This window comes from Triticum aestivum, chromosome 7A, assembly GCF_018294505.1.
Source record: "Triticum aestivum cultivar Chinese Spring chromosome 7A, IWGSC CS RefSeq v2.1, whole genome shotgun sequence".
Lineage (NCBI taxonomy): Eukaryota > Viridiplantae > Streptophyta > Magnoliopsida > Poales > Poaceae > Triticum > Triticum aestivum.
This window is the reverse complement of record NC_057812.1, coordinates 609,870,801-609,942,889: the sequence shown is the minus strand read 5'-3', so window position 1 is coordinate 609,942,889 and position 72,089 is coordinate 609,870,801. Positions and strand designations below refer to the sequence as shown.

General features: G+C 44.5%; 1 protein-coding gene and 1 pseudogene across 1 annotated transcript; both read right to left on the bottom strand.

Moving 5' to 3' along the window:
• Positions 1 to 16,602: 16,602 nt before the first annotated feature.
• On the bottom strand, positions 16,603 to 24,150 carry LOC123148594 (poly [ADP-ribose] polymerase 2-A). The gene is made up of 19 exons (XM_044568059.1): positions 23,933 to 24,150; positions 22,921 to 23,266; positions 22,619 to 22,852; positions 22,395 to 22,522; positions 21,768 to 21,849; positions 21,430 to 21,659; positions 21,226 to 21,352; positions 20,739 to 20,794; positions 20,459 to 20,532; positions 20,049 to 20,095; positions 19,886 to 19,935; positions 19,318 to 19,380; positions 18,965 to 19,045; positions 18,558 to 18,668; positions 18,399 to 18,474; positions 17,706 to 17,848; positions 17,423 to 17,496; positions 17,051 to 17,150; positions 16,603 to 16,954 (listed from the first exon to the last, which is right to left on the bottom strand). Exons 1-19 carry the CDS (start codon positions 24,014 to 24,016, stop codon positions 16,856 to 16,858), a joined length of 2,205 nt encoding a protein of 734 aa, XP_044423994.1. The 5' UTR covers positions 24,017 to 24,150; the 3' UTR covers positions 16,603 to 16,855.
• Positions 24,151 to 25,389: 1,239 nt separating this feature from the next.
• LOC123153563 (uncharacterized) lies at positions 25,390 to 28,555 on the bottom strand (annotated as a pseudogene).
• Between the last annotated feature and the right edge of the window lie 43,534 nt (positions 28,556 to 72,089).

Here is a 72,089-nt window from a genome sequence, read left to right as displayed (position 1 = left end):
TCTATATGGGCGTTTTTTTGTTTGTTAAGTTAAAACTCTCGTTCTTCTGAGACTTTATTGGATCGAGTTGTAAACTTAAACCCAATGGTGCTCTGATACTTTTGATTTGTTTTTCTGCATTCTTATTCCTCATATATGCTAATGCACGCATGCTGAATTACATCAGTCACCATATTCCATCATGCATTTCAAACTCTTCATTGTAATATGTCAAATGCGTGTATGAATTACAAGATATAGGGGGGATCTCCATGATTCTACTCTTCAAGTGTGCAATGCTTCAAAAGCAAATACCTCACTATGCACATATTCAGGGGGAGTTCTATATCTTGCAATCAAATTCCTCAATATCAGTATTTACACTTCATATGTTTATCCCCATTGAAAACTTAACCTATATTGTCATCAATCACCAAAAAGGGGGAGATTGTAAGTGCATCTAGTGCCCCTTAGTGATTTTGGTGTATTGAAGACTTATAGGTTAAGGGACTAATGCGTTTGTGAGTGTACAAAGGTCTATAAGTATATGAGGAGTTTGATATTTACAGAGAAAGTCGACCCCTAAAAATGAAGTTCTTCGACTGAAGACTTTGGATTTCTGAAGACTTTGAAAGTGAAGAAATTGGTGTGACCTTGAAGACTTGGTATTCATTCGATGAACATGAAGCGTGAAGAATTTTGTTTTCGTAGTTTCATTTTCTCTTTCTTGAGTCATAGGAAACACCGTACTGTTAAAGGGGGTTGAGGAAATACTAAGGAAAAATTTCCATGTGATGCTCAACTCAAAATCCTACACCTACCAATCCCTTTGAGTGAAGCCATTGGAAATCTCATACAGTCTAGTCATATTCTTCAGTGACAGAGACGAAGTTCTTCTGGTCTTTGAGGAATTTGTTCTGACTGAGGAGTTAGGAATTCTGTAAGTGCATCTAGTGCCACCCCTAGTTGGTTTTGGAGTATTGACGACAAACCTAGTTGAGGGACTAATGTGTTTGTGAGAATTGCAGGATAACACAGGTAGAAGTCCCTCATTGATTCGGTTTTCCTACCAGAGATGACCCCTAAAAATGTATGAAAACATTGAAGTCAAAGGTGGTATGTGAAGACATTCACATTGAAGACTATGACATGAGAAGACATCGCGTGAAGACTATGGAGCGCGAAGACTTAGCAGTTTCGTCGTTCTGTGTTTTTCTTTGTTGAGTCATAGGAACCACCGTACTGTTAAGTGGGGTCCAAGAGAACCAGTCAGAATGACTGAAGTGATGCTTAACCAAAATCCTATATCTTCGAGTGAAGACTATGAGAACAAATCTTGTCCAGAGTTGGATAAGTCAGCTTTGCTTGTAGCCCAAGTAAAGTTGCCGTGTGTGTTTGAAATCTGACCGTTGGAACACGTGTCAGTTCCTTAGTGACCCAGGGTCATTTCTGACAAATCAGGTCGGGTTGCCTAGTGGCTATAAATAGCCCACCCCCTACAACCATAAACAGTTGGCTGCTTAGAGTTAGAGTACGGCTTTTGTCGTTTGATAGCAACCCACCTTGGAGCCTTTGAGAGAGAATTCCTTGCGAGGATAAAGCCCTAAACACCCAGAGCCAAAGAGTGTTAGGCATCACTGAAGTCTTCCTGTCTGTGTGATCTGAAGACTTATTACACTTGAGGACTGTGAATCCTCCAGCCGGCTAGGCGTCATGTTCTGAGCATCCAAGAGTCATTGTGGATCGCCGGTGAACAAAGTCTGTGAAGGTTTAGAAGTCTACCTTGAAGACTTACCAGAGTGATTGGGTGAGGTCTGTGTGACCTTAGCTCAAGGGGAATACGGTGAGGACTAAGTGTCCTGAGCTGCGTGTTCAGGACTAAGTGTCCGGGACTGAATGTCCTCAGGTTTAAATACCTATCCGCCCTAACCAGACGTACAACTGTCACCGCAGTTGAAACTGGTCTACCAAACCTTTGTCTTCATCACGCACACTGGTTCTATCCTTCCCATCTCTTTATTTACAGTTTGCTCTTGTGAAGTCAGTGCCTATTTGCATTATCTATTTGTCTTCACAATATCTTCCTACCTGATCCTTATTGCCTAGCTGCTATTAGTCATTGTGCTTTCACTTCATTGAATACTTGACTATGGTTTGCCTAGTGTAGTCTACCTTCCGCTACATGGTAATAGGTTTATTTCTATCGTTGTCTTCGAAACTTACATGTTTTGAAGACTTTCATAAAAATCGCCTATTCACCCCCCTCTAGTCGATCACTAGCACTTTCAAATTCGCCAGTGCGGATTACCTACACAGTGAGGAACATGATAGCCCTGAGGACTTTGCCACTCAAAATTCCGACCGTTGCTGTGCTATGAGCCAGATGTCCCAAAATATCTACCCACCTAACGATCATATCATTGAAGGGCATTTATGTCTTATCATGTCGGGCTGCTCCCTAGGCTATAAATAGCCGCCCCCTACAACCACTAGCTGGTTGGCTGCTCCGAGAGAAACTGACACTTGTCATTTGAGAGCAACCCATCCTCCGAGGACTTTGAGCGAAAATCATCAAGTGAGGAAAACCCAAACCCAAACACCTACAAACCCCAAGTGATTGAGCATCACTGAAGAGATTGATCCTGCGTGGATCCGACGCTTATTACCTTTGAAGACTGTGCTTCTTCCAGACGGTTAGGCGTCATGGTCTAGAGCATCCAAGAGGAATTGTGGATCGCCGAGTGACCAAGTTTGTGAAGGTTCGGAAGTCACCTGAAGACTTACCACGAGTGATTGGGCGAGGTTTGTGTGACCTTAGCTCAAGGAGAATACGGTGAGGACTTGGTGTCCTGAGCTGCGTGTTCAGGATTGGGTGTCCGGGACTGTGTGTCCTCGAGTTTAAATACTCAGCCGCTCCAACCAGATGTACAACTGAGACAGCAGTTGGAACTGGTCTACCAAATCATTGTCTTCACCAAGCTTACTGGTTCCATTTCCTCAACTCTTTCATTTCCTCATAACTGTGTTGTGTACTCGTTCATATTTGTGCTTGAAGACTTTGACTGATGATTTTCTCAATTTCCTCAGTTCATTTTCTTCAGTTAGTTTGTCTTCATCCTGTGTTATCCTGTGCTTACGCTTTCTGTACTCTGTGTCTGTCTTCATTTCATCATGATGACTATGTTTGTATTATGTTATGTTTACTTTTGAGTAGTTATTCCGCTGCTAGGAGTTCTTCGCTAAGGAATTTCCTCATCTGCAAATTCCTCAGTGAAGAATTCATAAAAATCGCCTATTCACCCCCCCCCCCTCTAGTCGATATAACGCACTTTCACTTCGGAGACACCTGCAGAGCACCTTTATAATCACCCAGTTACATTGTGACGTTTGGTAGCACACAAAGTGTTCCTCCGGTAAACGTGAGTTGCAAAATCTCATAGTCATAGGAACATGTATAAGTCATGAAGAAAGCAATAGCAACAAACTAAACGATCAAGTGCTATGCTAACGGAATGGGTCAAGTCAATCACATCATTCTCTAATGATGTGTCCCTATTAATCAAATGACAACTCATGTCTATGGCTAGGAAACTTAACCATCTTTGATTCAACGAGCTAGTCAAGTAGAGGCATACTAGTGACATACTGTTTGTCTATGTATTCACACATGTATTATGTTTCCGGTTAATACAATTCTAGCATGAATAATAAACATTTATCATGATATAAGGAAATAAATAATAAATTTATTATTGCCTCTAGGGCATATTTCCTTCAACAGCCCCACTCATTATTACGTGAGAGTGTCACGGGCGGCGAGCTTCACAGGCACTAGGCCTTCTTCACAGGAACCGGCGTTGCTTCATATCGCCAGACGAGGGCCCTGCCTTGCGCCACCCCCTGCCACCGCTGGGACGACCAGAAACTGGGACGGCCCAACGAGGGCAGAGGGGACGCCAGCAGCGCCCTCGGCGACCACGGGTCCTTTGCCGGGGGAAAGGTCGCGGTCGCCACCCCGGCAGAGGGCCTACCTCTGAGTGTTGCCTTGCTCCGCATGACTCGGGGAGGGGGCTTGCTCCTGGCCCCTTCCACGCAGCCCCCAGCGGGTTTCTCCTGTCGGGCCGGAACCACCGTTCGGCGCCGGGGCCTGGTTCATCTGTGACTCATGGTTAGCGTAAGCTTTCTCCTGAGGGATTAGTGGTACCATATATATGTTTTCGACGGTGCGGTTGGCGGGGCTCTCCGGCGGCTCCTGGAAGGCTTCAGCTCCCAATGCTTCCTCCTCCCAACCTGGCCCGAGAAATGAGCTAGGGTCGTCCTCCGGTGTGTACTCTTGATCCATCATGCGGGGCACATAGGCTTCTGGGGCTGTTATCCTGAACACCTCGCCATAGTGCCCCACACTCCACGTCGCCCGACCCAGCGCAGCGTCTTGAGGATGAACATGAGACGCCCCGCTGGGGCCATGGGGGGCAACGCTCGTGCCCGTGCCCACCAGAGGCGGCGCAAGGGCAACGGGGCCCACTGTGCCGTCGGCCGTCCTGGCGCCGGGGACGCCCCCAGGCGCGCCTGAGGGCGCGCGGTTGCAGTGTGGCCCGTCATGAGGTCCAGTGGCGGCTCGGGAAGGAAGCAGATAGCAGAAAGGCGGCGCTCCTGATGTCGCCGCATCTAGCAGCTCGGCGACACGTTCCAGCAGTGCGTCGCGTCCGCTCTCCATCAGCCGGCACCGCTGCAACTCTCGCGCCACCGTGAGCGTGGCCCGCATGTTCGCCTGCTCCCGCCGAGTGTATGGTGTCGTTGCTGCGGCGTGGCTTGCGGCCCTTGCAGTGGCTCGCGTTTGCCGTGGAGTGAGGGTGGATGACGCCTGGCCCCACCGCCCGCACCCTGCAGGCGGCGCCCGCGCCGCTTGGGGCACGGGGTCGAGATCTTCGTGGGCTGGTGTCGCCGCCCGGTCTGGCCAAGCTTCCCAGCAGTCGGAGTCAGCCCTTGGGTCGCCGGACATCGGGGTCGTGGAGCGTCGGCGGGTCGATTGGCGAGGAAGAGACTCCGGCGCACCCCTACCTGGCGCGCCAGATGTCGGATCTGGGGTTTCGATAGACCCTTAAGGTTCGAACATTGGGGTGCGCGCGAAGTTCCTTCCCTTCTACCGATTTACGCCCTAGCTCGCTAAGGTCTCGCGGACGAACTCGACGCACTCGCAACAGAAAGACACAAGATTTATACTGGTTCGGGCCACCGTTGTGGTGTAATACCCTACTCCAGTGTGATGGTGGATTGCCTCTTGGGCTGATGATGAACAGTACAAGGGGAAGAACAGCCTCTTGAGGTTGAGGTGTTCTTGTGTTCGGTGTGGCTAAGGGTTGGCCCTTGATCCGGTCTCCTCTCTTTGTGGTGGCTAGTTCTATTTATAGAGGCCCTGGTCCTCTTCCCAAATATTGAGTGAGAAGGGAGCCAACAATGGCGGCCAATTTGAAAGGGGACAGCTAGTACGAGCTATCCTGACAAAAGATGGTCTTCGCCTGCCAAAGGTTCTGGTGATGACGCCGTCTTGGGCTCCACGGTGACCTCCGTCCTGCCGTCCTGCAAGTTTTGGTCTTGTTGCACCAATATGGAAACCTTTGCTTGATGCCTCGGTACTCCCCGCATGCGCTTGCTCCCTTAGCACAAAAGAGGAAGCAAGGACACTGCGCACGCTGGCGCCCGCATGGTGTCGATCGTCACGGCTCACGTCATGAGAGCCTCACGAGGTTCGCCCCGCCTTGATATCTCCGCTCCTCGTGAGGCAGCCTGGTGAGGCCGCTCCTGACGAGGTCTTGCATCGTCTGCCTCGCGAGGGTCTTGGCTCCTTGTCGATGAAGATGGGCCGTACAGGCCTGCCAACACAGCCACGCCATGGGCCGCAGGCAGGCAAGTCTGGGGACCCCCGTTCCTAGAACGCCGACAATTTCCTCTTCTAGGCTGCCACCTGGGCCTTCTATGCATGGGCCCTTCTGTATTTTTTAGAGGACTATGCACATGCTACCAATATTTTTTTGAAACAAAATATGCAGATACATATACACCCCTGTCCCCAAAGGCATGGGCCTATGAATTTGCCCCTCCAACGTAGGCGCGGCGCTGACTATGCGTCTATATTGTGTTTTTCTAGAAAACCAAAAGCTACCAAAGTGCTTCTCAACAATTTGTATGGTAAGAAGATAAATATAAACTAGCTGGTTTGTACTAGGGAAAATGCTTCGTGGAGAGAGGACGAGGGTGACTCAAACCCTATTCACCGCCCCATCTCCTCCCTATCTCGTCGCCGGGCAAAGCTTGTGCACGAGCTGTGCTTGCTTGGGAGGTCCTGGTCGACGAGGGGCGGGAAGAGGGGGAGGCCTGCTTGTGGAGGCATTGGAGGGCGGGAAGACAAAAGGAGATGTGTGCTTGAGCGGCAGACTTTGTTAGGTTGTGCCCATGCTGACATTAGTGATCCAAGGCAGCAATCTTCAACGGCGGCCTGACCTGGCTAGGTCACCGGAGGAGAGGGAATTGATGCATGGTCCCTGACGGAGGTGAGCTTGACATTAAACCCGGACCTATCATGCAATGTTCTGGGTGATTTTTTTTTTGTTTTCTTTAGGGAGTCTTGGAGTTTGGTTTGAAGCGGTGAGGCGGCGGCCCTGTTCCTTGTAGGAATAATGTTCTCTTTGCTTTTTTGTGTTCTATTGGTATGCTTATCGCCGGCAGAAGGCATGTGGAGATGTGTCTCCAACTTTCTGGGATCTGGTCGGTTTAAGTTTTCAGTTGAATCTGTGAGGATACAACCAACGTTCATGGTCTTTGTAGACCATGGCCGTCGGTGTCGCCTGATCTGCATCGACGACTTTCCTGCCGTTACTTTTACAAGCTCATGGGTTTGAAAAAGTTTGCTCCACCTAGGCGAAGGCCTAGAGGCGGCATCGAACTATGCTCATGACATGCAAATGGTGGATGCAGAAGAAAGAAGACTGCAGCATCCCCAATTACTTGAATGTAATTTTATTTTTGTGTATGAGTATGTTTCTAAGGACATGTGAATGTTTATTTTTATTTTTTTGCGGGAAAGGACATGAAAAATTTAATATACTCCTAGGACCTTAGGCCTTTTTCGCAAAAAAAAACTGGTTTGTACCCGGAGCTGCAAGGAAGCTAAAATGGCTTGTCGAATCAACAAGAGGCACACTCCTCTTGTTGAGCTGAGCGTAGCTCATATGGTTACATTGCTTGTGGTGGAACTAACCCAGGGTTCAAGTCCTAAATTTGGCATTGATGGATGTATTTTTCGTGATTTATTTCAGGCCTTCCTGAGATGTACATTCAGTGAGAGGGGATGTTTCCATCGACTACGAAGGCATGTGTGGCAACTTCATCAATCTCAAAATGATGTGTTTTCTCAGTCACTCGGAGTTGCTTATAAGTATAGGATGTGCGTGCGTTTATAGGGATGAGTTATGTATGAGCGTCTGCGTCAATATTGTGTTAAAAAAGACTCAACAAGAGGCACACAAATGTACTCATGTACTAAAAAAAAAACAAGAGGCGCACAAATGGGAGTGCGACATGGCAGAAAAAACTCACAAGGCAAGTAAAGATGAATCAATCTTACGCGAAAAATGGAAACCTCAAAGGAGATGTGGAAACCTCAGTGCCCGCCGCAAGTATAGAGGAATCAATCTGACACCAAATATGGAAACAACAAACTTGAGGGGAAGATTTCCCAAAAGAATAAATCGTGGAAAAGAGCTTCCAAATTTATCACGAGGAAACCGGCGTCTATATAGGCTCGCGTGGCGTCTGCATGTCTTGCCGATCGACTAAGTTGGCTTACGTTCTTTTGTCTCGAGATTAAGAGCGTGCAATCAGACCGGCCGAGGCGATGGTTGATCTTCTTCGTCTCACCGTGTGGATGGTGCTTTTGGCCGGCACTGGAACCAATGCTGCCCGTCTCTACCCAACTAATCAACAGGTATGTATACTCATAATCGATCGTGTTAATCAAATTTCTAAATTACAAATAAGTTTGATAATTTGCACGTTCATTGTTGATCAGGTAAACCTCCAAAAGTGGAGGAACGAAACGAGGATGTTCCCCCGAAGATGGTCGCTCGGTCAAGTTTCACCACTCGATACTGAATCTGGTTTTCAAACAGAATACGTAAGTATGTTTATGTTTATTTTTACTTTTTTGCCGGGAGACTAGCATATACTCTTGATTTGAGATATATTCCAAAACCATCGCTAATACTCTTGATGAACACAAAAAACTTGACTTTGTGCTGTGTCGTCACTTAGGTTGCTGCGCACCAGACAGCAGCATCCGATCAGGGTTACTACGGGATCATGGCGACGATGGACGTGTACAACTTCAACCTCGGCATCGAGCAGTACACTGTGGGCTCGATCATCCTCTTCGACGTAGGAGACGGTGAGCCGAGCAGCTACAGTACAATCCAGATCGGCTGGGAGGTAAGTGTGTGTGATATCAACATGCATGCCAGCGCCAAATGCATGGAGAGATGTGATATACAGATGGCTTACATTGCTTCCTCGATCATTGTCGTTCTTCTAGGTTTCACCCAAGATGTACGGCGATTCGCGCACCCGTTTAGCTGGCCTATGGACGGTGAGTCTATAATACTCCCTTCGTTTCTTTTTAATCTACATATAAGATTGTAGGCTGCTTTGGGATCCACAAGATGCATGACTTAATTAACTATCCTTCTATGGACTAACACGTGTTGTTGTTCTTCTTCTTCTTTACTGTTGATGTAGAATGATGGGTTACAAGAAACTGGTTGCCCCAATGCCCAGTGCGATTTTCGGCCGGCAGAGGGTGCACCCATGACGCTCGGAGGTGTAATTGAGACAGTTTCCCAACCCAAGGGACTCAAACAAACCATCACTATTATAATTTTTAAGGTACACACCTCCACCCAATATTGGCATGTGGTTTCATCCCGAGATGTTTACTAATTTATGTAAAATTATACAAAAAAAATTCCTGAAAACATAATGTGAAATTCATCTTAGATTCCAATCATATAATAAGATGCATCCGTCCACACCCGAAATCTCACTTTCTTAGCTAGACATGTATCTCTGTATCTACGAAGCTAATATAAAAGCAGTCTATGTGGGCAGTGTTGATCTAATCCATCTCATAATTTCTCATCAATGGTGGGCAATTAATATTTCATATTATGCTTAATTTGTATAAGTATAATTACTTGGTTTTTTTACATGTAATTTTGTTACTAAAAGTACACATCTTTGCTCTATCTGCATGTTATTTGGTTCTTTTTTACCAAATTTTAAATTAACATGAAATTATATGATCATTGATGTGCACTGGTTTAAAAAATTTGTGTGATTGTATTGAATAGATATGATATATGATAAAAAAAACATGCATGTTATGTGTTTTTCCCGACATCTGGGATATGTATGAAAACATGTCATGAAAGCTGTACTTTTGCATGTTAAGTCGTGTCAATTAGCTTTTTCAACATGGGTGATATGTATCAAAACATGTCATGAAAACTGTACTTTTGCATGTTAAGTTGTGCCAATTTGCTGGGCACGCTTTGCAAGTTTCGTATTAGTGGTTTTGCTAAATGTTAACAGACGTATTTCATTCAACTCTATGCATCGTTGGAACCTAACTATCCCCTAAATTACAGGACGGCGTAATGGGAGACTGGCTGGCGTATTACGGGCTCAATCAGGATGACCCTGCATTTATTGGGTCTTTCCCCAAGTCGTTATTTACCAGAGGGATGGCGAACCAAGCGCCGTCTATCCGTTTTGGTGGATACGTGCAGACCCACACGACGAATTTAGTTCCGATGGGCAGTGGCTACCTTCCCAGGGTGATGCGATTGCGTCCGCGCTCATGAGCAATATCCAAATCTTCGATCAGAATGGCCAAGCCTCGCCGTTGACGCAAGACTCACCCACTGTCATTACTAACTCGAATATCTACTGAGCCACTCCCGTTGTCGATGGGCGATTCTTCTATGGGGGGCCGTTTCAGTCCACATGATGTGAGATGATATAGTTTTTCCTTTAGTGTGAAATATTTATGGAATGTCAATTCTATATATTACTTTGTGGTTGAGTGACATATTTTGTATTCGTTACATTTATGTTCCAATTCCTTATTTAACACCGTATCTAAATTTTATGCCCTATTTGACATCGACAAATAATGTTTTCCTTATCTAACAACGAGTTTAAATTTTTATGCCTTTTATAACACTTTTGTCCATTTCAAACCTAAATGACACATGAAAAAATTATTTTGCCCTCATATGGTATGTTTCTATGCGCGCGTGTGTGTAATGTCACAGGCGGAGCTCTCGGTAGGAGGTTGGGCGCTCGCCTTACCTTGATTTCCAGCGATTTTTTCACCGTACTATGTATAAATCGTTCGCTAAAAAAATCCACCGAAAATAAAACCACGTATTGGGTGTTCCTCAGCCATCGATCCTGTTCTCGCGTTATTGGTCCTTATGGAAGTCAGGTATACTATTGGGCCATATGCAAGTTAAGCACCACCACGACCTCCCGTCCACGACGCTCGATCTGGACGTTCCTTCGTTTATTCGATTCAGTCCATGCCTCCACGGGTCGACACGAACTGGCGACGACGAGCCCTAGCAGTAGCGACGGCTAGCAAGGAGGAGCGGGACACGGGGTGACTACCATTAGGAGGATGGAGGATGGCTCAACTCATTTTTTCAAGGTCATCCTTGCACTGAAGTTTGAGTGCATCCTCATGCCCCTGGACTTCACCAAGCACTTTGTTGTGGTGCCGGCGGAGTTCAAATTCAGGAACAACATCGGCTGCTCCTGAAAGTTGGCGGTGAAGCTGATGAACGGCAGGGTGACCCTGGATCAGGGTTGGGCCACCTACGCAGCCGTTCATCAGATCAAGATCGGCTACATGGTGGCATTCAAGCTCCTCACTCCCGACACCTCAAGGTCATCATCTTCGACGACGATGGCATTGAGGTCGTCAACAAGTACGGGAAGCACGGCGAAACCTTCGCCGCCAAGGACTAGAGCCGGGGCACCTCTTCCTAAGTACTACTATTGAGTCTGCTTTGAACTATTTATGTTTGTGGTTTATGCATTGAACTGTTATGAAATGTGGTACTGCTTATCTGAAATATGCTCTTAAGTAGTTGATCCTCTGTTTATACTTTGCTCTGTTTATGATTGCTACATTGTTGTGCCGAAGTGTGCTGGTAACCTCACCAACTAGCCAAAGAGATTACCACACACCAGGCGTTGCATACAACCAAACACCATACCTTGGATTTGTCCACTAACATGCAGACAACAAAATACCAAGCAGTGTGGTTCAGCCCATGCAGACAAGAGGGCATGCAGGCAACTAAATAATATGCAGATGGTGCATTTGAGACTGCATTTGTATAGTCAGGCTGAGTTGAGAAGGCTGTGCAATGCAGCTACTGTAGACTACGGCAACCAAGCACGCCATGTGTGATGTTGCGCGCGTGTGTACGCATACCCATGCTACTGCTGTGTGCCGTGTGTGTGTGTTTGTGTGCGTGTGCTGGTGTGTGTGTGTGTTTGCTAGTGCATGCGTATGTACGTGTGTGTGTGATGTTTGTGTGCGTGTGCTGGTGTGTGTGTGTTTGCTAGTGCATGCGTATGTACGTGTGTGTGTGATGTTTGCATGCTTGTGTGCTGTGAGCTGCTGCTAGGTATGTGCTGCTGCTGCGTGTGTGCTACGTGTGTGTGTGTGCTGCTGCCTGTGAGTGTGTTGCGTGCGTGTGTGCTGCTGTGTGTGCGTGCGTGTGGTTGCTGCGTCTTTATGTGTTGCTATGTGTGTGCTACTGGCCTCACACTGATGTTGCGTGTGTGTGCCACTGCCCTCCACACACATATTATATGAGGAGCAAAAGGGTCTTTTCAGGTGTTATTTAGTCTTAAAATGGACGAAAGTGTTATAAAAAGCATAAAATTTAGACTCGTTGTTAGATATGAAAGAAAAAGGTATTTAGTGTCAAATAAGGAAACGAAATTTAAGATAATGTTAAATAAGGAATTGTTTCTCCATATATCACCCCATGCATGAGTGGAGCGTTCGTGCAGCAAAGTCCATTTAGGGTGTGTTTGGTAGCTGTTCCCACCCTAGCATAGTTGTTCCCATTTGAGCCATGCTTAGTCTAGACATGCTCAGTACATGCAACTGCAGTTGTTTGGTAGCAATGTATGTACTAATGCATGCTGAGCTGAGACTGTGTTTGGTAGGCTGCATCAGACGAGACATGTTGCACAGAGACTGTGTTTGGTAGCCTGTATCTGAGGTATGCTCCATGAATGATTTTTTTGCCGCCAAGACAAATATTGAAACAACATTTCGACAATTCATGGAACAATTCGAGCAATAAAATGTTACCATGCCAACATAATTTGAACAATGATAATATAAATAAAATAATCAACAATTAACATAACACATGATAACCTTGATTTGAAGCAATGCATCACTAGATTCATATTACATAAGAATAATAACCATAATTCGTAGCAGTGCATCACTAGATTCATATTACATAGTCTAATTTGAAGTACACTTTATAATAGGCATTACAAAAGGGACTGTCTCATCAAGCACCAACTAACAACAACTCAAACAAGACCGGGATTGGCTTTCAAGATTCGCTTGAACGATGCTTTTCGGACTTCATCATCCATCTTCACAAAGTTTAGGCCTTTTGCCTTATGTTCTGTGAGATAATCTAAAACAGCCAAGCGCTCATCTTGATTAAACACAAGAAGGTCCATGACAGCCTTGTACAAGTCGGGGTGTGTTTCAGCATGGCAAGTGTTGTTGATAGCACTTGCAATCTCACGCATAGCATCAGTCATGTTGCTACACTGGATTGAGTCCTCCTCTGTCAAGCCAGATGCCCTCTTTCTCTTCTTATTTGAAGTAGGAGAAGGGTCCTGAGTGGCACTAGCAGTAGGAAGTACAAAGTTAGATCCAGGAAGATGTTGCAATACCTCATCCGTTGTTCCTTCCCCCTCCATGACATTCGGTTTATCCTTGTCTTCCACAACAATAGGCGTTCCCAGGGGCACACCGGGGCCCATTGCATATTTCCCAGTGGCATGCTTATTAGCAAAGCAAAGTTCCATATAGTCGTAGTTCTCTAGTGGAGAATTGAGCAATTCAGCATCTGCTGGATGATCCTGCAACACCATTTGAACAAAAATAATTAACTAAGACATCATTTCAGCTATGAAACATCATTATTTTTGGCAAAACTGTATCATTTTAACACTCTTTGAGCACTAAGATAACTCATTTCAGCATTCAAAAAAGGCTGGTACATGGACATGCATACCTGAGTGTGGCCCAAATAGTGTTGTTCTTCTAGCACTACCATCTTCTTGTCATCATCCCAAAGTGCCCCACTTAAAGCCTTCAAATAAACAAGCCTTGTCCACCTATTCCTCCACTTGCGAATATGATTGTGCACTTGCGTAATAGACACGTCATAACCAACGAAAGAAGATATACGCTTTGCAACTTTCAATTTTTCAACCTCTTTGAATCCTTTGTCAGTCTTGGCACCTCTTGACGCCACCTCTGAAAGGCCTTTCAACATCAACGCCGACATAGGAGGAGTCCAATTCATGACCTTGGGGGCCTTCTTGGGAAGAGCACCAACACTTGGAACCTCCTGCACCTCATCATCCATCTACAACATAGACAATCCAGAAGTTAATAACATATTTCAGCACATAAATAAGCATAATTCAGCAGCTCAAAATTATGTTTCAGCTCATAAACATGAAGTCCAGCACACAAAAACATGTTTCAGCACATAAAAATCATATTTCAGCAGCTCACAATCATGTTTCAGCTCATAAATATGAATTCCAGGACACAAAAACACATTTCAGCACATAAATAAGCATATTTCAGCCCATCAAAATCATGTTTCAGCACATAAATATAATAGTACAGCAATAGTTTTACAACACCAAGACACATGATACATCAAATGTTTGCTAGCCCTCTATTCGCCCACATCTGATTTGCAAATTCATCTCTCTTATGAGCCCAAGAAATATTGTCATGGACAATATCATTGTGATCTTCATCATTGGGTTCCGGCTCCCATGTTTCCTCAGGTGGGAAATACTCATCCTCACCATATTGAAGTACCCAATTGTGAAGAATTGCACAAGCTAGCACTACTTTTACTTGGGTCTTGTAACCATGGAACGGCTTATTGTAGACAAACTTCCAACGGTTTTTGTATGCGGCAAAAGCCCTTTCAACCGTTGTCCTCAAAGAAGAGTGTCTTAAGTTGAACAACTCTTTAGCATTTTGAGGATGGTTCCCTCGTCCATACTCTTTCAAGTGGTACCTCGTGCCACGGTATGGTGGAAGAAAACCCGGCCTCACAGCATACCCCACATCAACAAGGAAGAATTTTCCTATGAAATAGCAACTATTAGCTATGGGTAAAAATATTAATATATTTAGGTAGTAGGCCCTAGTTTATTACCTGTAGGAACTTTCAACCCATCTTCCCTCTCCAATGCATTTGCAAGTATAAGGGCATCATGAGCTGATCCCTCCCAACCCGCAAGTACATAGGTAAACTTTAGATCAAAGTCTACCGCAGCCATGACATTTTGGGTAGTCCCCACCTTTCTACCCCTAAAGGCAGCTGAGATACTTTTTGGGACTCTAGCAAGCACATGAGTCCCATCAATTGCTCCAACACAATCCTAATTAAAAAAAGGCAAATGATTGTTATTCTTAAGTCGGATTGATTGTTTGCATTTGTTTGCAAAAATAATTACCTTGAAATATGGATTGAAGCGAGTGCTTTCTTGTATTTTACGATGACAATGGTTGGAGGGAGGCCGAATCATCTCATCTCTCAACTCCCCAATAGCATAAAGCACTGCCTTAAAATACCTACTAATGACTTCGGTAGATCTTCTAAAGATCGGTTGAAGTGTCCTATACCTTTGGTTATGGCCAACTACTAGAAGAAACATGGCTACTTGTTCCTCGATAGAAGTATGGATGCTATCCAACAACAGATTTCTCTCTCTAAATATAGCACACAAACGGAAAAAAGGAGCTTTTCTCATTCTTAATTGATTTGAACAATTTATATCACTAGAGTGATAAATATATCTCAAATTGGACTCTCTAGATATGGCACGATCGGCCATGCTGCCCACGGTTATCCTCGCTGTTTGTTGCCTAGCTCTTCTAAACATGATCATCTTGTATGCATACAATCCAGCCACTAGACCGGCTCCTCTCACAATTAATTGCCTTCGTTTTCTTGCCAATTCATCCATCTATGACAATACAAACAAATTGATACTTAGCACAACAGATTTTTTTCCAGCATGACAAGCACTGAACAAACTAAAATATGAGCATAATAGGTACAACAATCATAAGTTATACATCTACTGTAATCATTTTGACCACCTATACATGATAATCATAAGGGAACAGAGGAGCAGTTTCTGGTCACGTAGCAGCGGCTACTCCCTGTGAGCCCAAGGCAGGAAGGAAGGGGTGAGGAGGGCGGAGGGGAACGAGGCAAGAAGGAAGGGGTGAGGAGGGAGGAGGGGAACGAGGCAGGAAGGAAGGGGTGAGGGCGGAGGTCTACCTCTCCGGCGGCGACGGTGGCCTAGGCCTGGCGGCGGCGAGATCCACGTGCGGCGGCCGCGCTTTGAAGAGCAGGGCCGTGGCGAGGTAGACCGGCGCAGTGGCGAGGTAGACCGGGGCGGCGGTGAGGTAGACCGGGGCGGCGGTTATGGCGGCGAGGTAGAAGAACAGGGGGCCGGCGGGGATGTAGATCAGGCGCCAGTCGCCATGGTTGTTCGCGGCCTCGCGGGAGAGAGATGGGGGCGAGGGGTGGCGGCTAGGTCAGCGAGAGGGGTGGGGTGAGCGTAGTGGGTCGGGAGGAGATTTTTGCGGGGGTCGAACCGAGCCTCGCTGAGCCCAGCTAGCATGTACGTGGGTGCTCCAGCGAGCATAGCTCGGGGCCTTTTTTGCATCAGACGGGCTATGCCCAGAAGAGCCCATACACCCTGCCAAACACCTGAAAGTGGGTTGGGTAGGGAACTTTTAGCCTCATGCACCCTACACGCAGGCTACCAAACACACCCTTATAGATAATTCCTAGACCAAAGTTTTTTCCATCAAATGGCTTGTTTACTGAGTGCCTGATACTAAATCAGGCTTTTGATTTCAAACTTTGAAAAAACATGAGTGTGCAATGTGGCAAGGAGTGGGTGCATGGACCATGAGTATCAGTTAAGCACATGCTACTTTAGGCTTTGTTCGGTTACACCCTGTCTCAAGGGGATTGGAGTGGTTTTGGCAGGGATTTGACTTGTATGGGATTTAATCCCTGCCAAACCCCTTCAAAACCATGCCAACCGAACACAGCCTTAGGAGTGGGAGTAGGACATATGACTGGCTGAAATACAACTAGAAGAGATGTGCATCTATCCGAATCTCCATCTAAAGCGAGCGGCTGATCCATGCACGGCGTGTCTCATGCATGGGAGATAACAAAGTTTACAACTTCTCCAAACTTTACTGTTCATCAGGGTTCATTTTGGTTGCTGTCCACAAAGAAATGCAGTCATTGAGAAAATAGATTGCCATTAAATATGCACGCAGCATCAGCCATCAGAGTCTGGGAGCCTGGAACCGGCATTAAAATGCGAGGAAAGGCTTAAACACTTGCTCAACAAAAAGGTGGTTTTGCTACGATGGAGGTCCCGCATCATTGCCTCCAGTTTCCAGCTTCCCACGAGCCTGACTTGTCTACCGTCCTCCCTTGAAGTTAAAGGAAACATGGAGCACGTACCGCATCCTGATCTGCTCTACGTTGTAAACAATGTACTCATTGTACAGCAAGCTACCCTGCAACCAGTGACATGGTTAATCATCATAGAGCTCCTGCATTTCTACAGGGTTGGATTACAACAGTGTACCGACAAAGTGAACAAAACAACATACCCTCTTTGAAGGTTCCTCTTTGGGTTTTCCCAGTGGAACAACAACGCCATCCTCAGTGACCTTCGACTCCGCTGGTGCCATCTGGCCAACTCCTTTGGTACTGCATCAAAATGATTGAAACCAGATGTTTCTCATACTCGTATCAAGCAGCAACAGCAATATTTATGTTATTAACCAGATGTTTCCAACTGATAGAATTGTGCACTTTACACACAACAATATTATCCCCCATCTGATCCAGTGGTCTGGGAATAGTACTGACTAAATAAAGACTTGATTTTTGTAAGGAAAGACATAATGTAAAACTGGTGTTCCTTTTCGAATCAAGTGAGCATTGGAATTGATCGAAAGCATGTTGCATCAGAAACTGACCTTAGTTTTCCCTTGGGCAGGTTATCAGCATCGTACTTCGCATTTAGTAGTTCATTCATATCGCCCAGTGCAACCTGGCAGATGTAAGTTGAGTAAACGTTAAAAGCAGACCACATAGAAATGCAAGTCATCAACACATGAATAACCACACAAAAATGGTTGGGCTCTTGAAACCAACACTCAATCATGGATAAGATGAGGTGAATAATACAACGCTTGGGCTAACATGTAACATGCAAAATCCCAGATCCTGATATCTTGGAGGTGACAACGATAAACAGACCTCACATAGAAGCAGCACCCCAGATCTAGATGTTTGTGAAGCATAGCAGTAGTTTGCACTCTTGGAGAACATATCGGCAAAGTAAACCCCTTTTCCAAACATGTAGCCAGTAACAGGCGCTTCAGGAGGAGCAATTCTCAAACCTGAGAGCAAGAATCATGTTAGTTTTAAAACTGCCATTCATTTATACTAACAAACAGTTGAGGCTATAAACAAAGGCAGTTAACATAAGAGAGGCTCCACCAGAAAATACATTCAGATAATGATGAAGCACAAATTCATGCAGATGAAGGTAATTAGGTAAATTAATCTTAATGTACATTTGATGGGACCCAAATGCTATTTCCGGGAACTAGGAACAGCAACTAGTATGTCATAACTCATACTCCCTCCATTCCATAATGTAGTGCTTCCTCTATCCCCGTGCTTCAACTTTGACCGTAAATTTAACTACCAAGACCGATTGCGGCGGGAGCAAAAATTATATCAGTGAATTCGTATTCGAAAGAAGTTTCAATTATATAATTTTTTCTCCCGCCGCAGTTGGTCTCGTTGGCTAAATTTATGGTCAAAGTTGGACCTCGGGAAGCGCAGGCGCACTATATTTTGGAATGGAGGGAGTAAAACAAACAAGCAAATCTATTTCTATACTTATGAATAAAAAGCTTCAATGACAATCGTGGATAGCATTACCCTGAGAAAATATCCCAGCCCAGTTGGACAGCCGAGAACCATGCCATAAAAGCATCCTGTTTCCTGCACTAGCAAACTGCAAGAATATTTTGAGAAATAGACATTTATAGCAGTTCTCTTGAAATGCTTAGACGCGGCGGATTAGGAAGACCCACTGACCTTCTGAAACCGCTCTGTTTCACCATGTCTTGACACCTTAAACATTTGTAATATGTCAATAGTATAACCCGAGTGTGTTTTGCCATGTGTATTCGTCAGATATGTTTTTATCTGGACAGCAGAGATTTTCAAACATGGTTAAACCCAAAATCCTTCAAGAAAAAACTGGACAAACATCAACATTCACAAGATTAAAAGAATAAATGTAGTGGATAAGAAGTAAAGCCATTCAAGCGTGATAAGTCAATCAATAAAGTAATCAGACATTTTAAAAGAAGAAAATGCTAAAGATATCCCCACTTTAGTTGTTATAATGACAGTTGCACCTTCATGGACCTGGTGAGCAATATGTAATTTTAAGAGCCGTAAATACCATTGTGGGTCGAGATTATTTGTAGAAGTATTACCATAGAGTACTCTTTTGAATGAACTTCAAGAGGCGTAAAGTCACAATGAAGTTGCTTGTATCGAGCATACAGTGGATCCTCCTACATTCCAGAACACGTTGCAGTTAGGTTGCAACATGTGCAAAGGGTATACAAGCACAAAGATGCTTTAGTTACTTAAAACAATGGGAAAACAAGTTTAAGCAACAAGTAGAAATTCATATCACAGTTTTGGTTATCCAAGACAGTATGAAAGCATGTTATGCATAATAACATGAACCACAAGCTTGAAAATCAAAGATAAATAAAAAATTTGCAACTGATGTAACTCCAGAGTTCAATCTTTAAACAGATTTATTTGCAAAATATCATGCCTGGTCACTTGAATCATCCTCCAGAAGCTTAGTTGCAATTTCAATCTCCCCAAGGGCTTCAACCTAAGAAAAGGCAACAAAATAACACTGAGAAGATTCCATGGAAATCGGAGGCAATAGAGACAACGGTGCAATTCATAGTGGCATACAAATATGAATATTTGCAAGAAAACAATTTGAATGTGAAACTACAAGCCACATAAATTTTGAACAACCCTGATAGCTCTTTTGAGATGGATGACAGGTAAGTTTCTTCCTTTAGACAGTAGTATGCAAGTCATAGTGGCATACAAATATGAATATTTGCAAGAAAACAATTTGAATGTGAAACTACAATCCACATAAATTTTGAACAACCCTGATAGCTCTTTTGAGATGGATGACAGGTAAGTTTCTTCCTTAGACAGTAGTGTACATGATGGAGACAGAACCACATAAATATTAGAACATCCATTGTTCCGAAAGTTTTCTTGAAAAGAATCATTTGTTGAGCATAAGATTTTAACAACTCATGACAGTTAAAATGCTGAGATTAAGCCGAACATGCCGAACATAGTAATACTATTACCATTTCCAGCTTAGCTTTTAATTTCTGAGGAGTGTCAATAAGGAATTCACCTGTCAGATAAATTTGTTAGAAGATCAGATTTGCTCCTACAAGGTATAAAACATAGCCGGATATGCTAAATATTGGCTGGAAGTTCAGTTAATCTAGAAAGTTTGGAACTCACGCATCTTCTTAAAACCAAAGTCATGAGGAATCACGGTGTAGAATTCCCTGTAGCCAAAGGTAATATAAGAAATTGTAGTAAATATAGGTCTTTAAACAACATGACATACAAATATGGTGAATGATGTCGTGCATTGCACAACTATCATTACATGCTGCATGTCATGCATTGCACAACTATCATCATTACATGCTGCAGATCCTGATAAGTCTATGCGACTATGCTACATAGGCAAAACAGCCATTAACTGTAGTCCATCCTAGTGACCGAACCATTTTATCAAAAATGAAACCTGGAGATGTTTACCCTTCAAATCCTCAAAGATGAACTAGCTTTCACTAAAAACAATTGGCATGTGTAATTGTTATATTTAACGGTTGCAGTCAGATAAAAACAGAAGATGGACCCACCCAGTCAATTGTTCAAGCTGTCTTCTGTCTGCCCTTGAAATAACATTGGAAATCCTCTTCAAAACATCATAGCCCTGTGGAAAGCTTTGAAAAGTCACCATCAAAATAGAGAGAAAGGACAAGATAATGGAAAATGAAACCAAGACCTCAAAATGCAAACTGTTACCGCATACCGATTTAAATCTATAAGTACTAGAGTTCATGTTATGCGATTTTCTTCAACGCGTAATATGCATACTGAATTGATAATTCCAAGGAAAGATGCATCAAAATAACTCACCTTAAGTATTGTAGATTTGCTTAGCTTTCCAAGGGGAAGTTTATCAGCATTATAACCTAATTGGTTAGGCAGGATGAATTAGTAAAAGCAAATGCTACATGAGTAAGCAACAGGTATATCTACCTGTCAAAAACAAAGAACGAAAACTTTTGGGACAACATAGAACATAAAAGATCTTTTTCAACCGAATTAATCCAACTCCAGTAGTTGAGCAGATGATCATATGTATTTCTAGTATGGCCATTAACTCTTTGTATTCAGTTCCTAAAACTAACTAGTTATAACTCCTGAATCATATAGAAACCTAAGTTGTACAGATACATGTACGGGCACATCAGAACATGAAGGTGGTGATACATCATGAAGATTGCAGGGTGCTAACAATATATCAAATTAGCATATAAACACAGATAAGAAGCTCACTGTAACAGATGAATGTTATGATGCTCATGTCAGTTCAAAAAGCAGGAACTGTCAAGTTACTTACCAATTTCCATCATTTGCTGCTTCATCATACTTATGTTGCAAATGAGGGATATGAATTGGGCAGTTCGAGTTTCAAGCTTTGTCTCTTTTATCTGATCGGTAATGGAACCTTTCTTTTGAACCTGAGTCTGAAATTTGAAGACCACAGGATTAAAAACAACAAAAGTGCTAAACTGCAAAGTAAGTACTAAAAGCCAAATCTCACTGTTTCCTTGTCGACTTCACCATAGTCCATTTCAAGCCATGTGTATTTCTTTGCATAACACTCAAAATTCTTGCGGTCAGACCAACTGTTCTTTGTTTTGTCCTCAAACTTTCCCTCAAACTCGTCTATTGCTTCGTCCCGTGTTGAACAGGGATGTAGCTTTTGTTGACCTCGTGCCCCTACTCTCCCCCATCTATTGAAAACCATGAAGCTTCCACCAGCATCAGATTCTACAGTTAACAAACACTAATTAATTTTCCATTGAATGTTACACATCATTCATAGGTTCGTGGTGCTGGTGCTAGTAAGCAACAGTGACTTGCAGTTGCAGGACAAACCTAAAGCTTGAATGATATAGTACTTATTATTGTTGTCTCCAACATTAGTCTGGTTCAAGGTGGCATCATAAATCTCGTCACCCTGCAATAAAATATGTATAACGAAGATGTGAACAAAATAGTAGAAAGAACAGATAACCGTTCAAGGTAGCTACTGTACATTGTGAATACTAAGATGAATGCGTTGTAGCTACTGTACATACTACATAGTGAATACTAAGATGATACATGAAGGATGCCAGTGAAAGTTTTTGTTGGTCTATTCTCTAAACACATGGTAAAATTAGGCCTGCTAAGATGGTATATTTGGGTGCCGCCATAGGCTATCACATCTATGAATATTAAAGCCAAAGTGACAACCTGAACATGATGTAATGCATCAGATACCATATGAATGAAAATATTTAATTTGGTTGGAGGAATTGTCTAAGTTTGACATTCATGACAGATCATGTTTTGCATTGTCTAAGTTTGACATTCATGGATAGATCATGTTTTGATTTGAACTCACTCAGCATGCATACTGCATAGGACGTAGGAATTTAGTGAACCATGGTTTCAATTGAAGTGCACACATCCAAGGTACAATATGGGTAAGAAAAATTAACCAATAATAAACTCACGCACCACTTGCAATACATGATAGGTCATTTTTATATCGTCAGGGATGTGCTCATCCAGCACTGCAGCACCTTTCTTCGTGGCTTTGACAATCTTCTCCTTTTTCACCTCCTCTTCAACCTCCCCAACACCACCTGCACGAACAAAAATGCATAAACGACCATGCCAAAAAACAGGTAAAGTTCAAACCTCACCCTCCGGTGATCAATACAATTAATAGATCAACAAACCTTTTGCAAGTTTCTTCTTGTCCTGGAAACCACCATCAGCAACTGCCACAGAATTAGCAGGGGTTGATAGCAACCTCTCAATAACATCCTTCTTGATCCCATTCGCTGCAAGTCCTCGTGCCTTGGCCAATGCCTGCAGCTCCCGGTAGCCCATGCCCTGTAGCTGTGCCGCATCCAGCATCACATCTGTGACTATTTTTTTCTTTTTCAGCTCCTCAACCTTCCCATCATCAGCTGAACCAATACACAGTGAACAGTTAATACTCAGGTAAAGTTCAGAGCAAATTAATTGACAAACAAACCTTCTGCTACTTCCTTCTTGTCTTGAATACCACAATCCACAACAGAAGTAGCAGGGCTGGAGAGCAACCTCTGTAGAACATCCTTCTTGCCCCCATTAGTATTGAGCCCCCGTGCCTTGGCCAAAGCCTGCAGCTCACGATAGCCCATGCTCTGTAGCTTTGCCACATCCAAAATGTCATTTTCCTCCTCATTTTCACCTTCACCATGCCTTTTCCTCTTCCTTTTGCTCTTGCTTTCTGCTTCGCCATCCATAACCACACCGTCTATGCCATCTACATTACATATCTCAGCTGCAGAAGCCGCCTCCTTCTCTTCCTCACGGATTGCAACGTCCAGCCTTAGCACCTAGTGGAAAAGGAATTGCAGGACGTAAGTCACAACGACAATCCCCATATGTCTCAATGTTTGTAAGCACAAAGATACACATCACAAGAGAGAAGCGGGTGTGGGCATATATACACATATGCACAAGCACATGGTGCGCACATTCAGCAACTTAACTGTGCACACAACAGCAAATGCTGGCCAGCGGATTGCAGCTAGATGACGCAAAAAGACAGAGCAGGAAATCCGATAATTCAGAGAGATTTGCTGCTCCTGTCCGTGACTCTGCTACCGGTGCCGTCGAGGCAAAATTCAGAGAAAAGGAGCGCGAACAGCCCGTGACCGCTTCTACCGCCTGTGCGCGCGCGCGCTCAGCCAGCCACAGCCCGTGCCTGCCACACGCGACCTTAGGCCGCCACCGCCGCTCGTCCTTGACCCCCGACCCCCAACCCCGCGCTCCGTCAGCCCGCCGAGCCGCGCACGCCCCACAGCGGCCATCGCGCCCCGCTACGCCTCCGCCGCCCGGAGAGAGACACGAGACACAATAGATTGGATGGGTGCGGCGAGAGGGGGGATGGGGCGGCGGCGTGGGTGTGAGAGAGGAACCCTAGCGTGAGCCGCGAGACAGCACCCGGTCGGTCCGTTCGTGGCTGCTAGGGAAGTTCTCGAGAAGGGAATGCGGCTCACCAGCGCCGGCTTGGTGCCGGAGGCGTCGAGGCCGCGGCGCTGCAGCTCGGCGCGGAGCTCCTCCACCCGCAGCTTCGCCGACATCTCTCGCCTTCGCCTTCGCGTCCGATCCCCTCGGCCTCCTCGTGTTCCTGGAAGATGTTTGGAAGGGAATGGGGAGGGGGGGAGGAGGAGTTATCGAAATTTTGGGTGGGTGGGCTGGGGTTTTGCGGTTCCGGTGTGGGGTTTCTTCCGGGAGAAGGGGGGCGGAGGGTCGGAGTCTTCCTCGAGAAGGAAGGGGGGTGGAGAGCACGAAGAATTTTGGAAAAAGCGACGCGGAGCGGGAATTGGAAATATTAATTGGAAATATTATACGTACTGCTCCTTTTTTTATTTTTTAACAACGAAAATATTATGGAAAATGTTTGTTTTAAACCGGATGAAAACAGCGTCGACACGCGTTCCAGCTGGGCCCTACGCGCCGACGCGTTCCAGCTGGGCCCTACGCGCCACTTATTTCTCTGAGTAAATTACATAGAAGTACCACAATTGAGGCATTGGAAACAGATTGATATCAAGATTGGTAACTTTTAAGTGTGAGTATCAACTTTGAGGCGAGACGTTGCAAAAGAGGCTAAAATGTTGTTTATACGTATTGACAGGGAAACTGACCAGTTGGGCCCGCCCGTCAGGTGCCACTGTTGGCCGGTTGGCGCGTGCCCGCGCGCTGACTCGGACAAGGCTGAGTCGCACCGTTTAGTCGCGGCCCGAGCCTCCGTCTCTGTCTCCGTCGTGCCCGTCGCCACCACCGACCGCCCGCGCCGCCGTGAGCTTGAGGTCCGCTCCTCCACGACCGCGGCCCCGCTCCGGCCCCACACGCGCACCTTCCCCACCCTGGCCCGCCCCGCCGCGCCCGCCTCGCGCTCCTCCATCCGCTTCAGCCGCGGCGCCAACTCCTCCCCTGCCTCCTCCATCGACGCCGCAGCCTCCTCCGCCTTCGCCGTCGCGGCTATCCTCATGCCCCGCCTCCTCTCCCCTTCCGCCGCCGCCTCCTCCTCATCCCCTTCCCCCTCCCCGTCAGCCCCCGTGTCCTGCCCCGCCACCGTCTCGGCGCCCCGCGCTGGCGCCCCGGTGGCCGTGGAGCTGCCGTGTGGGATGGCCGTTGGCTCGCGCATCACGGTGATGGCCCGGCCAACGAGGAGGGACGGGGCGGCGTCGTGGCAGTTCATGGTGGAGCTGCTCGGCACCAAGGCCGTCCAGGGGGAGGAGCCGCCCAGGATCAGAGGCGACTTCAGCGGCCGCCCCGTCATTGAGCTCAACACCTGCTACCGCATGTAGTGGGCGCTGCCGCAGCGCTGCGTGGCACGAGCATGTCGTGGAGCTTCAACCGGCATCTGCGACATGCATACTTCTTAGAACAATTAGACTTGCAGGTGGAATCGACAATGCACAGGAGCAGCTCTGAACACACAAAATGATTTACTCGAAACATCTAATATGTATATATAAGAACAACCGGTATACAAGTGAGATCAGCAAAGCTGTTAGTTCCTAGATCAAAAACAATTGACACATGTACATGGTGTCAGCATCTAGCTAGTGTCAGAATCAGCAGCTGAATTAACCAGCCACTGACCAAAAGAATGAGCGAATTACGCAAGCTAACTATCCAGAGGGCCTCCAAATCAAGATCAAACTCGAACTCATCCTTGCTGTTTGATTCTCCAGAGAGCCGGGTGTTGCTTTTCAACTACCAAGCAATCTCATTGTCATCTGGCGTTGCAGCATTGAGCGCTCCCTGACTGCAGCTTCCTCCAGAGGCAGATCATGTGTTGCGGCGACTGGTAGTGTGCGGTGTAGTTACCGTCGAAGCAGCCGGCCTGGAAGAACTTGACGTCGTGCGAATACTCCACCGGCTGGCGAGTCTTGTCGAACTTCTGAACCCACAATCAGGGGAAAGCACATCCGTTTGTTAGCCTATAGACACACTGACACAAATGCTTCGATATTTACTTACTGACTGACAAAGATGGTGGTAATGACTTACTCTCCGTTTCTGGTTGTCAAACTTAGATACGATGTACTCAGCGCTGATGAAATAACATAGCCCGGTCCGTTTGCGTAAGGTGGGTATACTTCTTCTTCCCATTCCTGAAGAGCAGCAGTAAAATTACATCACACTCATGTATGCTGGGTGAAATATATCACTACCAGTACCAGAACTTTGTCAGAAAGATGATACTCTATTCTTTTCTAAAATAAATATGATACTCTAATACCACTAGTAGGCATGATAAACATAACACCCTGTGTTTAGAAGACGATCATTGGATTTGCAATCATAATCATAGTTCCAGCTGGAGTTAAACCCATGCTTGCTTTAGGAAAGGCAGAGGCTAGCATGAACGCACTAAAACATGAGACTGGAAAGGGGAACTAATAGATATGACCCGTTAAACACGTACTAGTTTTTCTTACTCCATACCCAGCAATGGAAATAGTCTTTAAAACAACGAGGTCATAGCTATCCATGAAAGGGACCAGAACAATGTCACCAAAGAACTCTGCCTCCTTCTTCAGCTCCTCGTTGGCCTCTTTTTCCCATTTTGTAAAGAAGTCTTCTATTAGAGTTTGCAAAGTCAGCAAAATAACTTCAAAGTTGTAGCAATCATCCACAGGTACTTACCAGAGCGACGAAGAACCGGCCAACACTGTTAGATGATTTCCTTGTAGCAATCATCCATGACTTGCGGACAGCCATCCGCTCGGCGAAATGGTTGGCTGCAGAAAGGATGCCAATGAACAGCTCGTCAGGTTCAGTCGGCAGAGGTGAGGCCTTCCACTGTTCAGACATTCCCGAGTCCATTTCTCACACTTGACTGGTTCAGCCGGCAAAGGTGAGGCCATCAACTGAAATTGGAACCAATAGCAAGCAAACTCACTGATGAAATTTGTGTTGGTTTTAACGAACAAATAGCTTCAAAATTGAGATACTACTATTAAATTTCTTAGAGAACGGCAAGGAAAAAGCTAGATTGAACTGTGGAATCAAAGGAGCTCACCTCTATCCTCGTCAGGGCCGGGACGTCGGGCCCTCGCAGCGCTGCGGCAGCGCCCACTGCATGCGATAGCAGGTGTTGAGCTCGATGACGGGGCAGCCGGTGAAGTCGCCTCTGATCCTGGGCGGCTCCTCCCCCTGGACGGCCTTGGTGCCGAGCAGCTCCACCATGAACTGCGGCGACGCCGTCTCGTCCCTCCTCGTTGGCCGGGCCACCACCGTGACGCGCGAGCCGGCGGCCATCCCGCATGGCAGCTCCACGGCCACCGGGGCGCCAGCGCGGGGAGCCGAGACGGTGGCGGGGCAGGACGCAGGGGCTGACGGGGAGGGGGAGGGGGAGGGGATGATGAGGAGGAGGCGGCGGAAGGGGAGAGGAGGTGAGGCAGGAGGTAGCCGTGGCGGCAAAGGCGTAGGAAGCTGCGGCGTCGATGGAGGAGGCGGAGGAGGAGTTGGTGCCGCGGCAGAAGCGGATGGAGGAGAGCGCGAGGCGGGCGCAGCGGGGCGGGTCGGGGCGGGTCGGGGTCAGGAAGGTGCGCGTGTGGGGCCGGAGCAGGGCCGCGGTCGTGGAGGAGCGGGCCTCGAGCTCACGGCGGCGCGGGCGGTCGGCGGTGGCGACGGGCACGACGGAGACGGAGACGGAGGCTCGGGCTGCAACTAAACGGTGCGACCCAGCCTTGTCCGAGTCAGCATGCGGGCACGCGCCAACTAGCCAGCGTGGCACCTGACGGGCGGACCTAACCGGTCAGTTTCCCTGTCAATACGTATAAACAACACTTTTAGCCTCTTTTGCAAGGCCTCGCCTCAAAATTGGTACTGACACGTAAAAATTACCAATCTTGGTACCAATCTGCTTTCAATGCCTCAATTGTGGTACTTCTGTGCAATTTACTTTATTCCTCGCCCTTATCCCCACAGCCGCACATTTCCTCTCCTATGCCCATCGTCTTCCTCGCTCCATTTTCCCTTCCGGCAGACCTCTCCTCTCCCTTTCCTTCTCCTTCCTTCAGACCAGGATCAACGCCGGCAAGCTCATGGCCACCGCTACCGCCAGCTTCTGCTTCTCGTTGGTGTGCACCGCTGTTGCAATGTCTGCAAGCCGACGGCCACCGTTGCTCCTACCTGCTGCTACATAGCAAAAGGACAGCCTCCCCTCGCCTGCACAGGCAACGACGGCTACTTGAGGTGTTGCAAGGGTGTTGCCACGACGAAGCCGACGATCGAGGCCGCAGCGGGGGTTGCGCTCGCGTACCAGTTCCTGTGACTCCCGGTGCTACGATGCAGCGGTTTGCTGGCGGAGCTGCTGCTACAAGGGGCGCTGCTGCGAGATCCCGCGGGGCTGCATGGAAGCGGCCGCCGGAGCTGCAGGCGACCACGGTGCGTGGCGGTCGCCACTCGCCACACATGCTATTACAACGGGAGGCTGAGGAGAGGAGCTGCACAACATCGGGTCGCCGGTGTTGTCGCGACAGAGGACCACTGGCGCTCTGTCGTGCTTCAAGCGAGTGGCGAGGTGCTGCAGTTGGGGGCTCGTCGGTTTTCTCAATGAAGCATCGCCGGAGTTGCAACGTAGCATTGCCGGGGGACATCCGGTGCTGTGATTCAACATCCCCGGGACCACCGGAGTTGCAATGAAATATCATCGGGGGCACCGAAGTTGCAATGAAATATCGTCGGGGCGCCGTTGTTGTGATGCAATATTGCCGAGGGGCCCGCCGGAGTTGCAATGAAGCATTGCCAGTAGCTGCCGGAGTGGAAGCGTCGCGGGGCCGTTGAAGCTTCACCGGGTTGCAATGAAGCGGCGTCGACGTTGCAATGGAGCGCCACCGGGCGCGATCCGTGCTGCGCAGTGCTGCTTGATCCTGCGGCTGAGAACATCTAATCGGGCATCTCTAGAGGCGGCTTAAATTAGGCTTGCATCATCCGGCTGATTTGTAGTACTTTGATACTCTTTTTTCTACAACGAAAATATTATGGGCCACGCTTCGCCGTCTCGGCAACCATCAGATGGACAGACGTACAGAAGCATTGGAAAGCGTTGTTTTTTTCACGAGACCTGAAACCTCTGGTGATTAGGGTTTCGAGCGGAACTCGACAGCGCACGCCGGATCTGCATGGCGGGGCGTCCCTGGATTCCGCGAGAAGATGTCTGCATCAGCCAGCGGCGATCATCGGGCAGCGGATCCGGTCTCCCCACGGACGGCCAGGGCCCTGCTCGAAGAGAAACTCGGGAAACTAGGGATCACCGATGAGGAGGCGACATCGCTGGTGATCGATGATAAGGAAGAAGGCAAACCAGAGAAGTGGCTATTGGCGGGCAGGGTCTTGCACCAGAATCTCCTCCATATTCAGACCATAACCAACACACTTCGGCCGGTGTGGGGAAACCCTAGGGGACTCCAATTTCGATCGATGGGAGAGAACACCTTTGTGGCAGAATTCGAATCCCAGTGCGATCGCGAACGGATCTGGGAAGGCTCACCTTGGCATATTAGCAAAAACGCCGTCATATTGGCTGATTTTGAGGACTGCATGAGACCTGATGAGGTCCAGTGTAATCGGCTCAATTTATGGGCTAGGGTTCCAAATCTCCCATACAATCCGCGGAATGATGCATGGGGAAAATTGATTGCGCAGCAAATTGATAAGGTAGCCACTTCTATTCAGTTTGATCATGTTGGTGGATATCTGCGTGCGAGAGTCTCTGTTGACATCAAGAAGCCATTGAGGAGATGGATCTTGATTCAATCGGCAAAGATGGGCAAAACTGATCTATATGACATACAATATGAGCAAGTGTCACACTTTTGCTTCTCTTGCGGCCGTCTAGGTCATTCAGATCCTTTCTGTCCCAACCCAGGCCCCAGGGTTGAGAAAGGGGAACTGCAGTTTGGCCCTAAGTTAAGGGCACTAGAGGATAAAAGGAGGACAACATCTGGTGACGGCACATCGAAAGAACAACATGCACACACGAGCGGCCAAAGGGAGTCTCGAAATTCAACTACTCCCGGCAAGGAACAAGTGGAGGTGAACTCTCTAGTGAAGAACACATCACAGAATAATAAGAGGAAAGAGGCGCCAAAACAAGTGTACCGGCCAGTTGCAAGTCGTCAGCTACTCCTTACCGATGGCAACAGCTCCGCACACCCTGAACATATGGCTGGTAAGGTAATGGAGGGAGATGGACAGACTACTCATGAAAGAGGAGGAAGAGCCTGTGCGGGACACGAAGAAAAAGAAACCCACACCTGAAAATTCGGCAGAGGCTGCATTGCAGCCCTGCCGATCGCAATGAATTGTTTGAGTTGGAACTGCCAAGGGCTTGGGAACCCCGAGGCAGTTCGCGAGCTTCACATCATTGTGAAGCAAGAAGTTCCCGCCCTGCTGTTTGTAATGGAGACTAAAATCAGGGTGAAAAGAGTTGAAGATATACGTCACCAACTAGGTTTCGCGAGATGCTTTGCTGTGGAAAGTGAAGGACTAAGTGGTGGCATAGGTCTTTTCTGGTCCAAGGAATATGATGTTCAGTTGAAAAATTATAGTTCCGGCCATATTGATACAATGGTGCGAATTAAGGATCAAAACTCCCTTGAGTGGAGATTCACGGGTTTCTATGGAGCACCTAGAGCTGAGAATAGACACCACAGTTGGTGCTTTATGAGAACCTTGTGTGCACAATCGCATGCTGCATGGCTATGTTGGGGAACGCAGTAATTTCAAAAAAATTCCTACGTACATGCAAGATCATGGTGATGCATAGCAACGAGAGGGGAGAGTATCGTCTACGTACCCTCGTAGACCGTAAGCGGAAGCATTATGAGAACGCGGTTGATGTAGGCGTACGTCTTCACGATCCGAACGATCCAAGTACCGAACGTACGACACCTCCGAGTTCAGCACACGTTCAGCTCGGTGATGTCCCACGAACTCCGATCCAGCAGAGCTTCGAGGGAGAGTTCCGTCAGCACGACGACGTGATGACGGTGATGATGATGCTACTGACGCAGGGCTCCGCCTAAGCACCGCCACGATATGACCGAGGTGGATTATGGTGGAGGGGGGTACCACACAAGGCTAAAAGATCAACTGATCAACTTCTATGTCTATGGGGTGCCCCCTGTCCACATATATAAAGGAGCAAGGGGAGGGGGCCGGTGGCCTCATAGGGTGCGCCCCAAGAGGGGAATCCTACTCCTAGTAGGAGTAGGTTCCCCCTTTCCTAGTCCAACTAGGAAGGGAAGGAAAGAGGAGGAGAGGACAAGGAAAGAGGGGGACGACCCCAAAGCCCTAAACCAATTCGGTTTGGGCCTAGGGGGCGCACCCCACACTTCCTTGCTGCCATCTATTTCCACTAAAGCCCACGAAGGCTCATTGACCCTTCCGGCGAATTCCCGTAACTCTACAGTACTTCGAAAAATACCTGAATCACTCGGAACCTTTCCGATGTCCGAATATAGTCATCCAATATATCGATCTTTACGTCTCGACCATTTCGAGACTCCTTGTCGTGTCCCCGATCTCATCCGGGACTTCGAACTACCTTAGGTACATCAAAACACATAAACTCATAATACCCGATCGTCACCGAACGTTAAGCGTGCGGACCATACGGGTTCGAGAACTATGTAGACATGACCGAGACTCATCTCCGGTCAATAACCAATAGCGGAACCTGTATGCTCATATTGGTTCCTACATATTCTACGAAGATCTTTATCGGTCAAACCATATAACAACATACGTTGTTCCCTTTGTCATCGGTATGTTACTTGCCCGAGATTTGATCGTCGGTATCTCAATACCTAGCTCAATCTCGTTACTGGCAAGTCTCTTTATTCGTTACGTAATGCATCATCCCACAACTAACTCATTAGTTGCATTGCTTGCAAGGCTTATAGTGATGTGCATTACCGAGAGGGCCCAGAGATACCTCTCCGATACACGGAGTGACAAAATCCTAATCTCGATCTATGCCAACTCAACAAACACCATCGGAGACACCTATAGAGCATCTTTATAATCACCCAGTTATGTTGTGACGTTTGATACCACCCAAGGTGTTCCTCCGGTATCCAGGAGTTGCATAATCTCATAGTCAGAGGAACATGTATAAGTCATGAAGAAAGCAATAGCAATAAAACCGAACGATCGTATGCTAAGCTAACGGAATGGGTCAAGTCAATCACATCATTATCTAATGATGTGATCCCGTTAATCAAATGACAACTCATGTCTATGGCTAGGAAACTTAACCATCTTTGATTCAACAAGCTAGTCAAGTGGAGGCATAGTAGTGACACTCTGTTTGTCTATGTATTCACACATGTACTAAGTTTTCGGTTAATACAATTCTAGCATGAATAATAAACATTTATCATGATATAAGGAAATAAACAATAACTTTATTATTGCCTCTAGGGCATATTTCCTTCAGTCTCCCACTTGCACTAGAGTCAATAATCTAGTTCACATCGTCATGTGATTTAACACCAATAGTTCACATCTTTATGTGATTAGTTCACATCTTTATGTGATTAGTTCACATCTTCATGTGACTAATACCCAAAGGGTTTACTAGAGTCAATAATCTAGTTCACATCACTATGTGATTAACACCCAAAGAGTGATCATGTTTTTCTTGTGAGAGAAGTTTTAGTCTACAGGTCTGCAACATTCAGATCCATATGTATTTTGCAAATTTCTATGTCTTCAATACTCTGCACGGAGCTACTCTAGCTAATTGCTCCCACTTTCAATATGTATCTAGATTGAGACTTAGAGTCATCTAGACCGATGAAAAAAGCTTTCATCGACGTAACTCTTTACGACAAACTCTTTTATCACCTCCATAACCGAGAAATATTTCCTTAGTCCTCTAAGGATAATTTTGACCGATGTCCAGTGATCTACTCCTAGATCACTATTGTACCCTCTTGCCAAACTTATGGTGAGGTACACAATAGGTCTGGTACACAACATATCATACTTTGTAGAACCTATGACTGAGGCATAGGGAATGACTTTTCATTCTCTTTCTATTTTCTATCGTGGTCGGGTTTTGAGTCTTTACTCAACTTCACACTTTGCAACACAGACAAGAACTCCTTCTTTGACTGTTCCATTTTGAACTACTTCAAAATCTTGTCAAGGTATGTACTCATTGAAAATATATCAAGCGTCTTGATCTATCTCTATAGATCTTGATGCTCAATATGTAAGTAGTTTCACCGAGGTCTTTCTTTGAAAAACTCCTTTCAAACACTCCTTTATGCTTTCTAGAAAATTCTACATTATTTCTGATCAACAATATGTCATTGACATATACTTATCAGAAATGTTGTAGTGCTCCCACTCACTTTCTTGTAAATACAGCCTTCGCTGCAAGTCTGTATAAGACCATATGCTTTGATCACTTTATCAAAGCATATATTCCAACTCTGAGATGCTTGCACCAGTCCATAGATGGATCGCTAGAGCTTGCTCACTTTGTTAGCACCTTTAGGATCGACAAAACCTTCTGGTTGCATCATATACAACTCTTGTTTAAGAAATCCATTAAGGAATACAGTTTTAACATCCATTTGCCAGATTTCATAAAATGTGGCAATTGCTAACATGATTCAGACAAACTTTTAAGCATCAATACGAGTGAGAAAATCTCATCGTAGTCAACACCTTGAACTTGTCAAAAACATTTTTGCGACAATTCGAGCTTTGTAGATAGTAACACTACTATCAGCGTTCGTCTTCCTCTTGAAGATCCATTTATTCTTAATGACTCACCGATCATCGGGAAAGTCAATCAAAGTCCATACTTTGTTCTCATACATGGATCCCATCTCAGATTTCATGGCCTCAAGCCATTTCGCGGAATCTGGGCTCATCATCGCTTCCTCATAGTTCGTAGGTTCGTCATGGTCTAGCAACATGACTTCCAGAAAGGATTACCATACCACTCTGGTGCGGACCATACTCTGGTTGTCCTACAAGGTTCGGTAGTAATTTGATCTGAAGTTTCATGATCATCATCATTAACTTCCTCACTAATTGATGTAGGAATCACTAGAACTGATTTCTGTGATGAACTACTTTCCAATTTAGGAGAAGGTACAATTACCTCATCAAGTTCTACATTCTTCCCACTCACTTCTTTCGAGAGAAACTCCTTCTCTAGAAAGGATCCATTCTTAGCAACGAATATCTTGCCTTCGGATCTGTGATAGAAGGTGTACCCAACAGTTTCCTTTGGGTATCCTATGAAGACGCATTTTTCCAATTCGGGTTCGAGCTTATCAGGTTGAAACTTTTTCACATAAGCATCATAGCCCCAAACTTTAAGAAACTACAGCTTAGGTTTCTTGCTAAACCACAGTTTATATGGTGTCATCTCAACGGATGTAGATGGTGCCCTATTTAACATGAATGCAACTGTCTCTAATGCATAACCCCAAAACGATAGTGATAAATCGGTAAGAGACATCATAGATCGCACCATATCTAATAAAGTACGGTTATGACGTTCGGACACACCATTACGCTGTGGTGTTCCAGGTGGTGTGAGTTGCGAAACTATTCCGCATTGTTTCAAATGAAGACCAAACTCGTAACTCAAATATTCTCCTCCACGATTAGATCGTAGAAACTTTATTTTCTTGTTACGATGATTTTCCACTTCACTCTAAAATTCTTTGAACTTTTCAAATGTTTCAGACTTATGTTTCATCAAGTAGATATATCCATATCTGCTCAAATCGTGTGTGAAGGTCGGAAAATAACGATACCCGTCGCGAGCCTCAACACTCATCGGACCCCATGCATCAGTATGTATTATTTCCAATAAGTCAGTTGCTCGCTCCATTGTTCCGGAGAACAAAGTCTTAGTCATCTTGCCCATGAGGCATGGTTCGTAAGCATCAAGTGATTCCAAAAGCCCATCAGCATGGAGTTTCTTCATGCGCTTTACACCAATATGACCTAAACGGTAGTGCCACAAATAAGTTGCACTATCATCATTAAGTTTGCATCTTTTGGCTTCAATATTATAAATATGTGTATCACTATGATCGAGATTCAATAAACCATTCACTTTGGGTGTATGACCACAGAAGGTTTTATTCATGTAAACATAATAACAATTATTCTTTGACTTAAATGAATAACCGTATTGCAATAAAAGTCCAATCATATTATGCTCAACAAACACAAAATAACATTTATTTTAGGTTCAACACTAATCCCGAAGGTAAAGGGAGTGTGCGATGGTGATCTTATCAACCTTGGAATTACTTCCAACACACATCGTCACCTTGCCCTCAACTAGTCTTTGTTTATTTTTCAACTCCCGTTTCGAGTTACTACTTTTATCAACTGAACCAGTATCAAATACCGGGGGGTTTGCTATAAACACTAGTAAAGTACACATCAATAACATGTATATCAAATATCCCTTTGTTCACTTTGCCATCCTTCTTATCCGCCAAGTATCTAGGGCAGTTCCACTTCCAGTGACCATTTCCTTTGCAGTAGAAGCACTCAGTTCCAGGCTTGGGTCTAGCTTTGAGCTTCTTCATGGGAGTGGCAACTTGCTTGCCTTTATTATTTGAAGTTCCTCTTTCTTTCCATTTGCCCTTTTCTTGAAACTAGTGGTCTTGTTAACCATCAACACTTTATGCTATTTCTTGATTTCTACCTTCACCGATTTCAGCATCGTGAAGAGCTTGGGGATTACTTTCGTCATCCCTTGCATATTATAGTTCATCACTAAGTTCTAGTAACTTGGTGATAGTGACTAGAGAACTTTATCAATTACTATCTTATCTGGAAGATTAACTCCCACTTGATTCAAGCAATTGTAGTACCCAGACAATCTGAGCACATGCTCACTGGTTGAGCTATTCTCCTCCACCTTGTAGGCAAAGTACTGTCAGAGGTCTCATACCTCTCGACACGAGCATGAGTATGAGATACCAATTTCAACTCTTAGAAAATTTTATATGTTCTGTGGCGTTCAAAACGTTTTTGAAGTCCTGGTTCTAAGCCGTAAAGCATGGTGCACTAAACTATTAAGTAGTCATCATACCGAGCTTTGTCAAACGTTCATAACGTGTGCATCTGCTCCTGCAATAGGTCTGTCACCTAGCGGTGCAGCAAGGCCATAATTCTTCTGTGCAGCAATGAGGATAATCCTAAGATCACGAACCCAGTGCATAATTGCTACTATCAACTTCCAACTTATTTTTCTCTAGGAACATATCAAAAATAAACGGGGAGCTACATCGCGAGCTATTGATCTGCAACATAGTTATGCAAATACTATCAGGACTAAGTTCATGATAAATTAAAGTTCAATTAATCATATTACTTAAGAACTCCCACTTAGACAGACATCCCTCTAATCATCTAAGTGATCACGTGATCCAAATCAACTAAACCATGACCGGTCATCATGTGAAATGGAGTAGTTTTCAATGGTGAACATCACTATGTTGATCATATCTACTATATGATTCACGCTCGACCTTTCGGCCTCAATGTTCTGAGGCCATATCTGCATATGCTAGGCTCGTCAAGTTTAACCCAAGTATTTTTGCGTGTGCAAAACTAGCTTGCACCTGTTGTATGTGAACGTAGAGCTTATCACACCCGATCATCACGTGGTGTCTCGGCACGACGAACTTTGGCAACGGTGCATACTCAGGGAGAACACTTATACCTTGAAATTTAGTGAGAGACCATCTTATAATGCTACTGCCGAACTAAGCAAAATAAGATGCATAAAGGATAAACATCACATGCAATCAAAATATGTGACATGATATGGCCATCATCATCTTGTGCCTTTGATCTCCATCTCCAAAACACCATCATGATCTCTATCGTCACCGGCATGACACCATGATCTCCATCATCTTGATCTCTATCAACGTGTCATCACATGGTCGTCTCGCCAACTATTGCGCTTGCAACTATTGCCATCGCATAGCGATAAAGTAAAGCAATTATTTGGCGCTTGCATCTTATGTAATAAAGAGACAACCATAAGGCTTCTGCCAGTTGCCGATAACTTCAACAAAAACATGATCATCTCATACAAAAACTTATATCTCATCACGTCTTGACCATATCACATCACAACAAGCCCTGCAAAAACAAGTCAGACGTCCTCTACTTTGTTGTTGCAAGTTTTACGTGGCTGCTATGGGCTGAGCAAGAACCGTTCTTACCTACGCATCAAAAACCACAATGTAGTATAGTGATTCATTTTTTATCTTCAGAAACCCTGTTCATTGAAACCGATTCAACTAAAGTTGGAGAAACAGACACCCACTAGCCACCTGTGTGCGAAGCACGGCGGTAGAACCAGTCTCGCGTAAGCGTACGCGTAATGTCGGTCTGGACCACTTCATCCAACAATGCCGCTGAATCAAGGATCAACTAGTGACGGCAAGCAATATGTATATACCCACGCCCACAACTCCTTTGTGTTTTACTCGTGCATATGACATCTACGCATAAACCTGGCTCTGATACCACTGTTGGGGAACGCAGTAATTTCAAAAAAATTCCTACGCACATGCAAGATTATGGTGATGCATAGCAATGAGAGGGGAGAGTATCATCTACGTACCCTCGTAGACCATAAGCGGAAGCGTTATGAGAACGCGGTTGATGTAGTCGTACGTCTTCACGATCTGACTGATCCAAGTACCGAACATACGACACCTCCGAGTTTAGCGCACATTCAGCTCGGTGACGTCCCACGAACTCCAATCCAGCAGAGCTTCGAGGGAGAGTTCCGTCAGCACGACGGCGTGATGACGGTGATGATGATGCTACCGACGCAGGGCTTCGCCTAAGCACCGCTATGATATGACCGAGGTGGAATATGGTGGAGGGGGGCACCGCACACGGATAAAAGATCAACTAAACAACTTTTGTGTTTATGGGGTGCCCCTTGGCCACGTATATAAAGGAGCAAGGGGAGGGGGTCGGCGACCTCATAGGGTGCGCCCCAAGGGGGGAATCCTACTCCTACTAGGAGTAGGTTCCCCCTTTCCTAGTCCAACTAGGAGGGGAAGGAAAGAGGAGGAGAGGAGAAGGAAAGAGGGGGCCGACCCCCAAAGCCCTAAACCAATTTGGTTTGGGCCTAGGGGGGAGCACCCCACACTTCCTTGCTTCCCACTATTTCCACTAAAGCCCACGAAGGCCCATCGACCCTCCTGGCGAATTCCCGTAACTCTACAGTACTCCGAAAAATACCTGAATCACTCGGAACCTTTCCGATGTCCGAATATAGTCATCCAATATCTATCTTTACATCTTGACCATTTTGAGACTCTTCGTCATGTCCCCGATCTCATCCGGGACTCCGAACTACCTTCGGTACATCAAAACACATAAACTCATAATACTCGATCATCACCGAACGTTAAGCGTGCGAACCCTACGGGTTCGAGAACTATGTAGACATGACCGAGACTCATCTCCGGTCAATACCAATAGCGGAACCTGGATGCTCATATTGGTTCCTACATATTCTACCAAGAACTTTATCGGTCAAACCGTATAACAACATAAGTTGTTCCCTTTATCATCGGTATGTTACTTGCCCGAGATTTGATCGTTGGTATCTCAATATCTAGCTCAATCTCGTTACCAGCAAGTCTCTTTACTCGTTCCGTAATGCATCATCCCGCAACTAAATCATTAGTTGCATTGCTTGCAAGGCTTATGATGATGTGCATTACCGAGAGGGCCCAGAGATACCTCTCTGATACACAGAGTGACAAAATCCTAATCTCAATCTATGCCAAGTCAACAAACACCATCGGAGACACCTATAGAGCATCTTTATAATCACTTAGTTATGTTGTGACGTTTGATAGCAAGCAAGGTGTTCCTCCGATATTCGGGAGTTGCATAATCTCATAGTCAGAGGAACATGTATAAGTCATGAAGAAAGAAATAGCAATAAAACTGAACAATCGTATGCTAAGCTAACGGAATGGGTCAAGTCAATCACATCATTCTCTAATGATGTGATCCTGTTAATCAAATGACAACTCATGTCTATGGCTAGGAAACTTAACCATCTTTGATTCAACGAGCTAGTCAAGTAGAGACATACTAGTGACACTCTGTTTATCTATGTATTCACACATGTACTAAGTTTCCGGTTAATACAATTCTAGCATGAATAATAAACATTTATCATGATATAAGGAAATAAATAATCACTTTATTATTGCCTCTAGGGTATATTTCCTTCAGGCTATGCATGGGTGACTTTAACGAGACTCTGTATGGCGATGAGCACTTTAGTCGCTCGGCTCGGCCGGAATGGCAAATGTGAGCCTTTAGAGAGGTTGTTGATGATGTTGCTTTCCAAGATCTAGGGTGGACTGCATTGCCCTATACTTGGGATAATAGACAGGATGGAGATGCTAATGTAAAGGCCAGGCTTGATCACGCTTTTGCAAACGAGGCTTTCCGTCAGCATTATGAATTCATTCAAGTACGTCATATCAGTGCAGTGGAGTTGGACCACTATTTCATCGTTGCAGAAATGAGAGACAAACCACATGATCATGGCGGTCGGCGATCGAAATAGTTTCGATATGAGAACGTTCGGCAAACTCATATGGACTATGAGAATTTAGTCACGGAAACATGGCTACAGCAGAATCGTTCCCATGGTCTACAAGGGATAGTTGAATCATTGGGTGCGCTGCAGCGAATAGTTGAGCCATGGGGAGAGTTTGGATGTCTCACAAGATCAGTTCAGCAGCTACAGAAAAAGTTAGATAAGCTGCGGAGGCAGTCCATTGGGCGAGGGCCATCAGACGAAGAGAAGAGGACAACGGCTAAGCTCTGGGAAGCTCTCGCCCCTCCCACGCCATGGAGTCCATGGACCAGAGGGGAAACCCTTCTCCCATCTAGGGAGGAGGTCAAGGAAGAAGAAGAAGGAGGGGGACTCTCTCCCCCTTACTTCCGGTGGCACCGGAGTGCCACCGGGGGCCATCATCATCACCGCAATCTTCACCAACAACTTCACCGCCATCATCACCAACTCTCCCCCTCTATACAGCGGTGTAACCTCTCTCTTACCCGCTGTAATCTCTACTTAAACATGGTGCTCAATGCTATATATTATTTCCTAGTGATGTATGGCTATCCTATGATGTTTGAGTAGATCCGTTTTGTCCTATGGGCTATTTGATGATCGTGATTGGTTTGAGTTGCATGTTTTATTATTGGTGTTTTCCTATGGTGCTCTCCGTGTCGCGCAAGCATGAGGGATCCCCGCTGTAGGGTGTTGCAATACGTTCATGATTCGCTTATAGTGGGTTGCGTGAGTGACTGAAACACAAACCCGAGTAAGGGAGTTGTTGCATATGGGATGAAGAGGACTTGATACTTTAATGCTATGGTTGGGTTTTACCTTAATGATTTGTAGTAGTTGTGGATACTTGCTGGAGTTCCAATCATAAGTGCATATGATCCAAGTAGAGAAAGTATGTTAGTTTATGCCCCTCCCTCAAATAAAATTGCAATAATGATTACCGGTCTAGTTATCGATTGCCTAGGGACAAATAACTTTCTCGTAACAACAAGCTCTCTACTAAACCTAACTTAGTTGTGTCTTTATCTAAACAGCCCCTACTTTTTATTTACGTGATCTTTATTATCTTGCAAACCTATCCAACATCACCTACATAATACTTCTAGTTTCATACTTGTTCTAGGTAAAGCGAACATCAAGCGTGCGTAGAGTTGTATCGGTGGTTGATAGAACTTGAGGGAATATTTGTTCTGCCTTTAGCTCCTCGTTGGGTTCGACACTCTTACTTATCGAAAACTGTTGTGATCCCCTATACTTGTGGGTTATCAAGACCTTTTTCTAGCGCTGTTGCCGGGGAGCAATAGCGTGGGGTGAATATTCTCGTGTGTGCTTGTTTGCTTTATCACTAAGTAATTTTTATTTGCTGTTCTTAGTTGTTTTCTATCTTTAGTTATGGGTAGGAAACGTAAAATACCAAAAAAAATTAGTTGTACCTACTAAACCAATGGTTGAAGAACCACTCAAAATCTATCACACTCCTGAAGCTTATTACTTGGATCATCTTCGATCCCTATGTGCTCGTGCTGAAACCCCAACTAGCTTAGTTGAGGGTAGATCTTTAGATGAGCATGCGTGTTATGTTCGACACCGCATTTCTGAAAAAGGGAAACTTTTACTGGGTCAAATTCATCGTTTGCAATGCTATGCTTGGAATTTATGTGAAATATATGATATTACTTGTTGTTCTAAAGACCCTAATAAACACCTTCCCTACCAATGTTTATTTAGTGATAATGGAATCGTATCTTCTTATGCTAAAGGTGTTTATAATTACTATGATGTTCAACAAATTGAAGAATTTGTTGCTTTTAAGGGTGCTTATGAAATTGCTTCTTTGATTGAAACATATGATGCTACCCTTTACAAATCTGAAAATTTTGCCATACTTAAATATTGCTATGATAATTATGCTTCTAATGCCTATGTTGAACCATATATTGAGGACTACTCCGCTGTCCAAGAAGAGACTAATATTTTGCAGGAGTCTATGGAAGAAGAAATTGATGAAACTGTGAGCTCATTAGATGAAAAAGATGATGAGGAGAGCGAAGAACAAAAGGAGGAAGAGCGTATTAGCTACCCGTGCCCACCTTCTAATGAGAGTAACCCTCCAACTCATACATTGTTTAATTTCCCTTTGTGCTTACTGAAGGATGATTGCTATGATGACTGTTATGATCCCGTTGATTCTTTTGAAATATCGCTTTTTGATGATGCTTGCTATGCTTGTGGCCAAGATGCCAATATGAATTATGCTTATGGAGATGAACTTGCAATAGTTCCTTATGTTAAACATGAAATTTTTGCTATTGCACCCACACATGATAGTCCTATTATCTTTTTGAATTCTCCAAACTATACTATATCGGAGAAGTTTGTGCTTATTAAGGATTATATAGATGGGTTGCCTTTTACTACTACACATGATGATTTTGATGAATATAATATGCATGTGCTTGCTGCTCCTACTTGCGATTATTATGAGAGAGGAACTATATCTCCGCCTCTCTATGTTTCCAATATGATAAAATTTCAAGAAACTGATTATACTATGCATTGGCCTTTACTATGTGTGCATGAATTGTTCTTTTATGACATGCGGATGCATAGGAAGAGAGTTAGACTTCGTTGTTACATGATATATGTTACTTTGTGCTCACTACTAAATTACAAATCATTGTTAATTAAAATTGGCTTTGATATACCTTGGGATCCGGGTGGATTCACTACTTGAGCACTATATGCCTAGCTTAATGGTTTTAAAGAAAGTGCTGCTAGCGAGACAACCCGGAAGTTTTAGAGAGTCATTTATTTCTGTTGAGTGCTTTTATATAGTTTAAAAACCAAAAAAATAAAGAGGGGAACCTAAAACTTTTTCAAAAAGAAAAGCGAAAGTGAGAAAGACGAGCATTGTTAAAATGGGAGCTAGCCTTGAACTTTGTTCATGCCCATGGAAACTTTGTGAATCTTGATTACAGAAACTTTTCAACAAAAATAATTATCCCCTTGTACAATTCCATTGTATTATAAAAATAATGTGCCAAGGTTTGCCTTTAGGATGTTTACTTTGCTTGTTGGTTTGTACGGTGCAGGACAGAAACTTTGGCTGTAGTGCGCGATTTTACATTTTTTACTGGAACGTCAAATGGTTATGATTCTTTTTGAAATGTCTTTATATACATATTTTTTATTTTTCCTAATTTTGGTAGAATTTTTCAAGTATCATAAGTATGGTTAATGTTTAGATTATTACAGACTGTTCTGTTTTAGACAGATTCTATTTTTGATGCATAGTTTGCTTGTTTTGATGAAACTATCAATTTATATCAGTGGATTAAGCCATGGAAAAATTATACTACAGTAGCTAAAATGCCAAAACAAAACATGAATTCGTTTGCAACAGTACTTAGAGTAGTGATTTGCTTTATTATACTAACGGATCTTACCGAGTTTTCTGTTAAAGTTTTGTGTGGATGAAGTGTTCGATGATCGAGAAGGTCTTGATGTGAGAAGAAGGAAGAGAGGCAAGAGCTCAAGCTTGGGGATGGCCGAGGCACCCCATGTAAATATTCAAGGAGACTCAAGTGTCTAAGCTTGGGGATGCCCCGGAAGGCATCCCCTCTTTCTTCAACAAGTATCGGTATGTTTTCAGATTTGTTTCGTTCATGCGATATGTGCAATCTTGGAGCGTCTTTTGCATTTAGTTTTCATTTTTCTTTTATGCACCATGCTAGTATGAGATAGTCCTTGGTTGATTTATAGAATTCTCATTGCACTTCACTTATATCTTTTGAGTATGGCTTTATAGAATGCTTCATGTGCTTCACTTATATCATTTGAAGTTTGGATTGCCTGTTTCTCTTTACATAGAAAACTGCCATTTGTAGAATGCTCTTTTGCTTCACTTATATTTGTTAGAGTGTGGGCATATCTTTTGTAGAAATAATTAAACTCCCTTGCTTCACTTATATCTATTTAGAGAGATGACAGGAATTGGTCATTCACATGGTTAGTCATAAAATCCTACATAAAACTTGTAGATCACTGAGTATGATATGTTTGATTCCTTGCAATAGTTTTGCGATATAAAGATGGTGATATTAGAGTCATGCTAGTGGGTAGTTGTGGATTAGTAGAAATACTTGTGTTGAGGTTTGTGATTCCCGTAGCATGCACGTATGGTGAACCGTTATGTAACGAAGTCGGAGCATGAGGTAGTTATTGATTGTCTTCCTTATGAGTGGCGGTCGGGGACGAGCGATGGTCTTTTCCTACCAATCTATCCCCCTAGGGGCATGCGTAGTAGTACTTTGTTTCAAGGGCTAATAAACTTTTACAATAAGTATGTGAGTTCTTTATGACTAATGTTGAGTTCATGGATTATACGCACTCTCACCCTTCCACCATTGCTAGCCTCTCTAGTATCGCGCAACTTTCGTCGGTACCTTAAACCCACCATATAGCTTCCTCAAAACAGCCACAATACCTACCTATCATGGCATTTCCATAGCCATTCCGAGATATATTGCCATGCAACTTTCATCATCATCATATACATGGCTTGAGCATTCATTGTCATATTGTTTTGCATGATTGTAAGAAAGCTAGCATGATGTTTTCATGGCTTGTCCGTTTGATGTCATTGCTACGCTAGATCATTGCACATCCTGGTACACTGCCGGAGGCATTCATATAGAGTTATATCTTTGTTCTAGATATCAAGTTGTAATATTGAGTTGTAAGTAAATAAAAGTGTGATGATCATCATTATTAGAACATTGCCCGAGTGAGCAAAGGATGATGGAGACTATGATTCCCCCACAAGTCGGGATGAGACTTTGGACGAAAAAAATAAAAAAATAAAAAAGAGAAAGGCCAAAAAAAGAGAAGGCCCAAAAAATATAAAAAATGAGAGAAAAAGAGAGAAGGGGCAATGTTACTATCCTTTTACCACACTTGTGCTTTAGAGTAGGACCATGTCCTTCATATAGAGAGTCTCTTGAGTTATCACTTTCATATACTAGTGGGAATTTTCATTATAGAACTTGGCTTGTATATTCTGATGATGGGCTTCCTCAAATTCCCGAGGTCTTCATGAGCAAGCAAGTTGGATCCACACCCACTTAGTTTCAGTTTCAGCTTTCATATACTTATAGCTCTTAGTGCATCCGTTGCATGGCAATCCCTACTCACTCACATCGATATCTATTGATGGGCATTTCCATAGCCTGTTGATACGCCTAGTTGATGTGAGACTATCTTCTCCTTTTTGTCTTCTCCACAACCACCATTTTATTCCACCTATAGTGCTACATCCATGGCTCACGCTCATGTATTGCGTGAGGGTTGAAAAAGCTGAAGCGCGTTAAAAAGTATGAACCAATTGCCTGGCTTGTTATCAGGGTTGTGCATGATGTGAATATTTTGTGTGGTGAAGATGGAGCATAGCCAGACTATATGATTTTGTAGGGATAACTTTCTTTGGCCATGTTATTTTGAAAAGACATGATTGCTTTATTAGTAGGCTTGAAGTATTATTGTTTTTATGTCAAATGATAGGCTATTGCTTTGGATCACTCATATCTTAATATTCATGCCATGATTAGATATGTGATCAAGATTATGCTAGGTAGCATTCCACATCAAATATTATCTTTTTTATCATTTACCTACTCGAGGACGAGCAGGAATTAAGCTTGGGGATGCTGATACGTCTCCGTCGTATCTATAATTTTTTATTATTCCATGCCAATATTATTCAATTTTATATACTTTTGGCAACTTTTTATACTATTTTTGGGATTAACATATTGATCCAGTGCCCAGTGCCAGTTCCTGTTTGTTGCATGTTTTTTTTGCAGAATATCCATATCAAATGGAGTCCAAACGGGATAAAAACTGACGGAGATTTTTTTTTGGAATATATATGATTTTTGGGAAGAAAAATCCATGTGAGACGGTGCCCGAGGGAGGCACGAGGCAGGGGGGCGCACCCCTGACCCTCGTGGCCACCCCATAAGGCGGTTGATGCCCTTCTTTCGCCGCAAGAAAGCTAATATCCGGATAGAGATCGTGTTAAAATTTCAGCCCAATCGGAGTTACGGATCTCCGGGAATATAATAAACGATGAAAGGGAAGAATCTGAGAACGCAAAAACAGAGAGAGACAAAGAGACAGATTCAATCTCGGAGGGGCTCTCGCCCCTCCCACGCGATGGAGTCCATGGACCAGAGGGGAAACCCTTTTCCCATCTAGGGAGGAGGTCAAGGAAGAAGAAGAAGGAGGGGCTCTCTCTCCCCCTTGCTTCCGGTGGCAACGGAGTGCCACCGGGGCCATCATCATCACCGCAATCTTCACCAACAACTTCACCGCCATCATCACCAACTCTTCCCCCCTCTATGCAGCAGTGTAACCTCTCTCTTACCCGCTGTAATCTCTACTTAAACATGGTGCTCAACGCTATATATTATTTCCCAATGATGTATGGCTATCCTATGATGTTTGAGTAGATCTGTTTTGTCCTATGGGCTATTTGATGACCGTGATTGGTTTGAGTTGCATGTTTTATTATTGGTGTTGTCCTATGGTGCTCTCCGTGTCACGCAAGCGCGAGGGATCCCCGCTGTAGGATGTTGCAATACGTTCATGATTCGCTTATAGTGGGTTGAGTGAGTGGCTGAAACACAAACCCGAGTAAGGGGGTTGTTGCGTATGGGATAAAGAGGACTTGATACTTTAATGCTATGGTTGGGTTTTACCTTAATGATCTTTAGTAGTTGCGGATGCTTGATGGAGTTCCAATCATAAGTGCATATGATCCAAGTACAGAAAGTATGTTAGCTTATGCTTCTCCCTCAAATAAAATTGCAATAATGATTACGGTCTAGTTATCGATTGCCTAGGGACAAATAACTTTCTTGTAAGAATAAGCTCTCTACTAAACCTAACTTAGTTGTGTCTTTATCTAAACAGCCCCTACTTTTTATTTATGTAATCTTTATTATCTTGCAAACCTATCCAACAACACCTACATAATACTTCTAGTTTCATACTTGTTCTAGGTAAAGCGAACATCAAGCGTGCGTAGAGTTGTATCGGTGGTCAATAGAACTTGAGGGAATATTTGTTCTGCCTTTAGCTCCTCGTTGGGTTCGACACTCTTACTTATCAAAAACTGTTGCGATCCCCTATACTTGTGGGTTATCAACCTTTCATCTCTTCTGAAATATTATGGTGGCTCCATCGACAGGGGTGTAGGAGTGAGCTTTCGGTCGCCTTGGGTAAGTCATCTATTATTTGCAGATGAGTGCCTAATATTCATCAGTACAAATGCAGCTAGTGCAGAGTGACACTACAAAAAAAAGATACATCCATGACATTTTGGGCCGAACGAATTTTTTTTGTCATACATATGACACTTCTATGACGATAATTGTGACAAAACCCGGTATCATCATAGATGTGGTGGGCTCCTACTTCTATGACAAAAAATCATGACGGAAAATGGGCTTTTCATCCTGGGCGGGCCGGAGACGCAGCTGGATGACATTCTTTGGGCTGTCCATGATGGAAAAAATCGTGGTAGAAGCGAGGGGGAGGAAAATTTCGGGGAGTTCCCGGTTACGGTGGGAGGTCGGGGGCCGAGCGATGCGTGTTTCTCTCGTACACGTACGTGCGCGTGTGCAAGGCATTGGCTCTAACTGAACCCGAGCGAGGCGTTGGGCTCTAACTGAACCCGAGCGATTGCACTGCAGGCTACGCGTTACTGAACCCGAGCGATCGATCGATGGCTGTTAACTGAACCCGATCGAGCGATTCCTTTGCTACTGCTGCTAACTGAAGCCGATCGATTGGATGAACAATGAGCATTGGGGGGGTGGATGAACAGTGAGCGGTGGCGTTGCCTCTGGATGAACAGGACCCCGTGGTGTGGAGGGCTGGATGAACAGTAGACGGTGGAAGGGTTCCCGTGGAGGGATGGTTGAACAGTAGCCGGTGGAGTAGTGCGCGGTGGAGGCTGGATGAACAAGAGCCCATGGAGGCTGGAGGAGGTCGACGGTAGCCCGTGGAGGCTGGAGGAGGTCAATGGTGGAGATGAACAATATCCCGTGGAGTCCCGTTTTGCGGTACGCCACACCCCTCCTGATGAACAGGACCCCCGTTTCGACCGTAGGAGGTCCGTTTCGTCCATTTTGCGGTACGCCACACCCCTCCCGATCAACATGACCCCCATTTTGACCGTAGGAGGTCCGTTTCGTCCATTTTGCGGTATGCCACACCCCTCCCGATCAACAGGACCCCCGTTTCGACCGTAGGAGGTCCGTTTCCTCCGTTTTGCGGTACGCCAGACCCCTCCCGATGAACAGGATCCCGTTTAGAATGTGGCCGGTCGAACACAAGGCCGTTTCCTCCGTTCTGCGGTACGCCAGGCCTCGTTTCCATCGCCTGTTCCGTCCAAGCCCTCCCGATGAACACGACTACGCATTCCGTTCCGACCCAGCCGGTTGGCTCCCACGCGTTCCGTTGCCTCCCGATGAACACGACGCATTCTATTGCCTCCCCATGAACACGACACATTCCGTTGCCTCCCCATGAAAATAACGCATTCCGTTGCCTCCCTATGAACACAACAATGATGCCATTTCTCCGTTCCGACCAAGCCATATACACGAGCCCTGGCCGTACATATGCGCGAGTAGGCGTTCGAGACCCTGCCCGTATGTACACATACGTGGCCATATTTTCTTTCTTGCACCCTGGCCGTTGTACGTACGTGTACATGCTACGTGCGCGCCTCTACTACGACACGTGCGTGCCTCTACTACGACACGTGCACGCCTCTACATCCACCAGTATATATGTACGTACACGTTCGCGACCAGAATGACAACGCTACGTACACTTCGACCAGGTGGGCCCCGACTGTCAGGCACTTCCTTGCGTGCGAAGATGTAGCTGGTGGGTTCCAGCAGTCAGGGGGGAAACATTTTTTCGCGAAATACGGTGGCCCGTCCGGTGGGTCCCTGCTGTCAGGTGGAGGAATAATTATTTTGCACGTAATAAGGAGGCACTTCCTTGCTGCGGCCATGGACCCAGCTGTCAGCCTCTCCACGTACAGTCCACGTCCAATGGAAGTCGTTCCTTGACCACGTTGACCACGCCGCGTCGAGAGCACCAGGGCGGTGGACGACGACGAGGCCTAGGAAGGGGACGATGCAGAGCCGGGGAAGACACGGCAGTGGATGCCCACGCATAGAGGAGTACGAGGGTTCACTGGTTCGCTGCGGTGTGAGGCTGCCGTCGCCGCAGAATAACAGGGAGTGTGGGTGAGTAGAGGGATGGCCTGACCAGCAGTGGGAGTAGTAGGGGGCGGTGAGGCCTCCGCCGCATTGCAGCCGGCCACGGGAGGCAGGAGCACGAGGCACGACCGGCGCTGGTTTGGGCGGCTGGAGCAAGAAGACCAGAGGTTGAAGAAGCACTACGGCCGTTGGATGGACATCGTACGGTCATTGGAGCTAGAATCGTGCATATTGACTAAGTTGACAAAGCCCTCCATCCCCGTCAACTTAGTAGGCCCACAAGTCAGCCTGCCACTATACTGGGTCCCAGCTAACAGGGGAGTATTCATTTTTTTGTGCATAATAAGGAGGCACTTCCTTGCATGCGAAGATATAGCTGGTGGGTCCGAGCTGTCAGCGACGGTAACGTTTTTTCATGAAATACAGAGGCCCTTTCGGTGGGTCTCTGATGTCAGGTGGAGGAATCATTATTTTGCGCGTAATAAGGAGGCATTTCCTTGCGTGCGGCCATGGACCCAGTTGTCGGCCTCTCCATGTACAGTCCACTTCAGATGCATGTCGGTCGTTGACCACGTTGACCAGGCCGCATCGAGAGCACCAGGGCGGTGGACGACGGCGAGGCCTAGGAAGGGAACAACAAGGAGGCAGGGGAGACTCGGCAGTTGTTTCCCACGTGGAGGGGAGTACGACTGTACGATGGTTTACTGGTTCGTCTGCCGTCGCCGGAGAATAACATCAGGTGTGGTGAGTAGAGGGATGGCTAGGCCAGCGATGGGAGTACGGTGGGGCGGTGAGGCCTGCACGACAGTAGTGTGATGTCTACTACACAACCTTATTCTTGTAGACTTTGTTGGGCCTCCAAGTGCATAGGTCTGTAGGACAGTAGCAAATTTCCCTCAAGTGGATGACCTAAGGTTTATCAATCCGTAGGAGGCGTAGGATGAAGATGGTCTCTCTCAAGCAACCCTGCAACCAAATAACAAAGAGTCTCTTGTGTCCCCAACACACCCAATACAATGGTAAATTGTATAGGTGCACTAGTTCGGCGAAGAGATGGTGATACAAGTGGTATATGGATAGTAGATAAAGGTATTTGTAATCTGAAATTATAAAAACAGCAAGGTAGCAAGTGATAAAAGTGAGCGTAAACGGTATTGCAATGCTAGGAAATAAGGCCTAGGGTTCATACTTTCGCTAGTGTAAGTTCCCTCAACAATACTAACATAATTGGATCACATAACTATCCCTCAACATGCAACAAAGAGTCACTCCAAAGTCACTAATAGCGGAGAACGAACGAAGAGATTATGGTAGGGTACGAAACCACCTCAAAGTTATTCTTTCCAATCAATCTGTTGGGCTATTCCTATAAGTGTCACAAATAGCCCTAGAGTTCGTACTAGAATAACACCTTAAGACACAAATCAACCAAAACCCTAATGTCACCTAGATACTCCAATGTCACCTCAAGTATCCGTGGGTATGATTATACAATATGCATCACACAATCTCAGATTCATCTATTCAACCAACACAAAGGACCTCAAAGAGTGCCCCAAAGTTCTACTGGAGAATCACGATGAAAACGTGTGCCAACCCCTATGCATAGGTTCATGGGCGGAAACCGCAAGTTGATCACCAAAACATACATCAAGTGAATCACGTGATATCCCATTGTCACCACAGATATCCACGGCAAGACATACATCAAGTGTTCTCATATCTTTAAAGACTCAATCCGATAAGATTACTTCAAATGGGAAACTCAATTCATTACAAGAGAGAAGAGGGGGAGGAGAAACATAAGATCCAACTATAATAGCAAAGCTCGCGATACATCAAGATCATGCCAAATCAAGAACACGAGAGAGAGAGAGAGATCAAACACATAACTACTGGTACATACCCTCAGCCCCGAGGGAGAACTACTCCCTCTTGTCATGGAGAGCACCGGGATGATGAAGATGGCCACCGGAGAAGGATTGCCCCCTCCGGCAGGGTGCCGGAACGGGTCTAGATTGGTTTTCAGTGGCTACAGAGGCTTCTGGCGGCGGAACTCCCAATCTATTTTCTGTTCTGGAAGTTTTAGGGTACGACAATATATATGGGTGCAGGAAGTACGTCGGAGGAGCCACGGGGGCCCCACGAGGCAGGGGGGCGCGCCCTAGGGGGGGGCACCCCCACCCTTGTGAGCAGCTCCCGTATCTCCTGACATGGAGTCCAAGTCTATCTGGTGGCTTTCGTTCCAAAAATAACTTCTCCAGTTGATTTCGTTCCGTTTCGACTCCGTTTGATATTCCTTTTCCTCGAAACACTGAAATAGACATAAAATAGCAAATCTGGGCTGGGCCTCCGGTTAATAGGTTAGTCCCAAAAATAATATAAAAGTGGAAAATAAAGCCCAATATTGCCTAAAATAGTAGATAATATAGCATGGAGCAATCAAAAATTATAGACACGTTGGAGACGTATCAAGCATCCCCAAGCTTAATTCCTGCCCGTCCTCGAGTAGGTAAATGATAAAAAAGAATTTTTGATGCGGAGTGCTACTTGGCATAATTTCAATGTAATTCTTCCTACTTGAATATTCAGATCCATAAGATTCAAGACAAAAGTTTAATATTGACATAAAAATAATAATACTTCAAGCATACTAATAAAGCAATTATGTCTTCTCAAAATATCATGGCCAAAGAAAGCTATCCCTACAAAATCATATAGTCTGGCTATGCTCTATCTGTTGGGGAACGTAGTAATTTCAAAAAAATTCCTACGCACACGCAAGATCATGGTGATGCACAGCAACGAGAGGGAAGAGTGTGATCTATGTACCCTTGTAGACCGACAGCGGAAGCGTTATGATAACACGGTTGATGTAGTCGTACGTCTTCACGGCCCGACCGATCAAGCACCGAAACTACGACACCTCCGAGTTCTAGCACACGTTCAGCTCGATGACGATCCCCGGACTCCGATCCAGCAAAGTGTCGGGGAAGAGTTCCGTCAGCACGACGGCGTGGTGACGATCTTGATGTTCAACTGTCGCAGGGCTTCGCCTAAGCACCACTACAATATTATCAAGGACTATGGTGGAAGGGGGCACCGCACACGGTTAAGAGAATGATCTTAGAGATCAACTTGTGTGTCTAGGGGTGCCCCTGCCCCCGTATATAAAGGAGCCAAGGGGGGTGCGGCCGGCCCTAGGAGGAGGCGCGCAGGAGGAGTCCTACTCCTACCGGGAGTAGGACTCCCCTCCCTTTCCCTAGTTGGATTAGGACTTGGGGGGGAAGGAGGAGAGGGAAGAAAGGAAAGGGGGGGGGCGCCGCCCCCCTCCTTGTCCAATTCGGACTTGGGGGGGAGGGGCGCGCGGCAGCCCCTAGGCCTCCTCTCCTCTTCCTCCACTAGGCCCATTAAGGCCCATTAGGTTACCGGGGGGTTCCGGTAACCTCCCGGTACTCCGGTAAAATGCCGATTTCACCCGGAACACTTCCGATGTCCAAACATAGGCTTCCAATATATCAATCTTTATGTCTCGACCATTTCGAGACTCCTCGTCATGTCCGTGATCACATCCGGGACTCCGAACTAACTTCGGTACATCAAAACTCATAAACTCATAATATAACTGTCATCGAAACCTTAAGCGTGCGGACCCTACGGGTTCGAGAACAATGTAGACATGACCGAGACACGTCTCCGGTCAATAACCAATAGCGGAACCTGGATGCTCATATTGGCTCCCACATATTCTACGAAGATCTTTATCGGTCAGACCGCATAACAACATACGTTGTTCCCTTTGTCATCGGTATGTTACTTGCCCGAGATTCGATCGTCGGTATCTCAATACCTAGTTCAATCTCGTTACCGGCAAGTCTCTTTACTCGTTTCGTAATACATCATCTCGCAACTAACTCATTAGTTGCAATGCTTGCAAGGCTTATGTGATGTGCATTACCGAGAGGGCCCAGAGATACCTCTCCGACAATCGGAGTGACAAATCCTAATCTCGAAATACGCCAACCCAACATTTACCTTTGGAGACACCTGTAGAGCTCCTTTATAATCACCCAGTTACGTTGTGACGTTTGGTAGCACACAAAGTGTTCCTCCGGCAAACGGGAGTTGCATAATCTCATAGTCATAGGAACATGTATAAGTCATGAAGAAAGCAATAGCAACATACTAAACGATCGGGTGCTAAGCTAATGGAATGGGTCATGTCAATCACATCATTCTCCTAATAATGTGATCCCGTTAATCAAATGACAACACATGTCTATGGTTAGGAAACATAACCATCTTTGATTAACGAGCTAGTCAAGTAGAGGCATACTAGTGACGTTTAGTTTGTCTATGTATTCACACAAGTATTATGTTTCCGGATAATACAATTCTAGCATGAATAATAAACATTTATCATGATATAAGGAAATAAAATAATAACATTATTATTGCCTCTAGGGCATATTTCCTTCAGTCTCCCACTTGCACTAGAGTCAATAATCTAGATTACACAGTAATGATTCTAACACCCATGGAGCTTTGGTGCTGATCATGTTTTGCTCGTGGAAGAGGCTTAGTCAACGGGTCTGCAACATTCAGATCCGTATGTATCTTGCAAATCTCTATGTCTCCCACCTGGACTAGATCCCGGATGGAATTGAAGCGTCTCTTGATGTGCTTGGTTCTCTTGTGAAATCTGGATTCCTTTGCCAAGGCAATTGCACCAGTATTGTCACAAAAGATTTTCATTGGACCCGATGCACTAGGTATGACACCTAGATCGGATATGAACTCCTTCATCCAGACTCCTTCGTTTGCTGCTTCCGAAGCAGCTATGTACTCTGCTTCACATGTAGATCCCGCCACAACGCTTTGTTTAGAACTGCACCAACTGACAGCTCCACCGTTTAATGTAAACACGTATCCGGTTTGCGATTTAGAATCGTCCGGATCAGTGTCAAAGCTTGCATCAACGTAACCATTTACGATGAGCTCTTTGTCACCTCCATATACGAGAAACATATCCTTAGTCCTTTTCAGGTATTTCAGGATGTTCTTGACCGCTGTCCAGTGATCCACTCCTGGATTACTTTGGTACCTCCCTGCTAGACTTATAGCAAGACACACATCAGGTCTGGTACACAGCATTGCATACATGATAGAGCCTATGGCTGAAGCATAGGGAACATCTTTCATTTTCTCTCTATCTTCTGCAGTGGTCGGGCATTGAGTCTTACTCAATTTCACACCTTGTAACACAGGCAAGAATCCTTTCTTTGCTTGATCCATTTTGAACTTCTTCAAAACTTTGTCAAGGTATGTGCTTTGTGAAAGTCCAATTAAGCGTCTTGATCTATCTCTATAGATCTTAATGCCCAATATGTAAGCAGCTTCACCGAGGTCTTTCATTGAAAAACTCTTATTCAAGTATCCCTTTATGCTATCCAGAAATTCTATATCATTTCCGATTAGTAATATGTCATCTACATATAATATCAGAAATGCTACAGAGCTCCCACTCACTTTCTTGTAAATACAGGCTTCTCCAAAAGTCTGTACAAAACCAAATGCTTTGATCACACTATCAAAGCGTTTATTCCAACTCCGAGAGGCTTGCACCAGTCCATAAATGGATCGCTGGAGCTTGCACACTTTGTTAGCTCCCTTTGGATCGACAAAACCTTCCGGCTGCATCATATACAACTCTTCTTCCAGAAATCCATTCAGGAATGCAGTTTTTACATCCATCTGCCAAATTTCATAATCATAAAATGCGGCAATTGCTAACATGATTCGGACAGACTTAAGCATCGCTACGGGTGAGAAGGTCTCATCGTAGTCAATCCCTTGAACTTGTCGAAAACCTTTTGCGACAAGTCGAGCTTTGTAGACAGTAACATTACCGTCAGCGTCAGTCTTCTTCTTGAAGATCCATTTATTTCTATTGCTTGCCGATCATTGGGCAAGTCAACCAAAGTCCACACTTTGTTCTCATACATGGATCCCATCTCAGATTTCATGGCTTCAAGCCATTTTGCGGAATCTGGGCTCACCATCGCTTCTTCATAGTTCGTAGGTTCATCATGATCTAGTAGCATGACTTCCAGAACAGGATTACCGTACCACTCTGGTGCGGATCTTACTCTGGTTGATCTACGAGGTTCAGTAGTATCTTGTTCTGAAGTTTCATGATCATCATCATTAGCTTCCTCACTAATTGGTGTAGGTGTCACAGAAACTGGTTTCTGTGATGTACTACTTTCCAATAAGGGAGCAGGTACAGTTACCTCATCAAGTTCTACTTTCCTCCCACTCACTTCTTTCGAGAGAAACTCCTTCTCTAGAAAGTTTCCGAATTTAGCAACAAAAGTCTTGCCTTCGGATCTGTGATAGAAGGTGTATCCAATAGTTTCCTTTGGATATCCTATGAAGACACATTTCTCCGATTTGGGTTCGAGCTTATCAGGTTGAAGCTTTTTCACATAAGCATCGCAGCCCCAAACTTTCAGAAACGACAACTTTGGTTTCTTGCCAAACCACATTTCATAAGGCATCGTCTCAACGGATTTTGATGGTGCCCTATTTAACGTGAATGCGGCCGTCTCTAAAGCATAACCCCAAAACGATAGCGGTAAATCAGTAAGAGACATCATAGATCGCACCATATCTAGTAAAGTACGATTACGACGTTCGGACACACCATTACGCTGTGGTGTTCCGGGTGGCGTGAGTTGCGAAACTATTCCGTATTGTTTCAAATGTACACCAAACTCGTAACTCAAATATTCTCCTCCACGATCAGATCGTAGGAATTTTATTTTCTTGTTACGATGATTTTCAACTTCACTCTGAAATTCTTTGAACTTTTCAAATGTTTCAGACTTATGTTTCATTAAGTAGATATACCCATATCTGCTTAAGTCATCTGTGAAGGTGAGAAAATAACGATATCCGCCACGAGCCTCAACATTCATCGGACCACATACATCTGTATGTATGATTTCCAACAAATCTGTTGCTCTCTCCATAGTACCGGAGAACGGTGTTTTTGTCATCTTACCCATAAGGCACGGTTCGCAAGTACCAAGTGATTCATAATCAAGTGGTTCCAAAAGTCCATCAGTATGGAGTTTCTTCATGCGCTTTACACCGATATGACCTAAACGGCAGTGCCACAAATAAGTTGCACTATCATTATCAACTCTGCATCTTTTGGCTTCAACATTATGAATATGTGTGTCACTACTATCGAGATTTAATAAGAATAGACCATTCTTCATGGGTGCATGACCATAAAAGATTTTACTCATATAAATAGAACAACCATTATTCTCTGATTTAAATGAATAACCGTCTCGCATCAAACAAGATCCAGATATAATGTTCATGCTCAACGCTGGCACCAAATAACAATTATTTAGGTCTAATACTAATCCCGAAGGTAGATGTAGAGGTAGCGTGCCGACCGCGATCACATCGACTTTGGAACCATTTCCCACGCGCATCGTCACCTCGTCCTTAGCCAATCTTCGCTTAATCCGTAGTCCCTGTTTCGAGTTGCAAATGTTAGCAACAGAACCAGTATCAAATACCCAGGTGCTACTGCGAGCATTAGTAAGGTACACATCAATAACATGTATATCGCATATACCTTTGTTCACCTTGCCATCCTTCTTATCCGCCAAATACTTGGGGCAGTTCCGCTTCCAGTGACCAGTCTGCTTGCAGTAGAAGCACTCAGTTTCAGGCTTAGGTCCAGATTTGGGTTTCTTCTCTTGAGCAGCAACTTGCTTGCTGTTCTTTTTGAAGTTCCCCTTCTTCTTCCCTTTGCCCTTTTTCTTGAAACTAGTGGTCTTGTTGACCATCAACACTTGATGCTCCTTCTTGATTTCTACCTCCGCAGCTTTCAGCATTGCGAAGAGCTCGGGAATAGTCTTATTCATCCCTTGCATATTATAGTTCATCACGAAGCTCTTGTAGCTAGGTGGCAGTGATTGGAGAATTCTGTCAATGACGCAATCATCTGGAAGATTAACTCCCAATTGAATCAAGTGATTATTATACCCAGACATTTTGAGTATATGCTCACTGACAGAACTGTTCTCCTCCATCTTGCAGCTATAGAACTTATTGGAGACTTCATATCTCTCAATCCGGGCATTTGCTTGAAATATTAACTTCAACTCCTGGAACATCTCATATGCTCCATGACGTTCAAAACGTCGTTGAAGTCCCGATTCTAAGCCGTAAAGCATGGCACACTGAACTATCGAGTAGTCATCAGCTTTGCTCTGCCAGACGTTCATAACATCTGGTGTTGCTCCAGCAGCAGGCCTGGCACCCAGCGGTGCTTCCAGGACGTAATTCTTCTGTGCAGCAATGAGGATAATCCTCAAGTTACGGACCCAGTCCGTGTAATTGCTACCATCATCTTTCAACTTTGCTTTCTCAAGGAACGCATTAAAATTCAACGGAACAACAACACGGGCCATCTATCTACAATCAAACATAAACAAGCAAGATACTATCAGGTACTAAGTTCATGATAAATTTAAGTTCAATTAATCATATTACTAAAGAACTCCCACTTAGATAGACATCCCTCTAATCCTCTAAGTGATCACGTGATCCAAATCAACTAAACCATGTCCGATCATCACGTGAGATGGAGTAGTTTCATTGGTGAACATCACTATGTTGATCATATCTACTATATGATTCACGCTCGACCTTTCAGTCTCCGTGTTCCGAGGCCATATCTGTATATGCTTGGCTCGTCAAGTATAACCTTAGTATTCCGCGTGTGCAACTGTTTTGCACCCGTTGTATTTGAACGTAGAGCCTATCACACCCGATCATCACGTGGTGTCTCAGCACGAAGAACTTTCGCAACGGTGCATACTCAGGGAGAACACTTCTTGATAATTAGTGAGAGATCATCTTAAAATGCTACCGTCAATCAAAGCAAGATAAGATGTATAAAAGATAAACATCACATGCAATCAATATAAGTGATATGATATGGCCATCATCATCTTGTGCTTGTGATCTCCATGTTCGAAGCACCGTCATGATCACCATCGTCACCGGCGCGACACCTTGATCATCATCATAGCATCGTTGTCGTCTCGCCAATCTTATGCTTCCACGACTATCGCTACCGCTTAGTGATAAAGTAAAGCATTACAGCGTAATTGCATTGCATACAATAAAGCGACAACCATATGGCTCCTGCCAGTTGCCGATAACTTAGTTACAAAACATGATCATCTCATACAATAAAATTTAGCATCATGTCTTGACCATATCACATCACAACATGCCCTGCAAAAACAAGTTAGACGTCTTCTACTTTGTTGTTTCAAGTTTTACATGGTTGCTACGGGATTAGCAAGAACCGTTCTTACCTACGCATCAAAACCACAATGATAGTTTGTCAAGTTGGTGTTGTTTTAACCTTCGCAAGGACCGGGCGTAGCCACACTTGGTTCAACTAAAGTTGGAGAAACTGACACCCACTAGCCACCTTTGTGCAAATCACGTCGGGAGAACCGGTCTCGCGTAAGCGTACGAGTAATGTCGGTCCGGGCCGCTTCGTCCAACAATACCGCCGAACCAAAATATGACATGCTGGTAAGCAGTATGACTTATATCCCCCAAAACTCACTTGTGTTCTACTAGTGCATATAACATCAACGCATAAAACCTGGCTCTGATACCACTATTGGGGAACGTAGTAATTTCAAAAAAATTCCTACGCACACGCAAGATCATGGTGTTGCACAGAAACGAGAGGGGAGAGTGTGATCTATGTACCCTTGTAGACCGACAGCGAAAGCGTTATGACAACGCGGTTGATGTAGTCGTACGTCTTCACGGCCTGACCGATCAAGCACCGAAACTATGGCACCTCCGAGTTCTAGCACATGTTCAGCTCGATGACGATCCCCGGACTCCGATCCAGCAAAGTGTCGGGGAAGAGTTCCGTCAGCACGACGGCGTGATGACGATCTTGATGTTCAACTGTCGCAGGGCTTCGCCTAAGCACCACTACAATATTATCGAGGACTATGGTGGAAGGGGGCACCGCACACGGTTAAGAGAACGATCTTAGAGATCAACTTGTGTGTCTAGGGGTGCCCCCTACCCCCATATATAAAGGAGCCAAGGGGGGTGCGGCCAGCCCTAGGAGGAGGCGCGCAGGAGGAGTCCTACTCCTACCGGGAGTAGGACTCCCCTCCCTTTTCCCTAGTTGGATTAGGACTTGGGGGGGGGAAGGAGGAGAGGGAAGAAAGGAAAGGGGGGGGGCGCCGCCCCCCCTCCTTGTCCAATTCGGACTTGGGGGGGGGGGGGGAGGGGCGCGCGGCAGCCCCTAGGCCTCCTCTCCTCTTCCTCCACTAGGCCCATTAAGGCCCATTAGGTTACCGGGGGGTTCCGGTAACCTCCCGGTACTCCGGTAAAATGTCGATTTCACCCGGAACACTTCCGATGTCCAAACATAGGCTTCCAATATATCAATCTTTATGTCTCAACCATTTTGAGACTCCTCGTCATGTCCGTGATCACATCCGGGACTCCGAACTAACTTTGGTACATCAAAACTCATAAATTCATAATATAACTATCATCGAAACCTTAAGCATGCGGACCCTACGGGTTCGAGAACAATGTAGACATGACCGAGACATGTCTCCGGTCAATAACCAATAGCGGAACCTAGATGCTCATATTGGCTCCCATATATTCTACGAAGATCTTTATTGGTCAGACCGCATAACAACATACGTTGTTCCCTTTGTCATCGGTATGTTACTTGCCCGAGATTCGATCGTTGGTATCTCAATACCTAGTTCAGTCTCGTTACCGACAAGTCTCTTTACTCGTTTCGTAATACATCATCTCGCAACTAACTCATTAGTTGCAATGCTTGCAAGGCTTATGTGATGTGCATTACTGAGAGGGCCCAGAGATACCTCTCCGACAATTGGAGTGACAAATCCTAATCTCAAAATACGCCAACCCAACATTTACCTTTGGAGACACCTGTAGAGCTCCTTTATAATCACCCAGTTACGTTGTGACGTTTGGTAGCACACAAAGTGTTCCTCCGGCAAACGGGAGTTGCATAATCTCATAGTCATAGGAACATGTATAAGTCATGAAGAAAGCAATAGCAACATACTAAACGATCGGGTGCTAAGATAATGGAATGGGTCATGTCAATCACATCATTCTCCTAATAATGTGATCCCGTTAATCAAATGACAACACATGTCTATGGTTAGGAAACATAACCATCTTTGATTAACGAGCTAGTCAAGTAGAGGCATACTAGTGATGTTTAGTTTGTCTATGTATTCACACAAGTATTATGTTTCCGGATAATACAATTCTAGCATGAATAATAAACATTTATCATGATATAAGGAAATAAAATAATAACATTATTATTGCCTCTAGGGCATATTTCCTTCACTATCTTCACCACACAAAATATTTAAATCATGCACAACCCCGATGACAAGCCAAGCAATTGTTTCATACTTTTAATGTTCTCAAAATTTTTCAATCTTCACGCAATACATGAGCGTGAACCATGGATATATCACTATAGGTGGAATAGAATGGTGGTTGTGGAGAAGACAAAAAGGAGAAGGTAGTCTCACATCAACTAGGCATATCATCGGGCTATGGAGATGCCCATCAATAGATATCAATGTGAGTGAGTAGGGATTGCCATGCAACAGATGCACTAGAGATATTAATTTATGAAAGCTCAAAAGAAACTAAGTGGGTGTGCATCCAACTTGCTTGCTCATGAAGACCTAGGGCATTTTGAGGAAGTCCATCATTGGAATATACAAGCCAAGTTCTATAATGAAAGATTCCCACTAGTATATGAAAGTGACAAAACAAGAGACTCTCTATCATGAAGATTACGGTGCTACTCTGAAGCACAAGTGTGGTAAAAGGATAGTAGAATTGCCCCTTTTTATTCTCTTTATTTATTTATTTTTTATATTTTTTAGGCCTTCTTTTTTTGGCCTTTCTCTTTTTTGGGACAATGCTCTATTGGATGATGATCATCACACTTCTATTTATTCACAACTCAATGATTACAACTCGATACTAGAACAAAGTATGACTCTATATGAATGCCTCCGGCGGTGTACCCGGGATATGCAATGAATTAAGAGTGACATGTATGAAAGAATTATGAAAGGTGGCTTTGCCACAAATACTATGTCAACTACATGATCATGCTAAAGCAATATGACAATGATGAATGTGTCATGATGAACGGTATGGTGGAAAGTTGCATGGCAATATATCTCGGAATGGCTATGGAAATGCCATAATAGGTAGGTATGGTGGCTGTTTTGAGGAAGGTATATGGTGGGTTTATTGTACCGGCGAAAGTTGCGCGGTACTAGAGAGGCTAGCAATGGTGGAAGGGTGAGAGTGCGTATAATCCATGGACTCAACATTAGTCATAAAGAACTCACATACTTATTGCAAAAATCTATTAGTTATCGAAACAAAGTACTACACGCATGCTCCTAGGGGGATAGATTGGTAGGAAAAGACCATCGCTCGTTCCCGACCGCCACTCATAAGGAGGACAATCAATAAATAAATCATGCTCCGACTTCATCACATAACGGTTCACCATACGTGCATGCTACGGGAATCACAAACTTCAACACAAGTATTTCTCAAATTCACAACTACTCAACTAGCATGACTCTAATATTACCATCCTCATATCTCAAAACACTCATCAAGTATCAAACTTCTCTTAGTATTCAACACACTCATAAGAGAATTTTATTATTCTTGAATACCTAGCATATTAGGATTTTAAGCAAATTACCATGCTATTAAGACTCTCAAAATCATCTAAGTGAAGCATGAGAGTTCATCTATTTCTTCAAAATAAAACTACCACCATTCTCTAAAAGATATAAGTGAAGTACTAGAGCAAATGACAAACTACTCCGAAGGATATAAGTGAAGATCAATGAGTAGTTGAATAATTATGCAACTATGTGAAGACTCTCTAACATTTAATAATTTCAGATCTTGGTATTTTATTCAAACAGCAAGCAAAGCAAAATAAAATGACATTCTAAGAATATCAAACATCATGTGAAGAAGCAAAAACTTAGGATCAACCGAAACTAACCGATAATTGTTGAAGAAGAAAGGTGGGATGCCAACCGGGGCATCCCCAAGCTTAGACGCTTGAGACTTTTTGAAATATTATATTGGGGTGCCTTGTGCATCCCCAAGCTTGAGCTTTTGTGTCTCCTTAATTCCTCTCATATCACGGTCTCCCTAAATCTCAAAAGCTCCATCCACACAAAACTCAACAAGGACTCGTGAGATAAGTTAGTATAAACCATTGCCAAAACCTTATCCTACTCTACTGTAGCAAATCACTAAAATTATTATTCTACATTGCATACTAAATGTCTCTGCATATTTAATATTCCTATCCTCAAATAGAATCATTAAAGAAGCAAACATATGCAAACAATGCAAACATAACAGCAATCTGCCTAAACAGGATAGTCTGTAAAGAATGCAGCAACATCCATACTTACCTAGCTCCAAAAATTATGAAATAAAATTCCCACTGTAGTAAATTTATCAGAGCTTAATATGCAAAAGGTTTGAACATTTTATCACATTCTGACTTTTCTAGGGAATTATTGCAACAGCGGTAAACTTTCTGTTTTCAAACAGCAACATGTATACTTGTAACATAGGCATAGTAAAGACTATCAATGCCACTTTTATTGGAATAAAAGATGAAAAACATTGTTCTAAATAACATCAAGCAAATCCTAACAAAATAAATTGATGCTCCAAGTAAAACTCATATCATGTGGTGAATAAAAATATAGCTCCAAGTAAAGTTACCGATGAACGAAGACGAAAGAGGGGATGCCTTCCAGGGCATCCCCAAGCTTAGGCTCTTGGATATCCTTGAATATTACCTTGGGGTGACTTGGGAATCCCCAAGCTTAGGCTCTTGCCACTCCTTATTCCATAGTCCATCGAATCCTTACCCAAAACTTGAAAACTTCACAACACAAAACTTAACAGAAAACTCGTAAGCTTCGTTAGTATAAGAAAATAAATCACCACTTCAAGGTACTGCAATGAACTCATTATTTATTTATATTGGTGTTAAACCTACTGTATTCCAACCTCTCTATGGTTTATAAACTCTTTTACTCACCATAGATTCATCGAAATAAGTAAACAACACATAAAAACAGAATCTGTCAAAAACAGAACAGTCTGTAGTAATATGGATCAAACGTATACTTCTGTAACTCATAAAATTATCAAATAAATTGCTGGACCTGAGGAATTTATATTAATCATCTTAAAAAAGAATTAACTCAATAGCACTCTCCAATAAAAAATGGCAGCAATTCTCGTGAGCGCTAAAGTTTCTGTTTTTGACAGCATGATCAACAAGACTTTCCCAAAGTCTTCCCAAAGGTTCTACTTGGCACAAACACTAATTAAACACATAAAACCACATCTAACAGAGGCTAGATGAATTATTTATTACTAAACAGGAACAAAAATCAAGGAACAAAAATAAAGTTGGGTTGCCTCCCAACAAGCGCTATCGTTTAACGCCCCTAGCTAGGCATGATAATGACAATGATGCTCACATAAAAGATAAGAATTGAAACATAAAGAGAGCATCATGAAGAATATGACTAACACATTTAAGTCTTACATACTTCCTATGCATAGGGATTTTGTGATCAAACAACTTGTGGGAACAATAATCAACTTGCATAGGAGGGCAAAATAAGCATAACTTCAAAACTTTAAGCACATAGAGAGGAAACTTGATATTATTGCAATTCCTACAAGCATATATTCCTCCCTCATAATAATTTTCAGTAGCATCATGAATGAATTCAATAATATAACCAGCACCTAAAGCATTCTTTTCATGGTCTACAAGAATTGAAAATTTACTACTCTCCACATAAGCAAAATTCTTCTCATTCGGGATAGTGGGAGTATCATAAGAGACTTGAATACTATAAATTGTTTCCACATTAAAATAGTAATGTTCATAAAAATGGTAATCATAATCATGCCAATTTTTATAAATATAGTCATCACTACTTTTTATAGCATATGTATCATCACAATAATTATCATAAGTCGGAGGCATGCTATCATCATTATAAATTTGCATATTAAAACTTGGGGGACTAAAAATATCATCTTCATTAATCATAGCTTACCCAAGCTTGGGACAAACATTAATTGCAGCAAATATATTCTCAAGTATGTCATCCTCATCAAACATAGCTTCCCCAAGCTTGGGCCTTTTCATATCATAAGCATAATCACTCTCATCATTAATAGCATAGATAGCACCGATAGTATATCAATTATTATATTCTTCCAAGCAAGTGCCAAAAAGATTTTCAAGATCATAAGAAGTATCATTATCTTCCACAATTATATTTTCATGAGGCACAATAGTAATAGGAGCAGCACTATTTGGGAGAGATATCTTTTTACCTCTCTTCCCTTTTCTTTTCTTATTCTTCACCACATCTTGTGTGGGTTCAATCCTCTTTTTGGAGCTCCTTATTAATGAGATTGGTTGAATAGGAGGATCCTCCTCGTTACCTGATTCATCATAAGAAATAATAGGAGGATATCGGGAAGTTTCTTCCCTTTCATTAGTATTCTCTTCATCTCCTATTTGTTTTCTTTTCTTTATGTAATTGGCAATATAAGGATTTTCAATGCAATTCACCGCACAATACATATAAATCTTCTCTAGATCAAAACCAAGAAGTTTTTCGAGATTAAATTTTGGAATACCCTCAGTTATACGTTTCATTTCTTCATAACCCAAGAGCAAACTAAGTTCATTATGATGTGCAAGGGAAATCAAGTCATCACAATTTTTGGACACGATACGGTCATGAAACAATTTGCATTTGATATTTAAATGACCATGTTCATTGCAAAGTTCGCAAGTATGGGTAAGATATCTTAAATTTTCAGCACATTCATCTAGCTCTTCTTGCAACAATTTAGTTTCTAAGTACTTATGACTCTTGCAATATCTATCTTCCCTATTTGGTGTGTACTTGCAAACCCAGTCTACTCCACAAAAATTGACATGTTTATAGGAGGCATTTTCATCATAACTAGTGCAATCATCTTTAGCATCATGGATATTCAAAGAATTCGTACTAACAACATTGCAATCATGCTCATCATTCAAATATTTAGTGCCAAACATTTTAGAGATCTCTTCTTCTAGCATTTGAGCACAATTATCCTTCCCATCATACTCACGAAAGATATTAAAAAGATGAAGCGTATGAGACAAACTCAATTCCATTTTTTTGCAGTTTTGTTTTATAAACTAAACTAGTGATAAAACAAGAAACTAAAAGACTCGATTTCAAGATCTAAAGATATACCTTCAAGAACTCACCTCCCCGGCAACGGCACCAGAAAAGAGCTTGATGTCTACTACACAACCTTCTTCTTGTATACTTTGTTGGGCCTCCAAGTGCAGAGGTTTGTAGGACAGTAGCAAATTTCCCTCAAGTGGATGACCTAAGGTTTATCAATCCGTAGGAGGCGTAGGATGAAGATGGTCTCTCTCAAGCAACCCTGCAACCAAATAACAAAGAGTCTCTTGTGTCCCCAACACACCCAATACAATGGTAAATTGTATAGGTGCACTAGTTCGGCGAAGAGATGGTGATACAAGTGGTAAATGGATAGTAGATATGGGTATTTGTAATCTGAAATTATAAAAACAGCAAGGTAGCAAGTGATAAAAGTGAGCGTAAACGGTATTGCAATGCTAGGAAATAAGGCCTAGGGTTCATACTTTCGCTAGTGTAAGTTCCCTCAACAATACTAACATAATTGGATCACATAACTATCCCTCAATATGCAACAAAGAGTCACTCCAAAGTCACTAATAGCGGAGAACGAACGAAGATATTATGGTAGGGTACAAAACCATCTCAAAGTTATTCTTTCCAATCAATCCGTTGGGCTATTCCTATAAGTGTCACAAACAGCCCTAGAGTTCGTACTAGAATAACACCTTAAGACACAAATCAACCAAAACCCTAATGTCACCTAGATACTCCAATGTCACCTCAAGTATCTGTGGGTATGATTATATGATATGCATCACACAATCTCAGATTCATCTATTCAACCAACACAAAGGACCTCAAAGAGTGCCCCAAAGTTCTACCGGAGAATCACGACGAAAATGTGTGCCGACCCCTATGCATAGGTTCATGGGCGGAACCCGCAAGTTGATCACCAAAACATACATCAAGTGAATCACGTGATATCCCATTGTCACCACAGATAACCACGGCAAGACATACATCAAGTGTTCTCAAATCTTTAAAGACTCAATACGTTAAGATTACTTCAAAGGGGAAACTCAATTCATTACAAGAGAGAAGAGGGGGAGGAGAAAGATAAGATCCAACTATAATAGAAAAGCTCGCGATACATCAAGATCGTTCCAAATCAAGAACACGCGAGAGAGAGAGAGAGAGATCAAACACATACCTACTGGTACATACCCTAAGCCTCGAGGGAGAAATACTCCCTCCTCGTCATGGAGAGCACCAGGATGATGAAGATGGCCACCGGAGAAGGATTGCCCCCTCCGGCAGGGTGCCGGAACGGGTCTAGATTGGTTTTCAGTGGCTACAGAGGCTTTTGGCGGCGGAACTCCCGATCTATTTTCTGTTCTGGAAGTTTTAGGGTACGACAATATATATGGGTGCAGGAAGTACGTCAGAGGAGCCACGGGGGCCCCACGAGGTAGGGGGCGTGCCCTAGGGGGGGCGCCCCCACCCTCGTGAGCACCTCCCGTATCTCCTGACATGGAGTCCAAGTCTATCTGGTGGCTTTCGTTCCAAAAATAACTTCTCTAGTTGATTTCGTTCCGTTTCGACTCCGTTTGATATTCCTTTTCCTCGAAACACTGAAATAGGCATAAAACAACAAATCTGGGCTGGGCCTCCGGTTAATAGGTTAGTCCCAAAATAATATAAAAGTGGAAAATAAAGCCCAATATTGCCTAAAACAGTAGATAATATAGCATGGAGCAATCAAAAATTATAGATACGTTGGAGACGTATCACAGAGCCGGCCGCGGGGAGGAGGGAGCAGGCAGTCCCGTCGGTGCTTGTTTGAGCGGCTGGAGCAGGAAGAGCAGAGATTGAAGAAGCAAGACGGCCGTTGGATGGCCATCTAACAGTCACTGCTTGTGCGTCAACCTTTTTTTAGGAAAGCCTCAAATCTGTGGAAAACAGCATACATCCCATCTGTCATTATTTCTAATAATTTACAGCCCATTTGCTAATTATTAAGGTTTTTTTGGAGCCCATATTCTTTTTGTTAGCATTACAACCCATATTGTGGCCACGGTTAAAAAAATATACGAAATTTTGCATATTTCGGTGCGGTCCGAACTGTTTTTAATCCCGAAATTTTGACTCACATTCAAACTGATTTTAAAAATAAATGTATATCAATATAAAATCCAACAAATTCTCCACGCATAAAAATTAATTCAATTTAAAATATCAAAATAAAAAAAAGATATTTGAAACTAATTGCCGGTTTGATGTGTTTTAAAAATGTACAGTCCATTTCTCATTACTGATGGGCCATTTCTCGGCCAGCCGAATGAAAGCTCTCCTCGTCTTGAAAGATTTGCAGCCCAACAGGCCTGACAAAGCGACTTACTTGGCAAATCACAAAAAACTGGGCTGTGGCCGTGGACCCAGCTATCAGCCTCTCCACGTACAGTACTCTTCCGATGGAATGTCGTTGACCACGTTGACCACGCCGCGCCGAGAGCACTAAGGCGGTGGATGACGGCGAGGCCTAGGAAGGGGACGACGCGGAGCCGGGGAAGACGCGGCAGTGGATGCCCACGCGGAGAGGAGTACGAGGGTTCACTGGTTCGGCTGCGGTGTGAGGCTGTCGTCGCCGTAGGGCCTGGCTAGCGGTGGGAGTAGTAGGGGGCGATGAGGCCTCAACGGCAGCATAGTTGGCCACTGGAGGCAGGAGCAGGCGGTCTCCCCGGCGCTGGTTTGGGCAGCTGGTGCAAGAAGAGCAATGATTGAAGAAGCAGCAGGACCGTTCGATTCAAATCCAACGGTTACTGCTGCTAGAATCGTTTGTTGACTAAGTTGACAAGCCCTGCGTACGCGTCAACTTAGTAGGCCCACAGGTCAGCCTCCCAACCGGTGCGCCCCAGTTGTCAGTGGGAGGAATCATTTTTTTCGCGTAATAGGGAGGCAGTTGATTGCGTGCGGCCAGGCCAGCGGAGGGAGTAGGGTGGGCCGGGGAAGCCTGCGCGACATCACAGCGGGCCACAAGAGGAGGGAGCAGGCAGTCTCGCCGACGCTAGTTTAGGCAGCTGGAGCAGGAAGATCAGAGATTGAAGAAGCACGTCGGCTGTTGGATGGACATCCAACAGTCACTGCTGCTAGAATCGTGTGTTCACTAACAAAGCCTTGCGTAAACAAGTCAACCTCGAAATCTGTGGCGTGTACAGCCCATTTGCTATTATTTTTATAACTTTTACTCATTTTCTAATTCATATGGAATTTATTGCAGCCCGTTTTCCATTTTTAGAATTGCTGGCCATTTTCTGGTCAGTACCAGGGTCAAAAAATTAACTAAATATGTGGGGAATTTTGAAAAAAATCGCAAATTTTTGCTGGGGAACGAAATATTCTTAATCCAAAAATTAATAGCCATACTAAAACAAATTTAAAATAAATTAGTACTATGTCATGTTAAATCCAATGAAATACGTATAAGATATCAGTGAAGAACAAAAACAAAAAAAGAAACTTATATCCCGTTTGCTATAATTTTTTTTGGAATTTTCAACCCCTTTTGATATTACTTTTAACATACATTGACCATACTATTAAGCTAGGCCGGAATGCATCCCTCCTCATCTTAAAATATTTGCAGCCCAGTAATTCGGAGAAAACAAATAGGCCTAGCTTGGGTATTCTTCAAAAAGAAATACTGGGCCTACCTATTTTCCCAAAGGACTGGTGCATGAGCATTTAGCTTTATCTATTTATTTATTTATTTACTTATTTATGTTTAGGGGACCATGAGCATGTACCTGGGCCGGATTCATGTGAGAGCCTCCCTTCAAGTTAATTATGGGCTTCTCTATTGGGCCTTCATCAGTGGGCTGCATGTTATCAACAAGTGGAAAATGTGTTCCGTACGAAAATAGTACGCGCTACGTACGGTACGGGGCACTAAAGGATCGAACCATGCAACGACTTCCAAAACATTGTGTTTGTTGTTCTAACAACACATTTATTAAACCAACAGATGAAATATACTACTGATTGTACATTGAAAACAGTAGCAGCAACAACCAGGGCTGGGGGTGCAACAGAAGCAGTAAGCAGGCCAGAAGAGTGAAGACCTCCATGAGCATCCACGAGCATCCAGCTGCCGCGACCGTGGACGAGCACCATCCAAGACGTGTTCATGCCGACCCAGTACATACCGTTAATGTAGTTGAGGCTGACGGGGATCGGATCACAGTCAAGGGGGTTGATACTCGCCACCCTACGATCGTTATGCTGCGTGACATGCTGTTTCTAAAGATCAGGCAGCATCAGCAAGCAAGGAGCTGGCTTAAAAAGCTCCGGCCTGAGGGCTTTGAGTAAACGGTACAGCCTCGATGAGCACGCGACGAGCGACATGGTACTGAGATTGTCCACACACGAAACAATGAGCTTGATTACCTCTATGTGGAGCGAATTCCAGCCACTCTTTCGGCGGACGCTGCTCGGTTCTGCCATTGTTAGTGCTTGGGTTTCAGACGAGGGGGGAGGCGCCTTAGCGGGGATGGAAGATTGGACGAGATTATGTGCGGACAAAGATGGAGAAGCGAATATGTGCTGCGGGAAGTGGACAGGTGATGATGACTACAACACGCCGCTTGACTTACGAGACACATACCAGCTGTGACGCCCCCGATTTGACCGTACACTAATCATACACGCAAACGTGTACGATCAAGATCAGGGACTCACGGGAAGATATCACAACACAACTCTACAAATAAAATAAGTCATACAAGCATCATATTACAAGCCAGGGGCCTCGAAGGCTCGAATACAAGAGCTCGATCATAGACGATTCAGAGGAAGCAACAATATCTGAGTACTGACATAAGTTAAACAAGTTTGCCTTAAGAAGGCTAGCACAAACTGGGATACAGATCGAAAGAGGCGCAGGCCTCCTGCCTGGGATCCTCCTAAACTATTCCTGGTCGTCGTCAGCGGGCACACGTAGTAGTAGGCACCTCCGGTGTAGTAGGAGTCGTCGTCGAAGGTGGCGTCTGGCTCCTGGGCTCCAACATCTGGTTGCGACAACCAGGTAGAAGGGATAGGGGGAAAAGAGGGAGAAAGCAACCGTGAGTACTCATCCAAAGTACTCGCAAGCAAGGAGCTACACTACATATGTATGCATTGGTATCAACTGGAATAAGGCTATTATATGTGGACTGAACTGCAGAAAGCCGGAATAAGAGGGGGATAGCTAGTCCTTTCGAAGACTACGCTTCTGGCAGCCTCCGTCTTGCAGCATGTAGAAGAGAGTAGACTGAAGTCCTCCAAGTAGCATCGCATAGCATAATCCTAACCGATGATCCTCCCCTCGTCGCCCTGTGAGAGAGCGATCACCGGTTGTATCTGGCACTTGGAAGGGTGTGTTTTATTAAGTATCCGGTTCTAGTTGTCATAAGGTCAAGGTACAACTCCAAGTCGTCCTGTTACCGAAGATCACGGCTATTCGAATAGATTAACTTCCCTGCAGGGGTGCACCACATAACCCAACACGCTCGATCCCATTTGGCCGGACACACTTTTCTGGGTCATGCCCGGCCTCGGAAGATCAACACGTCGCAGCCCCACCTAGACCAACAGAGAGGTCAGCACGCCGGTCTAAACCTAAGCGCCCAGGGGTCTGGGCCCATCGCCCTTAGCACACCTGCACGTTGCGTGGGCGGCCGGAAGCAGACCTAGCCTAGTAGGCGTTCCAGTCCAATCCAGCGCGCGCCGCTCCGTTGCTGACGTCACGAAGGCTTCGGCTGATACCACGACGTCGAGTGCCCATAACTGTCCCCGCGTAGATGGTTAGTGCGTATAGGCCAGTAGCCAGACTCAGATCAAATACCAAGATCTCGTTAAACGTGTTAAGTATCTGCGAACGCCGACCAGGGCCAGGCCCACCTCTCTCCTAGGTGGTCTCAACCTGCCCTGTCGCTCCGCCTCAAAGTAACAGTCGGGGGCCGTCGGGAACCCAGGCCCACCTCTACCGGGATGGAGCCACCTGCCCCTTCAGCCCCCAACTCCGAACAGTACCACAGGTAATGTAACTGTGTAAAGTATATAGTATATGCCCGTGATCACCTCCCGAAGTGATCACGGCCCAGTAGTATAGCATGGCAGACGGACAAGAGTGTAGGGCCACTGATGGAACACTAGCATCCTATACTAAGCAGTAGGATAGCAGGTAATGGTAACAACAGTAGTAGCAAGGACAGGCTATGCATCAGGATAGGAATAACGGAAAGCAGTAACATGCTACACTACTCTAATGCAAGCAGTATAGAGAAGAGTAGGCGATATCTGGTGATCAAAAGGGGGGGGGGGCTTGCCTGGTTGCTCTGGCAAGAGAGAGGGGTCGTCAACTCCGTAGTCGTACTGGGTAGCAGCGGCGTCGGTCTCGGTGTCTAGCGAGAGAAGAGGGGGAGAAACAATAAATATTTAAGCAAACAGATGCATAGTGATGCATGACATGACAAGTATCGGTGCTAGGGGTGCCCTATCGCGGTATGAGGTGATACCGGTGAAGGGGGGAAACATCCGGGAAAGTATCCCCGGTGTTTCGCGTTTTCAGGTAGAGGAGTCGGAGGGGGAAAGTTGCGTGTTTGATACGTTAGGGGTGTGTGGCGGAGGAACGGGCTGCGTATCCGGGTTCGTCTCGTCGTTCTGAGCAACTTTCATGTTGAAAATATTTTAATCCGAGTTACGGATTAAAAGATATGATTTTCTAAAGATTTTATTAATTTCTGGAATTATTAAT

What these genes read in the sequence shown, in the direction of transcription:
- LOC123148594 (XM_044568059.1), bottom strand. Translation starts at nt 24,016, where the DNA reads ATGTCGGCGAAGCTGCGGGTGGAGGAGCTCCGCGCCGAGCTGCAGCGC. An exon ending in CCGGCACCAAGCCGGCGCTG is followed by an intron (nt 23,267 to 23,932) that starts GTGAGCCGCATT and finishes CTTTTCCACTAG; the next exon opens with GTGCTAAGGCTGGACGTTGC. An exon ending in ATTCAAAAGAGTACTCTATG is followed by an intron (nt 18,669 to 18,964) that starts GTAATACTTCTA and finishes TCTGCTGTCCAG; the next exon opens with ATAAAAACATATCTGACGAA.